We start from the raw sequence: 70,676 nt of genomic DNA on the forward strand, positions 1-70,676 counted from the left end.
GTGGGAGGAAACAGGTGGGCTAGTGTCCTTTCTCTTTGCCAAGCAATAGTATGTTGAGGCCCAACCAGACCTGGTAGTGCAAAGACTATCAGCTGGGTGGTATTTATATAGATAAGTGAGTGCCGTTCCCCCTTGCCTGCGGAGATCTTAGTTTAATTCCAGGGGGTGCAGAACTGGCCCCTACACGAGCTGAGTTGGATCCTTTTAAAAAAGAAGCTAAGATTATTACTAGGAAGGCTTGGGAAGAAATCATTAAGGCTCTTTCTCCCTGCTTTGCACCATCGCTGACACCTGTGCAAAATGCTACCACCAGTGAGCAAGTGGGGAATTCCGAATTGCACCAGTTTTCACTCCCTGTGCACGGGCATCACATTCCTCCCCAAAGTGCAGGGGAGCAGGGTCGTGAAAGCACTGTTGTGCTCTGAAAAGGGACTGAGGACTTGGCCCTATGTCTGTCGCACCCCTGTGGCAAATGTGGTCAGTTTCCCTGGGTTCGCAGACAGCCAGTGTCTCAGGGGCTTAGCTACTCCGGTGCGGGGCAGCCCCGTAAACTCTACGATAGCGTCTCAAACTTGGGAGCTGGGCGTCAAGCTGGGTTCTTGCTGGTGTGCACAGCGTCAGGCAGCGATGGTAAAGACTTGCAGGAAGAGTCGCTGTCTTGTACACTGAACAAGGGCCTTCATTAGGTTAAGAGAAACAGGGTTATCCCCTATGCTCCTGCAGAACTGCCTGGAGGGCCCCCCCCCCGTTTCACCACCATCACCACCACCAGCTGGCTTCATGGGGTATTATAAGGCAAAACACAGAATCTCCCAACAAAGACTCTGCCGGCCAGATTCTGTCCTCATTTAGAGCCAGGCAAGCCCATGAGGTTCAAATTAGGATCTCGCTCACCCCCCTACTGCCTTCCGACCCTAGCGGGGGTAGGCTGCGGGGAAGCTGATGTGACCACAAGAGATGGAGATTTCTAGCTCTGAAAGCTGCCAGATCAGCAGTTCGCCCAGCACACTCCAGGAGGCTGAGAGTTTGCACTGGTCTTCGCTAGACGGCTGCTGGATTAATGCAGTGCAAAGAGGGCTGGCGCTGCCTTCCCCCAGCGCTGGGGCAGGAGGGTGAGCCTGGCTCTGCTTCCCAGCACTGCTTTGCATGAAGCCCTCCGCTCCATAACCAGGCCTTTGAAGTGTTCCTCTGATTCTCTGGGATTGCTCCTCCGGGGGTCACACACCCATATTAAGCTCTCTAAGATAGAGATCAACAATTTCCTCTCTGCAGAATGGCTGCAATTTATCATTAGCGTTTCCGGACGCCTGCATGGTACATTTCCCACATGGAAATCCTATGATTTGTCATTCCGTGCCCTTCCTCTCCTCGTAAACTGGGTTAATAGCAGTGAAGTCACCTCCTCCTCCTCCGTAGAAATCTCCTCTGGGGAGTCTGTAGTCCAGTGAGGAAGCAGGTTCCCACCCGCCTCAGTTCACAGGTGACACGAGTTTGCTGGGTCTCATGCTGGCTAGCTGTTCACACCACAAAGTCATCTCACTTTAACCCTACTTAGGCTGCAAGCTTCTGGGGCCAGGGGCCAGCTCTTTGTTACATGTTTGTGCAGCACCTACCACAGTATGGTTCTGACCTCTAGGTGCTACCAGCCTGCAAATAAATCATAATTTAATAACAACACAATCACCTGTCTCTGCCCAGGAGGGGCCCAGGACTGGAAAAGCCGGTGTGTGTGGGGGTGGGTGGGTGGAGGGGAGCTGCAGACCGAGCCTTGGGCACAGTAGTGCTTGTGGGTCAGGAGGATTGAGGGGCATCGGCAGAGCTGGGACGGGGGGAGCCCAGGGCTGGAATGGAGGAAGCAGGGGGACCTGGAGGCATTGACAGAACGAGGGGGTTCCAGCCCCTCACACAGCCATTTCACCTGGAGGCAACCTACCAAACAGTGTGGGTTCCTCTGTGATACTTAGTGTCCATTCAGTCCCTGCTGTCTGGGCACCCCACAGCCTGCCCTGTGCTCCCTTGGTCCCCAGCAGCCTCCCCCTGACCAAATCCCGGGCCATCCATGTCCGCCTGCTGCCTTTGACACAGCCAGTCAAGCTCCAGGAGAACTTGTCCCTCCTTGGCTCTCAGGACTCCAGCCCCTCCTGGGCATCCTTCTACGGCTCTGGTTGTTGCATCAGTGTCAACTCACTTCCCAATGCCGCTCTCTCCTGGGGTCCCACGGGTCATTTGTCCTTGGCCCCCTCCTTTTCCCTCTAGTCTACACCGTCTCTCTGGGTGATCTCATCTGGCCAGATGGCTTTAACTACCATCGGTACCTTACCGATCAATAAAACTACCCCTCCACTGCCGATCTGTCCCCCTCCATCCTCTCATAGACGTTAAGGTCAGAAGGGACCATCATGATCATCTAGTCTGTCCTCCTGCAGGCCACAGAACCTCACCCCGCCCCCCACTCCTAGCCTCTGGCTGAGTAGTCCTCTAACCTCTTGGTCAGTCTCTGCAACAACTCCTCTGGGATGTTCCACTGGGTATTGTGGCCAGTAAGTTCTGATTTCCAGACACAACCCTCCCTTAGCTCCATCCAACCCCCTGGGAGATATCAGGGGAGCTACCCAGAGGTGACTCCTTTGTAAGGCTACAAAGATGAGTCCTGGAAGCACTTCCAAATTGGGGCTAGAAAGGAAGCAGGGGAATGGAGGAGCTGGGGCTGTCAGGCACTCGATGCTCACGCTATGGATTCCCAGAGACCCAGTGCCCCAAAAGCACATGGCTCCGGGCAGCAGAGCTTATGATGGGCCTTGGTTGCCGCAAACCATGCTGAGTGCCTCCTGAGACGCTGTCTATAAAGGATATTACATCCCAATTAATCGCATTAGGGGCCCTCAAGTTTCATTCGAGCAGCAGTTGTTGCTTAATGAAATGGTATTGAATAACTATTAAAGAGCTATTCCCTTGAGGTTCCATGGCCTGCTGGCGGGTGTATGTCACCGCTCAGCGCTAGCCCTCGATAAATGGCTGGGTAATAGTCATCAAGGGGCAATTACTTTCTCCCAAACTCATCACCCTGTTGGCAGCAAACAAGCAAGCGACGGGAGGAAGGTAGGAACCTCCTGCTGGAGCGTTCCCACCCAGAGCTCCTGCTCTCCTCTGCACCCATGACGGATGGCAGATTAAGGGAGAGCAAACAAGACCAGTATTGATGCTCGTGGCCGCAGATTGCGATGCTGCTGATTGCCATGGGAATTGGGAGAAGCCAGTGGGACGCGAAGGGGAACAGGCCAGAGAATAGTGCTGGATTGTGGCTTTCCTCTTCCTTCATCAGCATCCCCTGAACGATCCAGCACTCCTAGGGCTCCGAAACCAGGGTGGGAACGTCACAAGGAAGAAGGCCCTTCACCAAGCTCCCTGGCAGGGCGCTGTGGGTAGCTGCTGAGGGGGCCAGCAAACACAGTGACGGTTTCCCTTTCATGGCAGGTGGCTTTGTCGATGCGTAGGGCTCTGCGCTGGGGTGCCTCGTACAGCTGCAGCTGCTGGAACAGAACAGGCTGAGGCGGGTGAAACATGGGCTCTTCTCCCAGCACCGGGACTCTCAGGTTTGAGGCTGGCTCCAAGAGAAATGCGGCCCGTGTGGGGCTCAGAGAGCCGCTCCGAGCAGGAAGGATAATGTAGCCCAGCCACTGCTCCGACAGGCAAAGGCCATGGGGCAGGGATGGGCCTGATCCAGAAGCCTGGGATGGAAGGGCTCTGAACCCACAGCCCAGCTCAGCTCATGAGGCTCTCCCCACCCCAGGGCTCTGGGATCTAAACCCCAAGAAGTGACTTCTTCCTCCTGGGGCCATTCTAAACCCACCTCCATTGCTTCCTGGCAAGCCAAATGGGTGTGGGGGGGGGAGCCCCTGGGGCAGTCTCTGCATGGGGAGAAGGCCCCAAAACTAGTCCCCTGGCGGGACCCCCAAAAGGGCTGGGAAAGTTTGGAGCTGGAGCCAGACTTGACAGTCCTTAACCCTCTCCCTGCCAACTACAAGGCAGGATCCATGCACCCCGTCACACACCCTCTTTCCCCCGACCCCATCCCCGGTTAGGAATTTTGGTTTGGTTTCCAGCCTCTCTGGCACCAGTGTGATCCCAGAAGTGGTCCTCTGCTGCGTACACAGGGGGGATCCTGGGGGGCGGAGGTGTGGGGAAGAGGGGAACGCTTTGCAGGCATTGGTGGCAGTGCTGGGGAACTCAGGGTCACAGCAGCCTGGGCTCTCTCTGGAGGAATCTGCCATGGGCCCGGGCAAGGAGGAGAGAGAAGGAACAGGGTTCTGATGTCCATGCTGTCTACGATGGGTCTGACTCTGCTCCGTGTTCAGTGGCTGGGGGTCATGCCATGCGGCGGGCACGGGCCCTCCATAGGTTCGCACCAGCTCTTCCCCCAAGGGCCCCGTGCTGTGGAGAAAGCATCTGAATTCAGAAACGACCCAGGCAGCAGCTCCTCTTGTCGCCTCCCCTCGTTGTTTCAGGGACATGAAAACAGGGTCTGGGATACGCTTTGCAGGCCTGTCCCGGCATGCACCGAAGTCAGGGCAAAGACACCCCTAGTGGCTGTGGGCTCAAGCTCTTTGAGAAGAGAAGTGGCTGATTAGCCGCGGCTGGTAGACTCCGACCAGATGGGAAGGATGCTCCATGGTGCCTAGACACCTCAATGGTGGACACGCTCAAAATTCAGATGAGATCAGGGAGCTTATCAAAATTCCCCATGGTGCAGGCACTGGTTGGGCAGAGCTCTTCGGGACGAGCAAAGGTTGCTTCTCAGGTGGCATTTCAGTGTCTGACTATTTCATCCTCTTTGTGAGCAGGGAGATCACAGGGGAATCGAGGGTATTGATCTGAAGGAATAATTGATTGCCTCTTTCCAACTCAAAGAAGCGCAGCCACTTGAGCCGTGCTCCTTGACATTTGGTGACATTTCCTGAACGTGGCATTTGAGGGGCCGGATACAGATTGTTCACTCACAACCCATTGCAGCTGCTCTGGATTACGGGGTTACTTCTGAGGCCACGGCCCCAGCAAGAGACACCAGGACACTGTGGTGTATGGTCTGGGCTCTGGAAGGGGCAGCAGCAGGGGCTTGCATGTTCTAGGGTTAGGGTGCTCCGTCATTTACCACCGTCTAACCAGCTCCTGGCCCAGATGATGAGCTGACTCATCTTCACATAGAGCTGAAAGCACTTCACATCCTTATGCCCATAGGCATCGACTCTGTGTGTGCTCCGTGGGCTGGAGCACCATAGGGGAAAAAAGTGGGTGCCCAGCACCCAGCAGCCACCCGCCAATCAGCTGTTTGGCGGACCCCACTGATCAGTTCCTCTCCGTCCCCCCAGTGCCTCCCGCCCTCTGCCCATCAGCTGTTTGGTGGCGGTGGGAGGCGCTGGGGGAGGGAGAGGAGTGGGGGCAGGAAGAGGCGGGATGGAGCAGAGCCTCGCGGACGGGGTGGACTGGGGTCGGGGCTTTGGGACCAAGCAGGGGTGGAGCACCCAGGGGGAAAGCTGAAAGTCAGCACCTGTGCTTATGACCACTTCATAGGCGGAGAAACTGAGACAGAGATGAAGAGACTTTCCCAAGATCACACAATAAGTCAGTGTCGGGGACAGAAACAGCTCCCGGAAGTCCTGACTCCCAGTCTGGTGCTTCATGGACTGGGGAATGTTGCCTCCTTTAAGACAGTCATCCAAATAATAATCATTAGAAACTGGAAGTTGGAAAACAAAGCCAGTCACTGAACGGTGACTTGGTGAATTTGGACAAAGATACAGTCTAAGGTCAGGAGTACTTGTGGCACCTTAGACACTAACAAATTTATTTGAGCATAAGCTTTCGTGGGCTACAGCCCACTTCATCGGATGCATAGAATGGAACATATAGTAAGAAGATATATATACATACAGAGAACATGAAAAGTTAATTGTATCTAGTTTGCATATTAATTCAAACTCAGCAGTTTCTCATTGGAGTCTGTTTTTGAAGCTTTTCTGTTGCAAAATTGCCACCTTTAAGTCTGTTACTGAGTGGCCAGAGAGGTTGAAGTGTTCTCCAACCGGTTTTTGAATGTTATGACCCTGTTAAGGTCCTGACCCCAAGCCCACTGAAACCAGTCGCAAGGCTCCCGTTGCCAGATTGGATCATGCCCTAAAGGAGAAGTAGGGATCAGTTAAGGGATTACAGGCCCCGGGGGTTATGTCAGTGGGAGGCAGAGCCTGCTCCACTTTATTTGCTCAGGAATGCCAGGGAAGTTTTTGCTGCTAGTATCAATCTTATTACAGCACAAATCTCGCAGCACTGCGTGTGAGCTAACCGTGCTTCGGGGCAATGGCTTTAAAAAAAGCAGGATTCCTGTCATGAAAACAGGAACAGCCATATTGGGTCAGACCAATGCTCCATCCAGTCCAGTGTCCTGTCTTCCAACAGTGGCCTGTGCCAGGTGCTTCAGAGGGAATGAACAGAACAGGGCAATTATTGAGTGATCCATCCCCTGTCGTCCAGCCCCAGCTTCTGGCATTCAAAGGTTTAGGGACACCCAGTGCATGTTTTTCCATCCCTGACCATCCTGGCTACTGGCCATTGATGGACCTATCCTCCATGAACTTATCCAATTCTTTTTTGAACCCAGTTATGCTTTTGGCCTTTACAACATCCTCTGGCAAGGAGTTCCACAGGTTGACTGTGCACTGTGTGAAGAAATATTTCCTTATGTTTATTTTAAACCTGCTGCCTATTAATTTCTATGGGTGACCCCTGGTTCTTATGTTTTATGAAGGGGTAAATAACACTTCCCTATTCACTTTCTCCACACCAGTCATAATTTCATAGACCTCTATCATATCCCCCTTTAGTCGTCTCTTTCCCAAGATAAAAAGTCCCAGTTTTATTAAGCTCTCCTCACATGGAAGCTGTTCCATCCCCCTGATCATTTCTGTTGCCCTTCTCTGTACTTTTCCCAATTCTAATGTATCTTGTTTGAGATGGGGAGACCAGAACTGCACGCAATATTCAAGCTGTGGATGTACCATGGATTTATATAGAGGCAACATGATATTTTCTGTCTTATCATCTGTCCCTTTCCTAATGGTCCCTAACATTCTATTAAGTTGTTTGACTGCCAATGCATATTGAGCCGATGTTTTCAGAGAACTAGCCAGAATGAAGCGGAGATCTCTTGCTTGAGTGCTAAAAGCTATTTTAAACCCCGTCATTTTGTATGTATAGTAGGGATTATATTTTCCCATGTGCATTACATCGCGCCTATCAACAATAAATTTCATCTGCCATTTCGTTGCCCTGCAACCTAGTTTTGTGGGGTCCATCTGTAACTTTCCGCAGTCAGCTTTGGATTTAACTATCTTCAGTAACTTAGTATCAGCTACAAACTTTGCTACCTCGCTGTTTATGCACTTTTCCAGATAATTTATGTTCAACAGCACTGGTCCCAGGACAGATCCTTGAGGGACCCCACTGTTTATGTGTCTCTATTCTGAAAACTGACCATTTATTCCTACTCTTTGTTTCCTGTCTTTTAACCAGTTACTGATCCCTGAGAGGATCATCCTTCTTATCCCATGACTGATTACTTTGCTTACAAGCCTTTGATGAGGAATCTCATCAATGGCTTTCTGAAAGTCCAAGTACACTATATCCACTGGATCCCCCTTGTCCACATATGTTGACCCCCTCCAAGAATTCTAATAGACTGGTGAGGCATGATTTCCCTTCACACAACCTGATTGACTCTTCTCCAACAAATCACATATATCTATGTTTCTCATAATTCTGTTCTTTACTATAGTTTCTACCAATTTGCCTGGTACTGAAGTTTAGCTTACCGGCCTGTAATTGCCAGGATCGCCTCTGGAGCCTTTATAAAAGACAGTGTTACATTAGCTCTCCTCCAGTCATCTGGTACAGAGGCTGATTTAAGTGATGGGTTGCATACCACAGTTAGTAGTTCTGCAATTTCATATTTGAATTTTTTCAGAATTTTTGGGTGAATCCCATCTGGTCCTGGGGACTTACTACTGTTTAACGTATCAATTTTTTCCAAAACCTCCTCTATTGACATCTCAATCTGGGACAGTTCCTCAGATTTGTCACCTAAAAAGGATGGCTCAGGTGTGGGAATCTCCCTCACATCCTCTTCAGTGGAGACTGATGCAAAGAATTCATTTAGCTTCTCTGCTGTGACTCTTCTAGGAAAATCAAGGCGGGGTGCAACTGAGTTTATACTGAATAGAGACAGTGGGTCGGGGGAGAGTGGCTGAGAGAGAGAAATAATTTGAGCCCAACTAACGAGAATAGTTGTGGGTTTATTTTAATTCTCAAGTTAAGTGACAATCAGCTCATGCACACCGGAGAGACCCACAGATAGAAAACCCCCGAACTCGCCACAGCGTGGATGGCCCGGGGTAGTTGCCGATGTCGGAGGAGAGGCTGCTGCGCTGGGGAAGGTCCGGGACGAGGTGGTGAAAGGAAGAAAGGGAAGTGGAGAGAGAGCGAGAGAGTATCTGCTCCACAGCCGGGCGGGTACCAGCACTGCACTTTGTGTCAGCTGTTAGCACACAGATAAGAGACTTCGCTGTTGTCAGGAAAGGTTCCCATGTTTACGTGGGGAGGGTGAATTATCTCCCACGGCTTACACGCTCCAACACACAGGAGCCAGCCAGGGAAAGGGTGAGTCAGCCTCACACAACAGCTCTTCCTTCTTCACTGGGGACAGAGTAAAACCAGCCCCCCTCGCCTTCATCATGGCCTCAGCCGCTCAGCCAGGCCAGGCCCCGTGGCCCTTTCACTCTGACTTATTTACAGTCCCTCCCTGGCGGGCAGAAGGGGAAAGCAAGGGCAGCCAGGTGTGGTGTGTGTCAAACTGAGCTCTCCGTGCCTCGCTGGGGGGTGCCTGAGCGAAGGTCTTCCCGGCCACAGCTGCCACAGCCTTGCCCAGGCACGTGTCGGGAGTGGGGGGTTGCACCACACCACATGGGGGTGTTGATGCCTCAGCTACAGCACGTCAAACCCACGGGCTGCAGGGGAGGTCCTGCATCTGCACCCTGCCACGCTCCCTGCGTGGCATTTCTCTGCTGATTTCCTCCACCTCTTGGTCCTCTCCCTCATCCCCAGGGACAGCAGGAGTAGGGGTGTCCGGAACCGAACACTGCCAACTCCCTTGATATCTGGCATCTTTCTGAAAGCCCCAGCTCCTGGAGTCCTGGGATTCTGGGAGCATCTCAGCTCTTTGTTTCTAGGCTGTAGCCCATGGGGGTGTGGAGAAAACATGGGGCCAGGACTCCTAAAAGTCCCAGCACCAGGAGGCAGGGAAACAGACCCTGACATTTAGTATTTTTTTAAAGACAGATGAATTTGGGGGCCCTGGAGCTGGCAATGCTGGGAATTGATTCCCTGCATGTCTCAGGAGCAAGGAGGGCTTGTGGGTAATTGGGGGCACCCAGTGGGGACCAGGGTACTGGAGAAAGTCGAGGGCTACTGGGAGGGGGGTACTGGCCTGGGACAGCCTGGAGGAGGGATTGTTGTGTGGTGGTAGAAGGTGCGGGAAAGAGAGGGAAAGCCTGGGGAGGGGGCGAGTGGGACCAGGGGAGGAGGGTGAATGAGGCTGGCAGGCAGTGATGGCTTCTGAGTGACATGGCGACACAGCCTCGTTGTGACTGAAATGTCACCCCCGGCCGGGTAGCCCAGCATGACCCTGCCACGACGTCACCATGCCACGCTGCGCCTGTGGCTCCCGGCTGTGGGTGGCCAGCGCAGGCCGGCATGTCGGCAGAGCCGGGCTAGAGCCTCAAGCTAGGATTAGCAGGCAGACTTCTCCCAGGAGGGAGGCGGGCGGGAACCTGTTGCCCTGTGACTCAGGCAGCCGGAGGGCAGCGTTAGCCTGTGACCAGGGCCCAGCCCTCTGAATTACAGAGGCATTTGCTATGAGTTCAGTGGCCATGTCTGAACCTCCAGACCAAGCTGTTTCAGGAGGGATAGCTCAGTGGTTTGAGCATTGGCCTGCTAAACCCAGGGTTGTGAGTTCAATCCTTGAGGGGGCCATTTAGGGATCTGGGGCAAAAATTGGGGATTGGCCCTGCTTTGAGCAGGGGGTGGGACTAGATGACCTCCTGAGGTCCCTTCCAATGCTGAGATTCTATGATACACAGGGAAGAAGCTGGGATCAGTGGAGACAACCTGCCTCTCACCAACCTGTCTCTTGTTGTTTGCACCCTCCTAGCACTAAGCCGGTCCGGCACTGCCAGACACGCCAGACAACAACCCGCAGCCAGATGGCACCACGGCCAATTCCCAGGCCAAGAGGCTGCAAAGGCATGGCCTGTGGAGTGGGGCCCCAGCCAGCAAAGAGTTAATATCTCACCTCTCTGAACCCAAAGTTTGGGGGTTTTCTGCCTGCGCTCGTACCCTCATGCCACGGCGCAGCCCCTGGGGAGTTGGGCTTACGAGGGGTGGGATTGGCGGTAACGCCAGGGCCGTGCTAGCGGGTGGCACAGTGGCGGACGACATAAGCGGGTGACTAGACACTGGACATGGTCTTCCCAACCCCCTTGCAGTCGTTGTGTCCCTCCAGGAGCCCGACTAGCGGGGAAGGCCCTGGCGGTGCCCTCAGGGGAAGGACGTCTCACGCTTAAGGGCATCCTCCCCCGCCACACCCATCTCCTCCTCCACCACGTTGGACAGGGGCAGCCCGTTGCCGGCGGGCACGTGCTCGCAGACCGTGCTGCGGGTGGTGACCCGGGTGACGCTGGGCGAGTACTTCCTGGAGCCCCGCCCCCACAGGCGCTTCCGGCACATCACCTCCTTGAACATCTCCCGGAAGCGCGTGGACATCAGGTTGTAGAGGATGGGGTTGGCGGCTGAGCTCAGGTAGAAGAAGACCCCGGAGATGATGTGGACGTACTGGAACATGTGCAGCATCCGGCCCGTCCAGTGGGAGACGAAGCTCCAGACGAGCCGGTCTGTGTGGAAGGGGGCCCAGCAGATCCCGAATACGACAACCAGCACGACTGGAAGGAAGCAGAGAAAATTACGTGGCCATTGGAGGCGGGGGGGGGGGTGTATGCTGGTTCTGTGCTTCGGTCCCTGACAGTCGCTGATCTGATGGCACAGGTTCTTTCCTGCCTCCTGGTCTTTGCCTTCACTGCATTAGTTGCCATATTCTCTCTATGCAGAAGGGGAAATATTGCCAGTGCATGACACTGATAAAAGCATATGTCCTGCCCCCTTTAATGCCTGGCTCACATAGGACAGCAAGGGTGGCCCAAGGAGTAGAGGGGTAGCTTGGGCCATAGGTAACCAATTCCTGGTTCAATTCCTGACTCTACCACAGAGGGATAACAGCCTACCGATACTGCCAACAAAAGGAATTACTCCTTTACCTTGAGGGATAAAAGCCTGCGGTCAAGCCCGCTGACAGGGAAGGCAAAGGGGGAAATTGCCCAGGGGCCCGGGTGATTTCAAAATGCCCAGGGCCCCCAGCCGCTGCGGCGGTGGCCAGGAGCCCCAGGCCCTTTTACATCGCCTGGACAGGCCGCAGGGCTCCTAGGCACGCACAGGGTGGTACCAGCAGTGGTGAAGGCAGCCAAGCGGGCATGTGGAAGCCTGGCCGTGCCAGAAGAGTGCCCATTGACTGTTCTGCCCTGGGGCCCAGAATTGCTGTCGGCGGGTGGGTGTGCCCGGGGTGCTGCAAGTTGTGGGTTCTTTCCCTGCTGATGACCCATGGGCGGGGGTATGTACCTCTAATGTGCCACCCTAGGGTAAACACCCATTTCTTTCATGGCCCTCATGTGATTGATTTACTGCCTCCTTATTACTTGTCATAGCTGGCATCATACAGCCATGGAAAGGAACCGAGCCCTTATAGTAAATGAGACATAAACCCACAACGGATTTAATGGCTGCAGGATGGGAAGAGAGACAACCGAAAAAGGCAGGAGGTTTTGGCTGGTTCTGGCTGGCAGGCATGTCACTAACTCTGTGTTTCTTCAAATATATTCTACTGATTTATTTTAAATAGGGGCAAGACACAACCATAGGAGTGGATGGCTGGCAGTTAAAATGAAGCCCAAATACCACTTTGATGGGCATGATAGATAGATAGATAGATAGATAGATAGATAGATAGATAAGAATGTGAAGGAATGAGGGTACTCATTGCAGTGGAAGGACACTGATTTATGGCATGATATATCATTAGCTATCGGGGGAAGGGATAGCTCAGTGGTTTGAGCATTGGCCTGCTAAACCAAGGGTTGTGAGTTCAATCCTTGAGGGGGCCATTTAGGGATCTGGGGCAAAAATTGGGGATTGGTCCTGCTTTGAGCAGGGGGGTTGGACTAGATGACCTCCTGAGGTCCCTTCCAACCCTGGTATTCTATGATTCTATGACATGGGTCAGCTCAGTGGTCCAATTAGCCCGGTATCCTGCAGTGACCAGTGCCAGGTGCTTCAGAGGGAAAGAACAGAACAGGGCAATTTTCCAGTGATCCGTCCCCTGCCACATAGTCCCAGCGTCTGGCAATCTGTATGGTTCCTTGTAACTATTGCTCCCTCGAACCCCTCTGATTTCTTGGACCTTCACCCAGTCTCAGGGCATCTTTCTTTCCCTTCCCTGTCAGTTATTTTTGCTTCGTTCTGCTCTCTTTCTCTCTCTGGTGCCACCCCTCTCCAGCCAGCGGTTGCTAACTGTGGTCCCATTAACCAGCTTTCTCCCTTGTCCCCCTTCTGTTCAGCATCCTGTCTCTGGTGTTTCAGAGTAACAGCCGTGTTAGTCTGTATTCGCAAAAAGAAAAGGAGGACTTGTGGCACCTTAGAGACTAACCAATTTATTTGAGCATGAGCTTTCGTGAGCTACAGCTCACTTCATCCGATGAAGTGAGCTGTAGCTCACGAAAGCTTATGCTCAAATAAATTGGTTAGTCTCTAAGGTGCCACAAGTACTCCTTTTCTCTGGTGTTTGTTTCTCTGTCCCCTTCCCCAAGCCCTTGGGCAAACCCAGCTCCTTCCCCCCCACCCCCCTCGCGACCCCAGAAAGGGCTGTGGCTGTTGCCCCAGGATACGCACCCGGTAGAAATCAGGTGTCTGTTCTCAAGGAATTTGTTTTATCCTGATTAAATACACGGCCCTGGCGCAGACGAGAACAGGGCAGCCTCGTCGCTGCTCTCCACATCCCGGAGTCTGCGCGTGGATTCCCCGGGCTGGTGGCCGGAGCCAGACCAGCAGCCCTGGAGCCCTCACAGCCGTAGCGATGGGGTCCTGAGAAAACCTGGTTCCCATCTCTGCTCCCCACAGCCTGCCCAGCTCCATGCCAGGATTTTCCCAGCCCCTCCTGTGGCTGTGAGCCGCCTGATGCCAGTGTAAGGGGACTGCTGGCCAGCTCCCAGTACCAAAGGAAAGGGGAAGGGTGGATGGGAAATCAGGTCCCTGAGACTGACAGTCCCCAGGAACAGTGGGGAGAAGCCAGTGCTCCAGGTCAGCCTGATTGATGGGGCAGGCTACTGAGGGAGTCAGGAGACCAGGGGGGTCCCGTCTTCCGTGTGAGCTGGAATTGCCTGGGTCAGACACAGTGGGGCTGAGCTAAGGAGAGAGCGGGGGCCCAAGCTGAGCTGGGGAGCAGAGCCCTGCCACCCAGAGGGGCCAGAAAAGCAGCCCAGGGAGCAGGTCAGTGCTGGGAAGAGAGCTGGAGCAACCAGAGCCGGGGGGGCCAGGAAAAGCAGCCCAGGGGGCTGGAGGGAGAGCAGCCGCTGTTCTGAGGCAGAGTGGAGCTGGAGCTGGAGCCATCTGGAGCCGGGTGCGGTGAGCAGCTCGGGAGAGCGAGGGGGATGCTGGGCAGGGGGCCCAGCACAGGGAGACGCCCCCAGCCAGGAGAATCTGCAGGCCAGACTCGGCGGGGGATCATAACCCCAACAGAGGGGGCTGACGCTGGGAAGAAGGGTCCTGCCATCCAGAGTCTGGAAGCATGTGGCCACCACCAGAGCAAGTGTCCGACCTGCGGCATAGCCAGGGCCTGGGACATGTGAGGGACAGACTGTGAACTGCCCTTACATTCCAGAGACGCTGGTCGTGATGTCCCCATGCCACAGAGCACCTTTCACCTTTCCCATTTTTTCCTTATTCATTTTTAATTGGTTGCTGTTTAATAAATTGTATTTGCTTTGAGCTGTATGTAGTGATCAGTGGGTCAGGGAAGCATTCAGAGAGGAGAGAGCACCCCGGAGTGGGGACACCATAGCCCCTGCCCTAAGTGACCACGACAAGGTTGGGGGTCGAGCCCCTCAGGAATCCTGGGCTCAGCCTTGTCTGCCACACAGCCCTCAAGTAGGCATCTGGGTAAAGGGAGTGGGAGCGAGGACTCAGATCCTTTCGCTAGCCCACTTCACTGGGGTAGGGTAGAAGCCAGAAAAGTTCCCCACAATAGCAGGACCATTTACCCACTTACACCAGCATGGCCAGCCCGGGCTGCAGAGTGAGGTGGAACCGGCCAGGCAGGCTGCAGGGAGAGCCCCAGCCTGGGACTAGCTCCATGTCCCACAGCTCCCAGGGACCCAGCTACATACCCTCCCCTTAGTGGAGGCTCCAAACCCACGAAAACCCAGGCCAGAAGGCATGAAGTACCTCCGGCCTCCCCAAGGTCGGAAAGGGTTAAAGCACCATGCCTGGGGCTGAACCTCGGGGTTCAGGGATCTCCCCCGTCTAAGCCAAAATTGGGCCCGGGGTGCTGGCCGACGTTGGACACTTCACCGGTTCTATGGGCTCAGCCCCCTCCCCTCCCCGTGCTCTGCGCTTGCCGGGATGCTGCGTCCAGTTCCAGGGGAGTGCGGGGTTTTACCTGCCTCTCTGTGCCCACCCTCCGCCACAATTCCTGGGGAAGCCAGTGGGTGCTTGGCACCTCTGAGGAGCATTGTTAGTATGCATGGAGCCCTGTCAGGGTGCCTGGTGCTTGCTTCACAGGGGAGGGCATGGGACAGACAGCACTGTTCAGCCCCGTGCTCTGGCAGGAGGAAGCCAGGAAGAGAGGGGGTTTGGGGTGGGTGGTCGGTCACCCAAAGGCTTCTCCGAAGGAGGAGTGGGAGGGAGACAGTTTGATGTGCAGGAAGGTGTGAAGGGGCGGGAGGGGGGAGGAGATAAGGCTGTTTAGAGGAAGGGGGGAAGGCAGTAGGGGAAATAAAGGGGCCTCTCGGCTGAATACCAGGATACACTTAGGAAGGAACAATCAGTTGCACACACACAAACTGGGACATGAGGCCTAGGAAGGAGTACTGTGGAAAGGGATCTTGGGTCAGAGTGGATCACAAGCTAAATCTGAGTCAACAGTGTCACGCCGTTGCAAAAAAAACAAACATCATTCTGGGATGTATTAGCAGGAGGGTTGAAAGCAAGACACGAGAAGTAATTCATCCGCTCTGCTCCGCACTGATTAGGCCTCAGCTGGAGTATTGTGTCCAGTTCTGGGTGCCACATTTCAGGAAAGATGTGGACAAATCGGAGAAAGTCCAGAGAAAAGCGACAAAAATGATTAAAGGTCTAGAAAACATGACCTCTGAGGGAAGATTGAAAACATTGGGTTTGTTCAGTCTGGAGACAAGAAGACTGAGAGGGGACATGATCACAATTTTCAAGTACATAAAAGGTTGTTACAAGGAGGAGGGAGAAAAATTGTTCTCGTTAACCTCTGAGGATAGGACAAGAAGCAATGGGCTTAAATTGCAGCAAGGGTGGTTTAGGTTGGACATTAGGAAAAACTTCCTAACTGTCAGGGTGGTTAAGCCCTGGCATTCTGAGACAGGCCCAATGCGGCCTGGTGAGGCATGCTCAACCCCCTGCACTGCTGATCCTGTGCTGGGGAACAAGCCCCCAGCCATGTCCCACTTGTGCCCTTCGGATGTAGGGGGCTGGGAGCAGTGTTCTGAGCTCCTTGTGCGACCCCAGCATTCTGGCTGCTCCCCTGCCAGTGCAGAAGGGGGCAGGGAAGTGCCCCCTGCATTTTCTGTCTCCCTCCCACACCGGTGCCTGGGCAGCTGGCTCGGACCATGTGTCTCGGCTCCTCAGGCAGCTCCACGGGGAGGGGAGCATGTCTCACCCCTGCAGCCAGCAGAGCGCGGGAGGGGAGCAGCAGGCGCCCACCCAGCGCTGCCCAGAAAACGCCAGGCTTCCCGAAAGGCTGAACTCAGGGTTAATGGGGTTCTGCTGGCGTTTCACTTGGACGGGTGTTTATTTTTCCAGCGAAGCTCACGCCCCCGGTTGCAGCCGAATGGGGTGGAGGGGAATCCGGAGTCGATTTGGAATGCACAGTCCTGGGAGAGGCCAGGCCCCATGCCCAACTGGGGGCCAGCTGGGCAGCTGGGATGGCACGCAGCAGATTGCAGCACCCTGCACACCAGGTGAACTCCTGGCTGCCTGGTTAGCTGGGGGCCGAGCAGGAGGCCAGAAAAGGGATTTCAGTCCTTACAGGAATTATGGATCCAGGGGACAGAAATGTCCCAGCTAACAAGGGGATAAAGAGACATTTGGGCCAAGGCCACTGGGACACACCACTGTTCTCACGGGAAGGGCCCTGGGATCTCTAGTGTCTGTGCAGAGCAGATGGGAGCCTGGTTCTTACCTCCCACCCAGGACTCAGACTCATGTCGGGAGGATGAAGCGTTCCTGGGATCAGTGCTCCCAGGGAGCATGGGAATTTCAAACCTAACGCTCAGCCTGCTCCTCTGGTCGCCTCTGTTTGGATCAAGATGGAGCAATACATTCTGGGACATGTCGTCCCTGTGGGCCGCCCCTCGGCCTTAGAGGCGGGCCAGGCCCAGGAAGTGTTGCAGGGAGCCCTGTGGGGCCACGTGATCAGCCAAATCGCCTTGGGGCAGCCGAGCTCACTGTTGCAGAATGGCTTGGGGGACCAGGGCCATGTCAGTTCCCCAAGTGCCCGCCTGCCAGGGCGCAGTGCTCCTGGGGAATCCTGCCCTTCAGATCTTAGTGCCCTCAGGCTGGGCTCCCCCCTCCGAGCTCCCAGAACCCTCCTCACTCTGGCTAAGCGGAGTCACCCGGGGGTGTGGGCCGGATAACCTTTGCCCCCCTGACATCCCCCTGGGGGTGTCCCCGCTGAGCAGAGAAGGCGCTGCTGGGCCATCGGCACCTGGGGGTCTCGCTCTCCGACCAGGAGCAGAACAACTTTGGCACATCCACACACACTGCATCTACCCCACAGCACCGGTCCCCTAACAGAGAGGTCATCTCATCCAGTCCCCTGCACAGAGGCAGGGCTAAGTATTAGCTAGACCATCCCTGACAGGGGTTTGTCTAACCTGCTCTTAAAAATCTCCAGTGACGGAGATCCCACAACCTCCCTAGGCAATTTATTCCAGGGCTTAACCACCCTGACAGTTAGGAAGTTTTTCTAATGTCTGATCTAAACCACCCTTGCTGCAGTTTAAGCCCATTGCTTCTTGTCCTATCCTCAGTGGTTAAGGAGAACAATTTATCACCCTCCTCTTTATAACAATCTTTTACATCCTTGAAGCCTGTTATCATGTCCTCCCACAGTCTTCTCTTCTCCAGACTAAACTAACCAGTTTTTTTCAACCTTTCCCCGTAGGCTGTGTTTTTGTTGCTCTCATCTGGACTTCCTCCAATTTGTTACTTCTTTTCCAAAGTGTGGCGCCTGGAACTGGACACAATACTCCAGCTGAGGCCTTACCGGTGCTGAGTAGTGTGGCAGAATTACTTCTCATGTCTTGCTTACAAGACGCCTGCTAATATAGCTCAGAACAATGTTCACTTTTTTTGCAGCAGTGTTACACTGACCGCTAATATTTCGTCTGTGATCCACTCTGACCCCCAGATCCTTTTCTGCAATGCTCCTTCCTCGGCAGTCATTTCCCAGTTTGTGTGTGTGCAATCCCTTCCTAAGCATTTGCCCCAATGAATGTCATCCTCTTTATTTCAGACCATTTCTCCAGTTTGTCAAGATTGTGTTGAATCCTAATCCTGCCCTCCAAAGTGCTTGCAACCCCTCCTGCTCTGCTGGCGGGATGAGGGCCTCTGGGTTACTTCCAACCACAGCACACGGCATTGTGGGGACCTGCTGAGCGGCTGTTGCGGCAATGCTTGCGGCTTCCCTGGAGACGGGACACCTTTGCAGGCAGCGCCACCTCAAGCCAAGCCTGAGTTAAAACCCCAGGCATTGCAAGCAAGCTGATGCTTGGGAACAGCTGGGACAGCTGTTGCAGGAGGACACAAGGCCTTGTGCAGGCATGGTGAGCTCAGGACCATCCCAGCCAACGCTTGTTTGCAATGCTAGCGTGTCCCTGCACGGCAAGGCCAGAACAAAAGGGATTCGCTCCCCCCTGGCTTGTTGATCTGCTCTCTGGGGGCAGCCAAGGAAGCGGGTTGTAGAAAGGACATGAGGTCTGGTTAACATCTCTCCCTCTGTCTCTTGCCAGAGCTGCTCTGCCACGTGGCTTTGCTTCTTGTCAAGCACGGGGCCTTCGCTCAGCCCAGAGCCAAAGCTTTGCAGCCCCAGGGACCACTGCAGCTCTGGCTGGCTTGGCCTGCCAGCGGGCATCTTCCCTGGGAAATGCTTCCAGCCCTGGATTGTGTCTGTGCCCGAGTGAAACCCACCAGCCAGCCAAGGCCTCCCTGGAAGCCCGCTGCGTTTATTAGACAAATGAAACAGCCCTCCATTGATGGAGTATTCACCATCACGACCTGGGCACCTCTTAGAGATTAACGAGCAGCTGGGAGACCTGCTGGCTCAGATCTCTTATCTCCGGCCCATTGCCAATTCCCAGCTGGTTAGTGCTGTGATAAAAGCCTCCTTCCCTAGCTGCTCCACCAAGCTGACACCAGCCAGGACCACTGCAGGGATGGACACGGTGCACAGAGAACCCACACGCCCCCTGGCCCCTGTGGTCCCTGCCGTCCTATCTCACACTGTAGTTGGAGGGATGCTGGATGCTGCTTGGGACTCACCCCTCCAGAGGAGAAGCCAACGGCAGGCGTGCTAAGCATGCCATGTGCCCCGGCCGGGCACCTTGCTATGGCACCAGACCCGTGGCACCTGATTCCAGGATGCCGTTTCCACCCAGGCCAAGCGGGTGCAAAGTGGCACCCGATCAGAACGGTAACCTTTTACACCCACTTTCCCCAGCTGCAAAGGGGGATGCAGGCGAGAATCCGGCCCAGGAGCCGGAACCCGCCTTGGCCAGTCAGAACTCGCCCTCAGCTTTAAAATCACAACTGCACAGCAGATCTCCGCTCAAGCACGGCGCCAAAGCCGTGTTTCCAGGGACATAGCGCTGAGCTGCAGTTACGCACACCCCTCTCCCTGCAAGGCATCCAGCACTATGTACCACCTGTGCACCGCAGCAAGGCACCGCCCGGTCACACCCCTACGGCGTAGCACACAGGGCCGCTTGGCTGCTAATACGGCACGCACCGGGATCCCATAAAGGGAGCCTTGGGCATAACCCAGATCATCAGTGCCACAGGACAGGGCCTGAAGCCTCTCTCTCTCTCCGTCCAGCACCATGCATTCCTGGGGCTCTTCCTAATGAATCCCGAGTAACAACAGGATGTTCCCCTGGAATGTGTGAGCACCACAATGCACTCTCATGCATGGAGGGTGACCAGATGGCAAGCGTGAAAGATTGGGATGGGGGTGGGGGGCAATAGGCGCCTATGTCAGACAGAACCCCGCGTCTCGGGAGTGTCCCTATGAAATCGGGACGTCGGGTCACCCTACATGTCCACTCCCTGTACGCCCAGCAACACACACGGCCGGCTAACGCAGCCCGGCTTTGCTGTCCCCACGCACCCACCCGACCTGTAAAGGTGCATCGGAAATCACCTGTTCAGTGACATGCTGGAGCAGCAAAGTCACACTTACAGCACGGCACGCATGAAGGCAACAACGCTGAGAGACGAACACACACAGGCACGCAGACACACACAGAGGTACACCCCCACACACGCACACACACACAGAGGTACACCCCCACACACACACACAGAGGTACACCCCCACGCATGCACACACATACAGAGGTACACCCCCCACACACACACACACAGAGGTACACCCCCATGCACGCACACAGAGGTACACCCCCACACACGCAGACACACACAGAGGTACACCCCCCCACACACACACAGAGGTACACCCCCACGCACGCACACACATACAGAGGTACACCCCCCACACACACACACAGAGGTACACCCCCACACACACATACAGAGGTACACCCCCACGCACGCACACACATACAGAGGTACACCCCCCCCACACACACACAGAGGTACACCCCCACACACACACACAGAGGTACACCCCCACGCACGCACACACATACAGAGGTACACCCCCCACACACACACACAGAGGTACACCCCCACACACACATACAGAGGTACACCCCCACGCACGCACACACATACAGAGGTACACCCCCCCACACACACACACAGAGGTACACCCCCCCACACACACACAGAGGTACACCCCCACACACGCAGACACACACAGAGGTACACCCCCACACACACACACAGAGGTACACCCCCACGCACGCACACACATACAGAGGTACACCCCCCCACACACACACAGAGGTACACCCCCACACACACATACAGAGGTACACCCCCACGCACGCACACACATACAGAGGTACACCCCCCACACACACACACACAGAGGTACACCCCCACGCACGCAGACACACACAGAGGTACACCCCCACGCACGCACACACATACAGAGGTACACCCCCCACACACACACACAGAGGTACACCCCCACACACGCACACACACACAGAGGGACACCCCCACACACGCACACACACACAGAGTAAACACAGCCAAAGGGTCAGACCCCCAACTGGAATAAATAAGCGCGACTCAGTTGACTTGGAGGGGGGGGGCTACATTGATTTCCACCCACCGAGGATCTGGCCCAAGACGCCTGTATTCCACAGGGGCGTGGGTATCTATGTACCAGCGGAGCAAGCGAGGGGCTGGGTTTGTTAGGAGCTCTGAGACTCCGGCTGGTTGCGCTCGAGAAGGGAGAAACGCTAGGACCCCGGCGGGCAGGGGCTAGGGGCCCTGGCAGGGGGGGCAATATGCCAAGACCTAGGAGGGAGCAAGTCCCATCCAGCACACTGGCCATCTGCAGGGCAGCTTTGGGGAGCTCCGGGTGCAGCCTTCACCCAGCCCCTTCTCAGATCCCCTGGAAAGCCCGCTCCCCAGGAGGCTGCTAGGACTGTGCGTGGCGTACAGGAGTCTGGCCAAGAGCTTCATCCCAGCACTACCCAGGGGAGTCGGGACTTGCTGCTACGGTGCTCCTAACTCCCAGTCCCTCTGCAAAGGGACGCCAGGCTCCCAAGGGGATGGAGCGGTGCTGCTCTCACTTAGAAAGGGGTTGGGTGGCTCTGCCTTGCAGGGGCCTGAGTGCAGAACCTGCTGTAGCTGGAGGGGCAGGTGAGCTAACGCCAGGTCACCCAAGGATCCCTGGCTCAAACCCTTAGGCTGGTTGCTCTCAGCCTGTACCAGATAAAAGAGGCGGATAGCCTCCCCGCAGGGGACTTTTGCCAGTTGATGTGCTCCTAGGGGCTTGCAGAGAGACTGCATGGAGCCTGGCCTGTTCCGGTCTGGACTGCTCCAGGCCTTCCAGATCTGCAGTCCCCTTTGCAACGTCTTGGAGCTGGGTTGCATCCGCCACCACCCTACTGAGTGGTGCCCAGTTCCCCCTGGAGCTCTCGCTTGGTCCTGCCCTCCAGCAGCTGGGCTGCGGGACATGGGTGGCCTGCCCTAGCCGCCCAGTGAAAATGCAGGTTGGGAATACCTCCCTCTGCGCCCCTGAGCTGCATCCTTCCGTGATGCATGGGCCGGCGCAGGGGATCAGCCGCCGAGGTGAATCACGAGCTCTCCCCTGCCTTGCCCCCCTCATCTCCACTTACACAGCATCTTAGTCACCTGCCTCCTCCTGATCTTCTGCTGCTGCATGCGGATGCTGTGGTAGTCGCAGTCCCCGCCCGATTTGGCCTCCAGGGCTTGCAGCATCTTCTCCTTCTTCAGCTGCAGCCCGATGAGCAGGTAAAGGATGCTGATGGTGCCCATGGGCAGGAAGAAGAAGAGGATGGTGGTGATCTGGATGATGAGGTTGTAGATCAGGCGGGGTTTCACCAGGGTGCAGATGGCCGAGTCCGGCACCACCCCTCTGCCCGGCACATAGAGGGGCTGGATACCATGCAGGCTGGTGTTGGGGATGGAGCAGAGCACGGACAACACCCAGACCGTGACGATGACCCGCTTGGCGTGCTTCCTGGTCACCACGTACTTGGCCCTGAGCGGGTGGACCACAGCGATGTAGCGCTCCACGCTCAGTGCCGTCACGTTGAGGATGGAGGCGAAGCAGACGGCCTCAAAGAGCAACGTCTTGAAGTAGCAGCCCCCCGCGCCCAGGAGGAAGGGGTAGTTGCTCCACATCTCGTAGAGCTCCAGCGGCATCCCCAGCAGCAGCACCAGCAGGTCGGAGATGGCCAGGCTGAAGAGGTAATAGTTCGTGGGGGTCCTCATGAACCGGTGGCGCACGATGACCAGGCAGGTCAGCGTGTTGCCGATGGCCCCCACCACGAAGATCAGCAGGTAGGTGGCACAGACTGGGATGAAGAAGCTGGATCTCCGGGGTCCCAGGTATTTGTCCTGCAGCTGCTCCACCGTCAGGTTCAAGTCCTTGGGGTCAATGTGGCTAAGGGCAGCGTCCTGCTGGCTTTGGTTGCACAGATCCTGGTAGTCCAGCTGCGCGGGGAAGTCTCCGGGGGGCAGGCTGGAGCAGTTGGCGGAGGGATACATGGCCTCCCGCTGCAAGGAGACTGGACTGGATTAGAGAGATGCCTTAAAGCCACCCTCATTCCCACCCTCAGCAGCAGAGCCTCAACCGTCCTCTCTCCACTGCTCGGCTAGGCAGGGCCCAGCGTGGGCCCCCATGTTGCAGGTGAACCATGAGTGCTTCGTGGTCACTGTCCCAGGAGCTGCCTAGGAGGCTGGCAAGTGGCCAGCCTGGGGTGGACTGAATCGCTGCCCCATGACACCGCGGGGCTGCCGCGGGTTGAAATCCAACCCGGGCCAGCGCAGGCGCCTCGGGAAAGACGGGCCTGGGCCACGGCTAACACAGGGATGGGACCCCTAGCCTGGCTTGGCCCTGCCATGCTGTCACCAGCTCTCCGTGCTGCAGGCTGGGGGAGAGCTGCTGTAAGGGGCACGGGGGCATCTCATGCTGCGCCAGCTTTCCAAGCACCAGTGGATCTGCAAAATCCCCGCTCTGCCTGGCATTGTGGGGCACGAGGCGCATCCACAGATGGCCTGCTGGGACAGGGGAGGGGGACTACGGGCAGTGCTGCTGGCTCGCTCCGGCTTGGCCCTTGACCCGAATTTACAGGGCCACATGCCAGGGAAAAGTCACTGGGTGACTGGGCTGGATGGGGGCCAGTCTGCATCATTGACAGCTTCCTGCGCCAAGCAGGTGGGGGTTTTAAAACCTCCATCCTCACCCAAACCTCCCAGTCCCTATGATCCTGTCCCCCCAAGCCTCCCCACACCCCACAGCCCTGTCCCTCCAAACCCCACCCCTCAACAGTCCCCACTAGGTACCATCCAATCCACGGTTTCACTCCTTCCTCTCTACACCCCTCCTCATCCACGCCCTACAAAAGCCGGGCCTAGCAGAAGCTTCTGTCTAGCACAAATTTGCCCATCCCGAGTACAACCAGATCTGTCTCCTGGAGACCCTGTGGCCTCCTGAACCACGTTACAGACAGCGATTCTCCCACACAGCCTGAGACCGGCTTCATTTCCCTAGCTCCACATATGTGAAGAGCACCAAGAAGCCAGGCACAGCTCAGCCCCATGAGGCTATTTTTGCCTCTTCAATTGCTCCTGTCTCGCAGAGTAGCCTTCCCTGGCTGCATGGGCCGGGTCCGCCGGGGCTGCCAGGGCTGGGTTATTCGGAGGGTCAGCGTCATCCGATTACCAGTCCCAGGGGTGCTCGGCTAGCCTGGCACCGGCTCTTTCTAGCAAAGCTTTCACGGCAGCCATTAACACATGCCACTCGGCAGGGCCAGGCTGGACAAGTCTCTCTCCATGGGGATGTTCTCAGCGCCCCCGCACACACGCCCCATTCTAAAGGCAAGAAGTGAAGCCAGGATGCAATTTTACAGTCAACCCAGAAAAGCTCTGAGCCATCGCCCCAGCTCAAACTTCCCTAGCTGGGCAGCGGGGATACAGGGACGGCCATCAAATCACCCTGGGGAAAATGGCTCTTCATCCCAGTGCTCTCTGGTCCAGGGGACAATTTACACTGGGTGCTAGATTAAGAGCGAAACCCTCGGCTGGACAGAGACGAGGGCTCGGGCTTTGCCATCTTAACAGACAGGCTGGGGGGGAAAAAATCTCCGGTGCTTTCAACTTCACTTCCACGTCCTTTCAGATCTTCTCTGAAAGCCTCTCTGCCAATTATCTCGCCTTTCCCTTCACCCCCCTTCCGCTCTGTTAGTCACCTGGGGACGCAGATGGGGAGGGAGGACACCACCTGGCGTTGTGCTCGTCACGGCCAGGACTTCCAAGGGGTTGCATTTCCCTCCCGTCTACGGCACCTGTTTGCAGCGGAGAAACACGCTCTTGACTCCTTTAGCTCTGCGAGGGGGTTATTGCTGCCCTGGGGTGCAGCGCACGCTGAAGATGCTCTAAAGAAAATAATCAAGTGGCTCTGAAAGAGACTCACAGGCAAGAGGCAGCCCAAGGGGACGCTGACCTGGCCGCCAGAGCCGCTGATGGGGGAATGAATCGAGTTCTGATTTTCTATTTGTGCTCGGTGATAGAAAAGACATAAATAACTCCGCTCCTGTCCTGAAGTGCTGACACAGTCTAATAGACTCAAGAAGGCAAATCGCCTTGCAGGGAAAATGCCTCCTCTTAAGTGACAGAGGCACAGATTTCACTTCTCCTGCTTGGCACATGGACTCTTGGCCAGGACGGGGCCACCCCTTTAGGTGCAAAGCTCTCTCCCTGCCCCCCAAAACCATCCCCAGCCCAGAGAGCACTGGCCAGGCAGGCTGTGTATGCAACGCTAAACCCACACGCTGCTCACAGCCAGCTCAAAGCTCCAGGCAAAGCTCGATTTAACAACCCAGGGAAGTTTAAGCTGAGACTGATCCTTTAATACTTAACAGGATTGTGATAAAACAGTCACATCCAATAATAATCTTACACTTACTCGCCTGCTTCCCAGAGTCTGTCTACAGAACCTATATCCGGTGTCTGTCTAGCCGTCCATCTCTCTGTCTGTCCATACACTGATCCTATCTATCACTCCAGTGCACGTCCGGCATCTGTCTGTTTATCCGATCCCTATCGGTATAGCTGATATCTGTCTATGCAGCCAGCCGTCCACCTGCCCTGGAATCTGCATCCTGCACAGTGTCTGCCCCTCGGGGCTGCAGTTTCGGAGTTTTATCACATTTCCTCCATGCCTGAAACAGAATACGTCTCGTCGTTTCCAGCCGGACCACCCCAGCCCATCGGCTCCCCTTGCCTGGCTCCTCTCCACGCAGCTTGCGAAGGCGAGAGCAGGATTTTATCCTCACTGCTGCTCTGTTTTCTGTTTTTTGCCCCCTCTCTTAGGAACACGCCCGCCACCCTCCTACCGGTGTGCTTTTTCCCAGCTGTGGGAATCCAGTTCTTCTCCACCGCCTAGCGACTTGGAGCGGGGCAATCCGGGTACCTGGACACTCAGTGCTACATTCGTTTTCCATAACAACCCAAAAAAGCAAAATCCAAATTTTGTCCTGGCAAAGTGGGACTCTCACCTTGCTACGCAGCCCGGCTGGAGAAAGACTTCCCCAGTCTTCCAGCCCTGCTCATTTTCCAGGCTCCCTCGGAGAGTTTAGAGCAGGCGAAGAGGAGACAGTTAAAGTCTTCACTCCACCTCAGCGCTGGGACGTGTGCGTGTGTGACAGACTGGAGGGGAAAAGCATCAATGAATGGGGAGGCTGCCTGCCTCGGGGTGGGGGGGGCCCGAGTGAGGGTTGGGGGGGGCTGTCTGTAGCTGCTGGCTTTTCAAGCACCACCAGGGGGCATTGCAGTCTAGCAGGACCTCCCCGTCTCTCATTGCTGCCAGCAAAGCTGGCTCCGGGGAAGGGGCTTTGTGTTGCATCCAGCACCATGGCAGGCCCCTCCCTCCCCCCCACAAGCCTGGGCCTTTGGACCATGCAGGAGGCCGGTTACAAGTGGAAGCGGCAGGACTGGGCAGAGTGAGGGACCTGCAGCTGGGAAGTAGCCTCTAACCCCGGAGCGGATCAGCTCTGTCGTTAGAGGGAGAGGGTAGGATCGGGCCGCACGCCACACTTTGCCGGCCTGGGAGTCCTCCCTGCTCCGGCGCCCACCGCAGCAGGAGGCGTGAGACGTTCACCTGCCTCGGTCTGCAGCCTGGGCCAGCTCAGAGCCCCCATCTGAGGTTGTCCCCGCCATGTGGGACATAGCTTGAGTCTGGAGCCAGCCAGGCGGCCTGGGTGGAACTGTAACCATTATTTAATCCCGACGTGCAACCCACGTGGGATTCTGCTCTGGGAGCCCCATGGTAGCTCTGCAGCCTGACTGTCCGTATGCACACCCAGCTCCTGACTCGTGGCCCCCCGTGCTGTTCCAGCCCTGAGCTCCTCCATCTCCTCGGTCTTCCCTCATTATAGCCCGGCCTGCTAATTGCACCCACCGTTTATGGATAGGAGCAGGGGGATAAGACCCAGCAGATTCATTTCCATTGCAAACCACACGGTGCTGCCGCAGAAGGGAAGGCGTCCCCTCGGCCCACCAGAGCGATGCTGGGCAAGTCACTGAGCGACCCAAGCCTGGATTTCTTCGCCCTGTGCCCTTTCTACCGGGGGATCCCAAAGCACTTTACAAACATTAGCAAAGCCTCACAACCCCAGGGGATGCATCATGAACCCCCTTGTGAAAGTAGAATGAATTATATTGAAATTATAATTCATTAAATAAATGCTACTTGAAGGGTTTGTTGAAATATAGTTGTCAGGAAGAAAAACATTAAGGAGTGTGAGACAATGGGTCCTCAAACTAATTAACTTAGAGCTCCTACTGAGCTAGGAGATTGGTAAACGTTAGTATGCAAATAAGAAATGTATGTATATTTGTCAGTTTCTGCTTCCTTTTGTCTCTTATGTTAAATTGGCTTTGGCTTAATTGTATAAATAAGTTAGCATGAGCCTCAGAGAGGGGCTCACATATCTGGAAGCATTGGCAAAGCGCTTTGCTAATAAACAGAGTGGTCTGACAAATTATGTGAGTCCTGAATCTGACTTTGACACCCTTCTGCAGCCGTGAAAATGACTTACCCTCGGGTTGGTGGCAGCGGTGTGCTTGAACCCGGTGCCCTGCAGAGGCCCAGCTTCTGTCTCTAACCGCTCAACCCAACTCCCCCCTAGCTGGGGTGAGAGCCCCAGGGGTCTGGTTAGCAGCCCCTCTCCTATGACAAGGAGAGCACGCTCCCTTAAGCGGGGCCGGCTGCTGCAGCGCCAGCCACTCCCAGCCGCTCTGGGCTGAGCGCCGAGGGCCACGTCACAGCCACAGCCCGAGGGTGGGAGGTCACATACACAGGCGCAGCACGACCCGCTGCCTCCAGCAAAGGCCGCAAGCCGTCCAGCTCCCCAGCGGCTGCGGGCGTGGTGCAAAGCCCTTTCGTAGGGGAAAGAAAACAAAACCACTTTTTATTTAATGATCCAGGGCAAATATTTGCCCAAGAGCTTTTGAGGGTGCGATCCAGCGCAGCGTGTGCTGGACTCCTGCGGCCGGGCGCTGCTTCGAAGCAGAGAGGAGTGGTATTGGAGAGATAGGGGCATTGTGCTAGTTTAATAAAGAAGGAGATTAGTTCCAGCTTGGCTTGCCAGGAGGGTGAGTGCTGGTGGTGTAGGCCAAACACAGACTTCCCAGCCCCTGGCTGCCTGGGTGTGGGCGAGGGCTAAGGGTCAGGGGAAAGGTTCCCCCACCCTGGTCGTCACTGTGAACCCACCACAGAGACGAGCCAGGACTCTGCTGCTGAGAATCCAGACTAGCTCCCGGACTGGCTAACACAGCCTGCGGTGCCCTGAGTCACCACATGGGGCCCCTTAGGTCCTGGCCTGGCTTGACCTCTAAACTGAATTTACAAAACCTGGGGCCATGGGCAAGTTCTGTGTCCTGGGGGAAAGTTGCCAGGTGACTGGGCTGGATAGGGCCTAATCTATTCCATACCCAGAGAGTAGTCACGGGATCGCACTCAAAAAGGCTTTAGTTTGAGGTTAAGGAAAACAACAGAAAAGAACTGAAGTCAAATCTCTGGGGGAGAGAGCACAGTGTGTGCATCTCTCTGCAACATGCCACGCCCACTCTGGAGACAAAATGGCCACTGTCTCTGCCACAGGCAGAGGGCTTAGAAATGTGAAGGCACAGGACACAGAAAATAAAAGCTGCATGCACCACAGGCCGTACTCAGGTTCAAGAAGCCTCTCCCATCTCAAATGTCCGCTCATTAGACACATGCAGGAAGAGACACACCGTCCAAGCCTGCTCCCGTTGAAATAAACAGCACAACGCCAAGGGGGCAGGACTGGGACCTTCCCAGGTCTCTAAAGAGATGCAAAGTGTTATGTTTCCCCCCCAGCACCAAGAGCAGAAGACGCAGTGTTCAATCTGGGCGACTTTATTTCAGATTATGGACAGAAAGAACGAATGTAAAGTCTCCACACGAGAGCAATGAGTCCCTCTGCGACCGTCTGGAGCTGGCCAAACAGCAGCTGCCTCACAACTGCTGCCTGTCGACAGGCAAGGGAAGCACCTGTACAAGGTGCAGGACTCCAAAAACTGAATGCCAGCTGCCCCACACAGACCAGGGCTAGAGAAATCAAAGAGGTCACAGACATGTCATTTATTTTTATTCTGGATATTACTGTAGTCACGGCCCAGGACCCCATTGTGCTGGTCTGTACAAACACAGAACAGACAGTCCCTGCCCCAGAGAGCTCTAAGTATAAATCAAATGAGAAGCGATAGAGACAGACAGACAGAGAAGGGGAAGAAAACCGCCGGACAGCACTGATCAGTGTGAGCAGCAGAGGTCACAGCAGTACAGCAGCCTAACCAAACGATCCTGGCAAACGAGGAGGGACGGAAGGCGGATAAGGAAGTAGCTTTGTGAGTGTTTTTGGGGAGCGGGGGGCAGCAGCCACCCAATTTGCAGGGGTGTCAGGAGATCTCAGCAGCGTCCCCGCCCCGAGCATTGAGAAACCCAGCAGCGTTTTGCTCTTTCCACCAAAGGGCTGCATCCAGGAATGAGAGACGCGGATGTGACGGATTCCAGCCACCACCTCAGCCGCTGCTTTCAGAAGGGGCCAGCCGCAGCCAGGCGCAGAGACACTCCCGCTGCCAGGTCCCTAGCCGTGTGCAGCATCGCAGAACAAAGAACGCCCGGGCTGGAAACGAGACGGGAACAAGCAGATTGTTGGAAGAGAAGGAAAATAACTTCAGGCCCAAGGGCGGGCTGTCTGTCTCACCAGCAAAGGTCTGAGATGGCAGGATGCCAAGGGCAAACCTGTGCCCTTCATTGGCAAACGGATCTCAGCTCCACTGTGCAGCTTCCCTTGTAGAGGGGTCATGGGAGACCAGGACGAGCAGGGGGACGGGTGGGTGTCAGTCAGTCTGTTGGGCCAAGGCTGGGAACGTAGGGGGTTGCAGGTCGAGGCTGAGATACATTTGAACAGATGAGAGTAGGGGGTCCTGGTCTGGAATAGCAGGGGTTGTGGATCAGGATTGAACGGCAGTAGCAGAGCCGGGGTGGGGGGGAACCCAGGGCTGGGGTGGCAGGGGGCTGCGACTTGGGATTGAGGAGCACCGGCAGAGCCGTGTGTGCGGGGGGAGCCCAGGGCTGGCGTAGCCGGGGGGGGCTAGGCCCGGTTCAGGATTGAGGCACACCGGCAGAGCCGTGTGTGCAGGGGGAGCCCAGGGCTGGCGTAGCCGGGGGGGCTAGGCCCGGTTCAGGATTGAGGCGCACCGGCAGAGCCGTGTGTGCGGGGGGAGCCCAGGGCTGGCGTAGCCGGGGGGGGCTAGGCCCGGTTCAGGATTGAGGCACACCGGCAGAGCCGTGTGTGCAGGGGGAGCCCAGGGCTGGCGTAGCCGGGGGGAGCTAGGCCCGGTTCAGGATTGAGGCGCACCGGCAGAGCCGTGTGTGCGGGGGGAGCCCAGGGCTGGCGTAGCCGGGGGGGCTAGGCCCGGTTCAGGATTGAGGTGCACCGGCAGAGCCCGTATGTGCGGGGGGAGCCCAGGGCTGGCGTAGCCGGGGGGGCTAGGCCCGGTTCAGGATTGAGGAGCACCGGCAGAGCTGTGTGGGCGGGGGGAGCCCAGGGCTGGAGTAGCCGGGGGGGGGGGGGGGGGGGGCTTGGCCCGGTTCAGGATTGAGGAGCACCGGCAGAGCTGCATAGTTGCACCCTCTCTCCCTGTGCCTGCTCCCCGCACCCTCTCCCCTGGAAGTTCATACTGGAGTGCAACATAGGCCATGAGGGAAAGTGCAGGTATCAATTCATTCCCCTCCTCCACCACAAGGTTTTTTGGTGCAGCTGAATAATAGACCCAGCCCTATGAAGCGTTTAAGAAGTCGTCTGCAGCCCTGTTTCCTTAACAATCTTCAAAGGCATTATTGAGGGCAGGCAAACAGCCGCTGCAAACAGGAGTAATTGCACTCACAGAATCATGATTAACAACCCCAATGTGACGATCAGATTGGTCAATGGAGCCATGTGTAAACAAGGGCTCTGCACCCTCTTAGCCCAACCAGTAAGGGAAAGCCAGCAGGCTGGGGCCAGGTGCACAAGCTTGTCACAGCCAGGTGTGAGGGGCTACAGGACCACATGCAAAGGGCCTGGCCGTAGTGCAAGGTAGGAAATAGATTTCCAGGCCTGGGAGAGTTTGAGCTTTTGAATTTTTTTGCCAGTCCCAAATGGGAACCAAAAAGTCGAAATTTTAAAAGTTTTCACAGCCCAATAAGCCAAACTGACATAGATCACACTAGTCAAGACGTTTCATTCTCATAATTTCAAAAGTGTTCATTTCTATTTCAACTTTTCTTTTTTTTAGTGTAAATTCACTCAAATTGCAAAACGAACAGTAGTTTCAAACAAAAAAAACCCCAAACTTTTTATTTAGAAAATGTCAAAATGGGCCCCACTGACCATGTTGAAACTCTTCAAAAAAATTTTTGAATTGGGAGATCTGTCCAGTCCAGCCCCGTCCTGCGAAGTTTTGTTTTCAATTAATCAGCATTGTTTTCATCAGCAAATTCCCTCCCAGTTCTTTCCTGTTTCTTGTTCCATCTGTGCAGGCAGTGATCTTCATTGTTTAGTTCCCTGTCCCATGGCTGTTGCTGGAAATTAAGGAAAAACAACAAGAAAGAACCAAAGTAAAGTCTCGCCATGGGAGAGCATGGCGTGGGTGTCTCATGGCAACAGGTTGCAGTGAGGCTGAGAATCAAATGGCCACTGGTCCTGGCACAGAGGCCCAGCGCTCACACATTTACAGGCCCGGCACACGAAACAAACGGCATCAGGGTTTCTTAGCTACGTGAACCGCGGGGCCGAACAGAACTTCCCCAGCGTCACAGTGTGGTGGTTACAGGGCCTATGACATGGGGAGCAGTTCTGATTCCAGCCAGGAGAGGGCAGTGGTGCATAGACGTACAAGGGCTAACCAATTTACGAAAACAACCCTAGGCCTCCAAAGGGCAATCAAACACTAGCCAGGGTTGTGTGACGGCAGCCGGCAGTGCTGTGGTGGCGTGTCCACTAGCCCGTAGGCCAGCTCTATGAATCGTCCCGTCAGTCACAGATAGTGTCCGCCCCTTCCTCTCCTACGTGGCCATGCAGTGTGAGGGCCAGCAGGTTGCTCCCAGGATTAGCCAGTGACGCCAGGGGTGGGTCACCATGTGCCGTCCATGCAGCCTAGGATTGAGCCACAGGAGACACATTTAGGAGCCTCTTGCAGCTCGCGAGCCTCCTTCTGAGTCTCACTGACCTAACCCCGTGGGACCGCTGCATTGGTCGGAGTTTGTCGAGCACTTGGACAGGTCACTACAGAAGGGCAAAGCCCTCGGCGATGATTAGCAGCCCAGCTGTGAGAAGGGAGCGATTTAATTCGACGAGCCGGAACGGTAGGGTGGGGGGCTGGGGCCGGGGGGGCGGGGGCTAACAGGCCAGAGGTAAAAGCTGCAGCAGCATTCCCAGAACGGAGAGCGCGTCAGAGCGGATCGCAGTTATGGCCCCGTGCCGCGGGGAGAGACGTGGCCCTTTTCCTGCGGAACGACCAGGACGAAGCTGAGGCAGTACATGCAGCTGGTGGGGAAATGCCACACTCAGGACAGCGCTGCCTCCCTCGCTGATCTCCACTGCGATCAGCAGCCGCGTTCATAGCATGGCGGCGAGGGGGACTTCAGCTTGTCTTTGTAACGGGGCAGCCGGCCAGAGGGATCTCCCCAAATCTAGAGGCAGTGGGGTGGGGGGGAGCAATCAGCATCTCGAAGGCTGCTGGTTTTGCACAGTCACCGCCCAAACAAAGAATGTTCCATTTGTTTCTATAAAGTTATTGACAGGGCGGGCTCTGAGCGCCTCAGGTCTCATGGCAGGGGAGCGTCCTGCCCAAGGCAGGACAGAGGCCCTGGGATGAGGGGATTTCTGCCACCCACTGGGACTCAGTCCAGATTGCTTTGGGGGATCCTGGCTGCCTCCGATCACGACAGACATTGCAGTAGGTAGGTGCAACTAACTGGAGCTTCGCTGCTGAGGCTCAGGACAGCCCAGGAAGTGGCCTTCGCCCAGAATCCTCAGTGAGATGCTCCAGGCCACGCACCAGGCATTGCCTGCCCCTCTCCCCCTGCTGCCCCTCTGCTAAATAAAGTTATCGGGACAAGTTCACCCAGGCCAGGGGCAAGGAGAACAGGGCAGAGGCAAACCCACAGTCAGTGGGCCCAGTTCTCAGACAGTGGGCCATTCTGTCAGCATAAAGGGAGCCCTAATGTGGGTGGAAACAGCCCTGAGAATTGCCCCTATGCAGAGCTCATCCCCAGCCTTGCTCCTGCCCCCTCCCCACCCCATTTAGGGCTGACCAGAGTGCACTGCACCATGGTCGTTCTGTGCCTCCCACGGCCCACAGGATGAGGAAAGTAATGTAGAGAAGCCCCAAGGTTGCTCTAAATGACAATGGGGACCAGGTAAGTGCCTCAGCACAGGAACAGAGTAACTGAAACTCAGGCCTGAGTATCTTGGGTAGAACTGGATCCACTCCACTTCCAGTGTGTTGATGGAGCTGTAAGTGCGGCCTGCAGATCTCAAAGGTGAATGGATCTATAGTTGGAAATAACAGTCCAGCTTGCACTGGTATTTAAGTCATTAGGCTGGGTGTGTCCCAGAGTGGAGCTGCCTGGCCCCAGGTTAAGCAGCTGGTTGGATCTGACCCTCCTTGGGCATCGCTCTCTCAGCTGTCCATCTCGCCACGCTCGATCTCAGCGCTGAGCACAGTAATCAGCGGCACGGAACATTGTCCACGAGGGACTCCGCCGCGGATTACTGTGCACTTCGCCTTCCCTCCCAGAGCCGAGCAGAGAGCTGAGCACTTGGGTAAGGAGAGTTCAGTGAGTGCTTTGTGATCAATCCATGCATAGCAGCTTCAGGCCCCCAGCGGAGGAGGGAGCTGGCGAACGGCCAGCCCAGCTCCCCCCACACCCAGCTGAGCTTCTGCTACACCCCCGGCAGTAAGTGGCAAAGTGCCAACAGCGAATCATTAGCAGAGCAAATACTCCGGCGAAACGGCCCTTATCGCAAAGATTAGCCCTTTCTCCAGGGTTAAAGTACGCCCCCAGGTCCTGATCCATTTTGAAATTCACACTGCAGCCTAACCAACGCCCCCAACACGCATGCACCCGGAAGCCGGTACGGGGAGCACATGGCAGACAGCAGCTCCAGGCAGGAGCCAGGCAATGTCTGCAAACAGAGAGGGTGGCTCCACACGCCTCTCCACCAGACACCACACAGGGGGGCAGAGGAGGGGCAATAAAACAGGGCTAAGGGGGCTCTTGAAGCAGCTAGCCACGTTGGGGATGTCGCCAGCTGTTGTCTGGCTGGACACCAGGGGGCACCTCCTTGATTCTTGTTCCAGTTTCCACGTGGCGATGAGCCATTGTAACGTGCAGGATTTGAGGAGCGGTTGAGAGTTGCTGATCGGGTGGGAGTCCTGCTGATTTCAGTGGTGTTTCCCTGCCAGCCTGGGATGTGACAGCCAGAGAGCAGGGGAGGGAAGGGGGCCCTGGGCAGAGCCCTCTGTGCCCTGGAGAAGATGCCAAGATTCTGCCGTTGCTCTTGTTGGGGACACTGGGGCATGGCTACTAGGTAACTCGAGGGGATGGAAGACCACGAGTGTCGATGAAGCCCCCTCACACTAGGCCCAGGTGTCCTTGGCCCCCCTCCTGCCTGGAGGCACTCGCAGCAGCTCTGCGTACTAGGCCCAAGTGTCCTTGGCCCCTCTGCCTGGAGGCACACACAGCAGTTATGCTAAGAATCTGCAACAATATGTTGTAGAGTCAGACTGCCTGAAACTAAGCAAGGCCAAACAGGGGAGATATGGAAGAACAATGCTGAATAAAGCAGCTTTATGTATAGTTTAACAAATGATACAGAGAATCAGGGAACTAGCTGGGAACTGGATTGGCTGGCTATATGGATACTTGGGGAAGCTTGCTATTGGATAAGTATGCTGGAAAAAGGATGTATAAAAGCCTGTGTAACTTCCTGCTCTGTTGTGCAGGATTTGAGATTTTATTCTCCCTGTACCTTTTTGCAGCTGCAAATAAACTTTTCTGCTTCTCCACCCTGTTGTGATTATTGGGTGCAGCACACCGGGTAACGAACCAACTCAAGCTGTTGTTCAGCCTCTCGGCACTGGGTGCTGGCAACAGCTTTTGGCGTCCCTGGGTGGGCGACGAGGCTGCAATTTAGCCTTGCCCGGACCCCTCCTGGAGATCGAGGATTGCGGCGAGAACTGACGCCCAGCGCGCACCGGTGAGTTCATCGGGGGCCTCGGAGGAGACGCAATTTGATCGACCCCAGAGGGCACAACGGTGCAACGCACTCATATAGTGGAGAAGCTGTTGTGGACGGCGGTGAAGAACCGGTCCCTTAGACATGGGGGAGGAGCAGCTGCAGGCCACGGTGAAGAACCGGTCCCTTGGATAAGGTAGGAACCTTTTAAAATCCGGATTATATGCTCTGTTGGAACCTGGGGACGCCCAGAGTTACCCTGTAGGTATGGGACAGGGACAGAGCTCAGAGGTTAGGGCACGGTGTACGCCCCTAGAGTGCATTCTAGCAAACTGGAAGGTATTTGGTGCGGATCCGATGACTAAGAGCCAATTAAAACGATTCTGTACAGTTGACTGGCCTCAATATCAACTAGAGGACCAGGAGTGGTGGCCACCAGGAGGGTCAATTAATTACAACACGATCCTTCAGTTACTCCTGTTCTGTCAGAGAACAAGGAAATGAAATGAACATATGTATGCGCATTTGTTTCTGACTTTATGTACTCGACCAGATATTTTACAGCGCTGTAATCTGACTCCGACTGGTTCGGTAGCAGCTAATGTTAGTCCCCAGACCCCCACCCCCACTGTAATGGCAGAGCCGGTGTCCCCTTCGGCCCCTACACCCACACCTTGTAAGTCCCCAATGGTTGGCCTATACCCCTTAATCACCGAAACTAAAGTCGCCCGGTCTGGATCAGACAGGTGTCCTGCCACAACTATGCAGGTTTATACTCATGTGCCCTTTAATCCTGTGGATTTGGCTGCTTTCAAAGCACAGGCAGGAGAGTTTTCCACCAACCCAAGCAGGTTTATATCAGTCTTCGAGGGGTGCCTCAGTAGTCACAAGCCGGACTGGGATGATTGTAACGTCCTCCTGCGAACCCTATTGTCTGAGGTTGAAAGACAACGGGTTGTGTCCAAGGCAAGGGAGGAGGTGCAGAGACGGTACGACCGGGATCGTATTAATGTCCCTGACCCGGATGCACAAGTCCCCCAAGCAGACCCCAGGTGGGATCCAAATGATCCTGGGGATATGACCCGCCTTACCTCCTATAAGGAGTTGCTTTTACATGGACTCCATCACTCGGCTGTCCGACATAATAATTGGGCAAAGCCATATGAAGTAATGCAGGATTTAAAAGAAAGCCCAGGGGCCTTTCTACAGCGTATTCGGGACACCATTCGACAGAACACTAATGCAGACCCCGATGATCAGGCAACTGAGTCAATTATTAAGGGAATTTTTACGAGCAGAGCAGCCCCTGATATTAAGAGAAAGTTACAAAAAAAGGAGGATTTAATGGGCATGACCATGGCACAAATTTTAGAGACTGCAAACCGAGCTTATAGTCTGAGAGAGACAGAGAAGGAGAGAAAGCAAGTGAGATTGATGGTAACAGCGGTACAGGCCGGCACTAAGAGAAGTGGCCGGGGAGGAAGGGGCCGTGGACGCGACCGTCTGGGCCTGCAGGAGAGACGACTGGGTCGCAACCAGTGTGCCCTGTGTCAACAGGAGGGACACTGGAAAAATGAGTGCCCAAAGAGGAAAGAAAAGGGGGGTGCCCCTATGATGGCGATGGTGGAGCAGGAATAGGGGTGTCAGGGGAGACGGACCACCCTACCCCCGGAACCCCGAGTAAAGATGCGGGTGGGAAGCTCAGAAATAGATTTTTTAGTGGACTCTGGAGCGGCCCGAACTGCCGTAAATCAGCCTCTTCAGTTGCCAGTAGCAGATTCCCTTACTGTGGTGGGAGCCACAGGCAGGGACACCAAGTGCCCAGTGTATGCCCCAGCGGAATGTGCTTTGGGAGACAGGACTATATCCCACAAGCTGGTATACCTCCCTGAGTGTCCAACACCTCTGCTGGGACGGGATCTACTTTGTCGCCTCGGTGCCACCCTGCATTTTACTGAGGACGAAATAACCCTTACCTTACCCCCTGAGAATGCCTGGATCATGACCCTTGCAGCTGAGCCCTCAGCCATGCAAGCCCCAAAATGGAGTCCGTGGGAAGACCAGGTGTACCCCCTCGTGTGGGCATCAGGGATTCCAGGAAAGGCCACCCACCAGACCCCCATTACTATTCAGCTCATACCAGGGAAAGGCCCAGTGCAAGTAAAACAGTATCCAATCAAGAGGGAAGCCAGAGAAGGTTTACAGGAAACTATAGATCGATTCCTAATGTATGGTATTCTCCGGGAATGTCAGTCAGCCTGGAACACTCCCATTCTACCCGTACAGAAGCCTGATGGCACGTATCGGCTGGTTCAGGACCTAAGGGCAGTCAATGAACGGGTTAAGACTCTGCACCCTCTTGTCCCTAACCCGTACACCTTATTGGCTTCTGTAGGGGGACAGTATACCCATTTTTCAGTCCTTGATCTGAAAGATGCTTTCTTTACCATCCCAGTTGCCACCCCATCACAGGAGATCTTCTCCTTCTAGTGGGAGGACCGAAAAAGGGTTAAAAAGCAACTTTGCTGGACAGTGTTGGCCAGGGATTTAAAAACTCCCCCACCCTCTTTGGCCAGGCTCTGGCCAGGGACCTACAGGAGTGGGATAATGAGGAGGCTCTCCTTCTGCAGTATGTAGATGATTTGTTAATTGCCACTGTGGGCCAAACACCCTGCCTTAAAGCCACCGTGAGCCTCCTGAATTTTATTGGACTCCGGGGATATCGTGTAGCACGGAGTAAGGCTCAAATTGCCCTCCCAGAGATACGGTACCTCGGGTTTCACATACGGCAAGGGGAGCGTCAGCTTTCAAGCGAAAGAAAGGAAGCTATCTCTCAAGTTCCTACCCCAAGTAACCGTAAGCGGCTCAGGGCATTTCTGGGTATGGCAGGCTTTTTCAGGATATGGATCCCAGAGTTTGGACTGTGGGCTAAACCCTTGTACGACTGTGTAAAAGGAGCAGATCATGACCCCTTCTATTGGACCCCAGAGGCTGACAGGGCATTTAAAATCCTGAAAAGAAAATTGATGGAAGCCCCGGCTCTGGGCCTGCCAGATCTCTCTAAGCCGTTTCAGTTGTATGTACATGAACGAAGGGGGGTGGCCCTAGGAGTGCTTACACAGCTGTTAGGAGCATGGAGACGTCCCGTGGCTTATTTTTCTAAGCAATTGGATCAGGTTGCAAAGGGTTGGCCGGCATGTTTACGGGCGGTCGCAGCTACTGCCCTATTGCTTGAGGAAGCGGAGAAGCTAACATTGGGAGGGGTTATGCAAATCTATACTCCCCATATGGTCCGAGCCTTATTGGATGCAAAGGGAGGGCTTTGGCTCACCCAGGCTCGGATTGCTCGGTACCAGGCTAAGTTGTTAGAGAACTCTGAAGTCACCCTACAGCCTTGCCCCTCCCTTATCCCAGCCACTCTCTTGCCAGAAACAGAGGAACAGAAACATAACTGTTTAGAGATCATAGATGCCCAGTACTCCAGCCGTCCGGATTTAAAGGATGTACCCCTCCCAAATGCAGATTATGAGTGGTACACTGATGGTAGCAGTACTGTAATAGATGGGCAAAGGAGGGCGGATTATGCTGTTGTGACCCTCCATGACACTGTGGAAGCTGAAGGTTTGCCTGCTGGGACCTCTGCCCAGCTTGCCGAACTAATAGCCCTGACCCGTGCACTTGAACTGTCAAAAGGAAAGCGGGTCAACATTTTTACCGATTCAAAGTATGCTTTTGGTGTGCTGCATGCTCATGCTGGCCTATGGAAGCAAAGGGGAATGCTGACAGCCCAAGGCTCCCCAGTCAAGTATAGGCCCCAAATCCTCCGGCTCCTAGAAGCCGTACAACTTCCCTCGGAAGTGGCGGTGGTACACTGTAAAGCCCATCAAAGGGAGGATCAAGATGTGGCCAGAGGTAACGCCCGGGCAGATAGAGAGGCTAAGCATGCTGCCACCCTGCCATCCCCTCAGACTGAGAATGCCCATATGCATGCCCTTATCCCATCAGTAGGGGAGCTTCCAACCCCTCAGTACTCTGGGGAGGAGAGACAGCTAACTGACAAACTCGGTCTCCGGGAAAAGGAGGGATGGCTCCATTCCCCAGAAGGGAAGGTCCTCTTACCAAAGGGCCTAATCCGGCCAGTGCTGCAGAAACTACATCAAACCACTCATGCTGGCAGGGAAGCACTTATCCAGCTAATGGGAAAATACTTTATCACTTCCGGACTCCGACCCCTGGCTGCCCAGGTACAAGCGGACTGCTTAGTCTGCCAAAAGAATAACCCCCGACCGGGACATCCTGTGCCACCAGCTGCCCTAGAACCCACTCCGGGCCCCGGACAAGTGTGGCAAATAGACTTTACTGAGTTTCCCCGGACCCAAGGGTTCAAATATCTCCTTGTCATAGTGGATTGGTTCAGCGGACGGCCAGAAGCCTTCCCATGCCGTAACTGCACTGCCAGAACAGTGGCCCTCAAGTTTGTTAAGGAGATCATTCCTCGCTTTGGACTCCCCCTGTGGATGGAATCTGACAATGGGACACACTTCACGTCAAAAATCATTCAAAGCATCTCACATGCCTTACAGGTCCCCTGGAAACTCCATACGCCCTGGAGACCGCAAGCCAGTGGTGTAGTGGAGCATACCAATCAGACCCTTAAACGGCATCTCTCAAAAGTGTGCCAAGAAGCCTCACTGCGATGGCCTGATGCTTTGCCCCTTGTCCTACTCCGTATCCGCGTTCTCCCTAAGGGTAGATTAGGGCTCAGTCCCTTTGAAATTATGTTTGGAAGGGCATGGCCTATGAATGGCACCCCGGTTCAGTCAGGGGAATGGGAGTTGGGTAATGTTTTTTTGTCACAGTATATGTGTTCCCTGTCTGCTGTTCTCTTGTCTCTTCACAGGTATACCAAGGATTCCCAGCCTCTCCCCTTGGACTCTCCCGTTCACTCCTTACAGCCCGGTGACTCTGTGCTTGTTCGCACCTGGAAAGATGAGCCTCTCCAGGAAAAGTGGAAAGGACCCTATACCGTCCTGCTGATCTCCCATACAGCGGCAAAGATCGAGGGACACAAGAACTGGATCCATCACTCTCGTCTGAAGGCAGTACCCGCCCCCTCGTCAGCAGAACAGTGGACCGTCCAACCTGCTGACTCCTCATCTAGTGACGATCTCGGGCTAAAGCTACTGTTTAAAAGACACAAATAGCGGGCACCTTAATGCTAAAATGGGCCCACCCAGGTATTGGAGACCCTGGGTTGGGAAGACTCTGGTCATAATTAATTGGGTAACATTGTTATTCTCTGTATTGGTATTTCCAAACTGTGCATATCGGGAGCATAACTCCTTTGTTTTGCTTGTGCACCATGTTGCTAATTTAACAAACCAGACTGATTGCTGGGTATGTGCTCCAACTCCCCTGTCCCCCAAAACGGGAATGCCCCTTGACATGCTGCCCTTGACCCTAGCAGAATTAGCCGCCACCAAAGAGCAGGAAAGAACGGACTCACCGTTCTGGAACAAGACCTCTTTACAGCAAGCCACCTATCAGGACCAGGAGTATTCAGTTGCAGTACTCACTGAGGGAGTATTATGTTTTACCCAAAACCAATCTGATCACTATGGGCATCCTGTGGAAAAGAGCTCCTGTGTTATTACACAGTGGGCTGATGGGTATTAAATAAAGACCAACAGGGGAGGCCAACAGTGTGGGTGTAATGGTTCCTCCCCTTTTAGGGAAACACTTACAAATACTCTTACCACAAAAAAGGGGTTTGGAAATGTAACTTGCCGTCCAGTTAATATCTCCAATGTAGCAAGCCAATGGTGGGTTTGTAGTGGTCCCTATGGCGAGTGTAATTTGAATGGCACAATTAGAAATGCCCCCACTTGTACCCAATCAGGAGGATGGGATGCCCCCCTAGGGGCATATGAACTGTTTGGAAAAGCAGCCTTAAATATCCCAGAAATCCCCTTAAGAAACAGTCCTTACTGGGCCCTACAGGGTCACTATTTTGTATGTGGCCGAAAGGCTTACAAGGTGCTGCCAGCCAACTGGACAGGTAGCTGTTATATAGCTCATGGAGTTCCTCATCTTTCCATAACTGCCACGCTGCCCAAAGGAAAGATTAGAAATGCCCGAAATACCTCTGTTGAGTCACGAGAAAAGACCCTGCGGCGACTGACTAAGGCATTGGAGGGCAATATGAAGAATGCCCTCACAACCGAGAAGCTGGTAGGGTGCTCTGTACTGGGAATAGCGCCACTGTTTACTGGGCCAGCCATGGCATGCATAGGCCGCTATACTGTAAGGCTGCAGATAGTACTTGAGAAAGTGGCCTTAGAGTTAGAGGACTCGGTTAGTAATTTAGGGTCAGCAGTAAAAACATTAAATAAAGAGGTACAGCAGCTCAGGACATTTTCCCTCCAAAACAGGCTGGCTTTGGACTATCTCTTGGCATCCCAAGGAGGGGTTTGTGCCCTCGTCGGGCCCCGATGTTGTGTATATGTAAATAATAGCAGTTATGAAATCTATGAAAAGGTGGTACAGGCTGAGGCCCATGCCCGAGCCGGAGCACAGGTTGCCTATACTGCTCCAGAGAACGATTGGTTGCAAACCTTGTTTTCAGGCTGGGGTTTGTCGTCTTGGCTTGGTGGTTTATTTAGCCTGCTATTGAAAATTCTCTTTCCTATATTGCTTATATTACTGGTATTGTGCTGTGCAGTATCATGTGTTAGGGCCCTTTTGCAAAAGTTAATAAGTCCTTCTCTTCAGGCTATCACAAAGTGCTTATGCAAAGTCATATTGTAAAAAATAAGTAGCCCAAGTGAGAAAACTCAGAGCCAAGGCTGATGAGTGTTCTCAAAGGGGGGAGTTGTTGGGGACACTGGGGCATGGCCACTAGGTAACTCGAGGGGATGGAAGACCACGAGTGTCGATGAAGCCCTCTCGCACTAGGCCCCGGTGTCCTTGGCCCCCCCTCCTGCCTGGAGGCACTCGCAGCAGCTCTGCGTACTAGGCCCAAGTGTCCTTGGCCCCCCCGCCTGGAGGCACACACAGCAGTTATGCTAAGAATCTGCAACAATATGTTGCAGAGTCAGACTGCCTGAAACTAAGCAAGGCCAAACAGGGGAGATATGGAAGAACAATGCTGAATAAAGCAGCTTTATGTATAGTTTAACAAATGATACAGAGAATCAGGGAACTAGCTGGGAACTGGATTGGCTGGCTATATGGATACTTGGGGCAGCTTGCTATTGGATAAGTATGCTGGGAAAAAGGATGTATAAAAGCCTGTGTAACTTCCTGCTCTGTTGTGCAGGATTTGAGATTTTATTCTCCCTGTACCTTTTTGCAGCTGCAAATAAACTTTTCTGCTTCTCCACCCCGTTGTGATTATTGGGTGCAGCACACCGGGTAACGAACCAACTCAAGCTGTTGTTCAGCCTCTCGGCACTGGGTGCCGGCAACACTCTGAAGCAGAGAATTTGCAAGCGGCACCATCTCACTGTCCCAGCACCAGCCACGGCCCGTGGTGGGAAAGGCTGGGATTGGCAGGGTGGGATCTAATTATAGAATCTGATGTCATGCTGCCCCCCGGCAAACCAGCCCCCTCCTGGGCAGGCCACGAGGGATGGAGCCCAGCCCAGAGCGGGATCCGCGAGCTCAGCAAAAGGCAAGGCCAACAGAGCACTCAGGGCACAGACAGAAGGAGCCGAGCCCTGGAAAGCTGGAGCCGTGGGCTGGATTCCCACGGGCTGGTGCCAACAGCCGGGGCAGCCGGTTAGATCCAGATGCAGATTGCACAGGGCGGGTGGGGAGATGAGAAACCCCAGAACAGCGCTGGCAGAGAGTTACAGGGGCAGAGGGGAGTCGGGCGCTGCAGGAATCCCACCGCACGGGGGAGGCGACAGCAGCTGGCTCTGCCGCGTCCCGTTGCAAGGAACCACACGGCGCAGGGCAGAGCGGGCTGAGCTGCACATCATAGAATCCTAGAATATCAGGGTTGGAAGGGACCCCAGGAGGTCATCTAGTCCAACCCCTTGCTCAAAGCAGGACCAATCCCAACTACATCATCCCAGCCAGGGCTTTGTCAAGCCGGGCCTTAAAAACCTCAAAGGAAGGAGATTCCACCATCTCCCTAAGTAACGCATCCCAGTGCTTCACCACCCTCCTAGTGAAAAAGTTTTTCCTAATATCCAACCTAGACCTCCCCCACTGCAACTTGAAACCATTGCTCCTTGTTCTGTCATCTGCTACCACTGAGAACAGCCGAGATCCATCTCTTTGGAACCCCCTTTCAGGTAGTTGAAAGCAGCTAACAAATCCCCCCTCATTCTTCTCTTCTGCAGACTAAACAATCCTAGTTCCCTCACAGCGTTCCAGGTGATGCGTCAGCGCTTAGCGAACAGAGTGAAGGTAATCCGGGCCCGGCTACAAGGGAGCCGCCCTGGAGACAGCTCCAGGGCTGGGGGATCAAGCCTGTTAAACCCTCTGTCTTTCAAATCTATTCTCTATCGGGTTTTAGACCCTGCTCATCAGCATAGCATGTGAGTGCCCAGCATCCCCCGCATCAACCTATCAGTAACCCCGGTGCCCCCGACCGGACCCTGTGGGAATGTCCAAGTGGCAGCATGATGAGCCCACAGTGCAGCCGGAGGGGCTAGGTAATGATCTGCAGCTGCCCCCTGGCTCCCTGTAGCGCATCACCTGACCTACCTGTGCTCCCCTCTTGGAGGACTTACTGCTGCCATGAAAGGGGCTGCTGTGAGAGCTGCCTGGATTGGGACCCTCTCCGAGCTCTGGCTTGGATGCACCAATTCAGACTCTGCAGAGACCTAGATCAGGAAATCTCTCCTCACTGAAGAAACTGGGGCTGATCCATGCCCTGTATCCGTCAGGCTAATTCCTGGTGCTGGGAGCAGCCTAGCTCCTTTAGCAGCAGGCCTGGGAAGAGGAGATGAGATGGCTCAAAGCCCTGGGCTGCCGCCAGTCCCACTGGGCTGATTCCCCAGCAGATGCCCGTTCTGCCTGGGGCCGAGCAGGCAAAGTCTCTGGGACGGGAGAGGCCTGTTCGGTCCCATGTCGTAGCTGGGCACGATGGCTCCAGACAACAGATTCCGCAAGGCGTGGTCTGGGCCTGTGGAAGCCACATCCCTTGGGAGCCTGGAAACTAGACTGGAGGGAAGACTAGAAAATGGGAACATGTTGGCCTTGGTCACTGGGAGATGGATGGAGGATCTAAGGGCCAGCTCTCATGGCTAGGCTTTCCCCTTCCTCTCATTCCCTCCCACACCCTTCAGGCTCCTGCTGACAGCCCTGTGGCAGGCTGGTCTGGAAGCTTTGCCTCCAGGAGTCATGTTTAACTCCCTCAGTGCCTCCTAGCTGGGGGTGGATGAGATCAGCTTTGGCACCCCCCCCCACCATCACCCAGTGTCTCCAGGGTCACCCTGAAGATGGGACCCAACCCCATGTCTGGAATAGTGCTAGGGGGCCACATGAGGCCGTAGCAATGCAATGCTGTTGTGGGTGCGGGATGGCCCGGTCCAACTGCTGGAGGTGAAGTCCTCCCCAGCCCAGGTTGAAGAGACTGGAGTTGTTTGCAGGGCCCAGTCTATGGGCCAGGCAGGAGCACCCCTGCTTTCGTCATGCTGCCGGCAACCTTGGGCCTTGGCCAGGGGCTCAGTCTTGTGGACACTCCCTACCCACATGGCTTCTAGTTCTCTCCCAGCTGATTCCCAGGGGGTGTGCTCAGCCTTTAGGACAGGAAAATGGGCCCAATGGATGGAGACACCGACGTGGGGGAGAGGGGAGTCACGCTGCACACTGAGGGCCTGATCCTGAGCGGGGCCGAACCCCGGCATCCGGCACCAGCCCCTGCAACGTTACTGTTAGGAAACAGACCAGCCAGCGCGTCCCAGGTGCTATCAGACCAGCGACAGCGTTGCCAACGGGACCACTGTAGTTAACCTAGCTGATGAGCTACGACCATCTGATTCTTTGGACTGGTCCCAGTCCATGATGCACCGTCCGCCCGGCAGCCTGATCACCTGGCCCAGCGTCCATGCGGCGTCCAGCCTGGCCCAGCGCCGCAGCCAACACAGACCAGCCTAGCAAAGCGAGCCCGAGCCCTGGGTTGTTCTGCCCCGGGCCCCTCATTGGCGTGGGTTGTTTTGTGCGGGGAGGAGGGATGAGGTTGGGGGTTGGCTATTAAGAGGGCGAAGGAAGCAGCTTCCCTCAGAGGCTTTGGCGGAAGATCCAGTCTCGCTGCAGGTGAGGGATTCATTCCCAGAGGTTTCTCTAGCTGCAGAGAAAACACGGTGCATGAAATCCATCGCAAAGCTTCGTCCCGGAGAGACTGAGGGGGCTCCCAGAATATCTGCACGCACGTCAGCTCCTGCCTCTAAGCACATGGGATCGAGGCTGAAGAACAAAGAGACATGCTGTTCCCAGGCAGACAAACCCTCACAAATGTGGGGAGAGAGGTAAAGAGCCTGACAGCCCAGCTACGCCAGAACACGTCCACAACTTCTAGACACCCCCCTCGCCGTAGCATGTTGGTACCTCCTAGACATTAGTTGGTACCTCCACACCCCTGAGAGGCAGGGCAGTTATCCCCATTTTACAGATAGGAAACTGAGGCACAGAGAGGCTCCTGGATAACCCTGCGGAGCCAAGACAGCCCTGGGAGAGTGAGCTGGATTCTATTCTGACTTGTGCATTATTATCCGACCCTGAAAGTGTGTGTGTGGGGGGAGAGGGGAATCAAAATTGGGCATGCGAGTGAAATTGTGCAAAACAGATTGGTGAAAAATTGCAGTCCTTGTCTCCAGCTCCTGTTGCCATGGCAATAAGTGTGAGCTCACAAAGAGGGGATTATGATGTCAGAGTCAGCAAACAGACTCCGAGCCCTCAGCAGCCAGCCCTGGGTAATAACGGAGGAGGGATGGCTGGAGGAGCTGGGTTGTGGCTCCCAGGTAGCATCAGCAGGTCCTTAAGCCCCGATATACGATGCAACATGACAAATTAGGGATCTGTCAATAACCATTAGTATTTTATCTAACCAGAAGCTGTTTAGTTACCTCGCAAAGAGATCTATTTTTAAGAGACCTAAAATGGCCCCCTCCACTTAGTGTACCAACGATTCAGGTACGAGCCATTGACGGATGATGGAAGCTCAGTGAGGTTAATTGTGCAGCGGGCCAGATATATCGCATACTAAATGAAAGCCTCAGCAACCATCAGCTGGACCCTGAGGAAACATAATATTACACTTGGGGATAAGCTGGAGCTATTGCCTGAATATGACAGTCAGCCTGGGGAAGCCTGGCTCGGAATCTGGATTTGGTGAATGTCCCTTCCTGTCTGTAACAGGCCAAACCAAATCCCGGATCTGAACTCTCACCAACTGCAGGATGGGAGCAGATCTGGGCTAATATCTGAATGAAATGGTGGGATGCTGAATTAAACTGTAATTCGTTCATTTGGCTGGTGCTGGATTGGGTTTGTTTGGAGAATCGGTCTCCGGAACTGAGCGCGGTACGGAAAGACACGTCCAAGGCCTTGTCATTCTCACAGAGAGGAAGTGCCCTGGCTAGGGCTAGACCAGGCAACAACAGCTGATAACAACAACGCTTTGGACTTCTATAGCACCTTCCACTGGAGGATCGCAAAGCGCTTTACAAACATCAGTGAACCCCTGCAATCCCCTGGGAAGCTGGAGTGGTATCACCATCCTCCCTGTGCTGCAGATGGAGACAATGAAGAGAGCGCAGAGAAGTCACTTGCCCTAGATCACATTTTTTCTCAGTGGCGGAGCTGGAATTAGAACCCAGGGCTGAGATTCCACGCTGCACCTCTTGGACATGCAACATGGGACTTGTAACCCTGTGGGCAGAAGGACGAGGGTGGCTTTAATCCACCTTTGCACCTCCCTGGTCTGGTGTAATTTAGAGCAGCCCGGGGGTCTCTCTAAGTTATAGCTGTCTATGGGAGTGGCAGTGCAGCCTAGATTCCCCATGCCTGACGGAACCACTCGTACCCCAAGCCCTACCGCTATAGTGCGTACACTGGGGGAATTCTGCCCTGGCTGAGTAATGGTCTTTCACTCTCCTTGTAGATGGATGCAAATCTCTCCCCAGGACACCTCATTCACCTGCCTCCTCTCTCTCTCTCAGCTGTGTCTGTTCTGGAGCCCAAAGCTACAGGGCACTGTTCATTATGATCCCTAAGTCCCACAATAGGGCCGTGGAGGACAATATACAGGAGACTGAGAGAGGCCAGTTCTGCCAATAAAGTCAACAGGAGAATGAAGTGCACAGCTGAGAACAAGGTTGGTTCAGAGCCCAGTGAGCTGCAGCCCTAACAACACAGGTGATGGGAAGCGGCGTCCACTTTCAGCTGTTTCTTTCATGCACACCTCATTTCCAGTAATTGCAGAGCAACAGGCCGCAGCCTCTCCACGCTCTGCATGCTCCCTACAGGGGTTTAGTGTTATTTCGAAACAGCTGGTATTTGGTTCAGGAAGGCAGTAAGGAGTCCCGGTTCAAAAGCTTCCCTGAGATTACACGTGAGTTGCTAGGACACGTCTCAGGCCCATCTCATCAGCCATCTGCGGCTAAGGACCCTCCTTAAAGCGCTGCCGTGGCAACGCTTTAAAATCGTTGCCCCTTTTGTCCCCCGCCCCTGGCCGCTGACGGGGGGTGAGCAAAGCGGGCAGCTGCCCCAGGGCTGGCGATTTAAAAGGCCTCAGGGCAGCTCGGGTCAGGCAGCACAGATGGGCTGGGTGGGGAGGCTGAGCCCACAGCCCGCCCCTTCCGGGGTCCCAGAGCCGGGCCCCTGTACTGGTAAGAATTTAATATTACTTTCTCCCCTGCTGTGAGGCCACCTCCTTGGCATAGCCTCTGGCCTGCTAGCGCTCATTGTCCTCCAGCTCCCAAGGCCCTTCCCCAGAGTATCCCAGCAGCTCACAATCTTAAACTGTAAATAATCCCCAGCGAGGTGGGGCCGGGCGAGAGACTAAATGACTTGCCCACGGTCACACAGGGAGACTGTGGCAGAGCAGGGAATGGAACCCAGGTCTGCCAACTCCCTGTCTAATGACCCACCCCCTGGACCAGCCTCTTTCCATACCCAGGGCACAGCCACAGTTGCCCTTCTCCACTGGCCTTTCTCCAGCACGCTGCCTCTCAGCCATCCCTTGCTGCAGACAGACCAGCTGACGCCCCTCCTGTCCACGCAGCTCTGGAGCTGTCTAGTGCCTGGAGCAGGGAGTCGGGACTCTGGGCTCTTGGCTCAGCTCTGTCAGTGCCGTGCCGTGCAGCCCTTTCTCTGCGGCACTGTCCTGATCTACAGAGGGGGGATGAGGAGTGCAATTCTCATGCTGGGAGCAGGCAAAGATTCCCAGCGCTGGGCCTGTAGTAGGCTGAGAAGACAAGGCAAGCATTTCCCAAGGTTTCCTACGCCTGCCAACTGCCCACGTGGCGACTGACCCAGCCCCAGGGGCCACTGCTCCTGGGCGGGGGCTGACACCTGCCCCAGCCCCACCACTGCAGCAGACTGAAACTGATGAGGTCACAGAATCCATGACCTCGGTGATAGACTCGGATCCTTGCCAATGGCCGAGTTCATGGAGGCACATGGGGACTGTCTCCAAAGAGCCCGCAGGAGCGCCTTTCCAGCCTGGCCCAAAGAAGACGGCTGCTTTAAATGAGTTACCCCCATTAGCCAAACCCTGGAGTAGCTTTCTCGTCTCACTCCTTCTGGTGCTGTTTGTGAGTGGTTCCTGTAAAGGAGAAATAAAGGGCTTCAGAGCTACCATGGGGCCTCCTGTGCTCTCTGCAATCGTCTCCACTGCCCATAATCACATCAGCTTCCCAGCCACGCCGGTTACCTGGGTGAGGCACCCGCTGGCTAACATCGTTAGCTAGGAAGTAACAAGTGGCCGCTGGGGAGAGCGCGGCAGCTTGCCAGCCTCCTTGACTGCATTGGCATTTGGGACGGGAGGAGAAGCGTGCTAACAGGATGCTGCTAGCAATAAATCTTTGTAGGCAAAGGCACCCTGGGACCCCCACTGGAGATGAAGCACCTTGACCGAAACGGATCGCCTTCTATTCGGCTCATGCCTCTGTCTCGGCTAGAAGCAATTATCCCTGTCTCTGGGACGGGGAGCTGGTGGCCTTGCACATCGTGGAGTCCAAGCCAAGCTTGGCCGCTGGTCTCGGTGACATGAGTTTGGCAGGTCTCAGTCCAGCTCTTGGTGCCCCCCATCAGCCAGGCTCTGAGGCCACACTTCTGCAACGGGCTTGGCAAGGTTAATTCCCAGCAGCAGGAGGCGGAGGTAGCTCGACAGAGGCAAGGGGGAAGAGACAGGTGTCCCGCTGAGGGTTGAAAGTCAAGGTGGCAGCAGGAGGCACTTCCAGAGAGGGCAGGGCCTGGGCCAGCTGGGATGAAACGCAGGCACGCGGCCAGCACTACGGGAGCACAAGGAGCGGAGTGAGAGAGGCAAAGGACACAAGCTGGTAGCCTCGTGGCCGAATGGGCAGTGGAGCGAAGGGGGCAAGGAGAAATTCTAGGCAGCGTTTAAATGCAGCTACCTCTGGGGTGGAACCTTCTTGCCCCTAGGTCAGGGCTGAGGCCCACTGGCAATGAGGTACCGTGTTTCTGAAAGTGACGCTCCCTGGGTCTCCCTGGGGAACCTGAGGCAGAGGGAGCTCAGGGCAGCCTGAGATTTCATGAGGACACATCGGAACGTGTGACGGACGGACTGAGGGTACTGGCGTTATTCACGGAGCGCCGATGCCGAGCTCTGTGCTGTCCAGCGCTCACCCCCAGACACAGGTGACCGGATGCCCCAGCTGTTACCAGACTTGCCCGTTACTTTGGGGTACGCTCATTTATTAGGATTACTCCTCTGGGGGGGAGGGTTTCTGTAGTTCTATCGATGTCCTGCTTGTGTCATGTGTGTTCTCATCCAGAGCGCTACTTCTCCCAGCTGCAAGTCCCCTCCCAATGGGGCTGTCCTGCAGGACCTAGGTTCCCCAGGGCTGGGTTCCTCCAGCCCCAGAATCAGACACACACATTAACAGAGCGCGTCTGAGCAGAGCGGGTCAATCAGCACTCCCGAGCTGACCCCTTTTATGTCCCTGGACTCTATAGGCTGGGTCAAGCAGCACCTCCAAACTGCCACCCTCCTACGCCAAAGGTTCAGCACGGCCCTGTCCCCACGTTCACGTTACAATTGTATTGGTCATAACCCACTTGAGGAGCAAACCCCACCAGGTTTTTGGGCGCGGCAGGGATCTTTAGCTTAGGTCTGAGGGGCATTGCTGCAGAGCAAATGGGGAAGCCAAAAACACAAAAGAAAGAGAGAGAGAGAAAGAGAGAGGGAAGCAACCAAACTTAACCACAAAAGTTATTTATTGCCAGGTACTAACGAGACAAGGGGAGCCAAACAAACAAAACAGTTACAATATTAAATCTAGCTTAAATTTGATTACAAAAGTCAGCTTTAGAAAACTATAACTGATCAAACAAGTCAGGGTTAGAAAACTGTACCCAGAGAGAGTGAGTGAGAGAGCTGGGTTCTCACCACTCCATGAGGCTTGAACCGGTCAGGGTTCCCAGGTGGTGGGGGTAGCTGAGGGTCCGGAGTGCTGGAGACAGGCAGAGCCCCCAGCACGATCAGTCTGGAGAAGATAAAATCCCAGTGGAACTGATGCAGATTTTGGATCTAGGCATCAGAACACGTTCTTGAGCGTGGGTCAGGGTTTTTGTAGGGAAACAACAATGGTCCAAGGGAGGACACTAGATTTGTTCATGTGCAAACAAGGGAGTATACCAAAGTTGTTTCCTTCAGGCTAGACAATGGGAACTGATCATCCCTAGCTATGGGCAGCGTTCTTTCCAGGGAGCTCACAATGCAATTAGGCAGCTTCAGTATTTTGGATACCAATAAAGGATTCATTACTAGAATTGACCTGATAACTACTGAGCTGGGGGTGTGCGGGCATGGGTTCATTAACATCTGGAGCCGAGATCCGCCCTCGTGCAGGGCTTCCCTGCTTTTCTGGTGCCAGAGTTCAGGGCGGTTCTTGCCTTGGAATCTCTGTTCTACATTCTGTGTGCTAATGCAGATGCCTCCCTGTCCCATCTTTGATACAAATGAGCCTAGGGGAGTGGCCTTAATCCTGTCACCCTTGCCCAAGGGGTTTAGGGGTGTCTCCCACGGCCTTTGCGTTGCTTTTTGTAAGTCTTTCTTCTGATCAGTTTTGGTTCAAGCAGAGGTTGGGGGGGTGGGGGGGCGTGTCCTTTGTGAGTCAAAGAGGCTGGGTACTGCACCCTGGTTCCCCAAGAACACAGAGCTGAAGCTGCGGGAGAAATGTAGATGCCCAGAGGGGAATAACCCGAACGGTGGTCAGGACACATGGGCTAACACCCCAACCCTTAGAAAGAAAGCGCCATGGGATCTTAATGATCACAAGCCGCTGGGACCTGAGTGTTCTCTGACAGGAGAGCGCCCCCTGGTGGCTCACTCCACCCCGCCGCCAGCAGCACCCTGGGCTTTCCAGCCACATGCCCGTCAGCCCCCGCGTCGCCGCGCCGGTGGGAGCTCAGAAGAGCCCGCAGCCGGATGGTGTGTCTGTAACATGATGGGCCCACACTGCGTAATAACTTTTTATGGCTGTGTTTTCTTACCCCTCTGTCCTCCGGGAGGGTTTTGTTTTCTGAGTTATTCACGTCAATAAAACAAGTGCATAAAGTGTCGGCCCATATGGTTATAGGCGTAATGATCCCGCTGCGGGAAAGGCCTGGTTTGATGGCCCGCATAAAACATTTGATTCGCTCCATTTTATTATTGACAGGTATCAAAAGCAGAGGAGACAGAGCTGATTAGTGCCCAGCTTCATACGCCAACTCTTTGCAAGACCGGAAGCTTCGCCCCTGGAAAACGTCCTTTTTCCATTCATTCACCATGTCCTGAAATAACCCAGAAACGGGCGGTGGGGTAGGAGACAGCTTTGGCGAATGGGAGCGGGTACTCTGCTGCATCGGAGGACAGGACTAGAGGGACTTGAGGGGATGGGATGTCCAGGGATTGTGAACGGCAGAATAGAATTGTGTCATCAGGGCATTAGGTGACTGAAAGTCGTTATCATCGGCAGTGCAGGGTAGTGGTTAAGGCACTATGCTGGGCTCCAGGAGACCTGGTTTCAATGGCCAGCTCAGGCACGGACCTGCTGCACAAGGTTTGGCAAGTCACTTCCCCGCTCTGTGCCTCAGTTTCCCATCCCACCCTTTGTCCGTTTTGCCCATTCAAATTGCCGTAAGCTTGCCTGGTGGGGAGTGTCTCTCGTTCTGTTTGTACAGCGCCTAGCACAAAGGGGCCCTGAACTGGGGCCAGCACATGCTGCTGTGTAATACAAATTCTCTGGCTGTTGGGTGGCTCTCAGGCCAGATCCCAGGGGATATCAAACCCCACTTTGTGTCATGCCTGCATGCTGCTTCCCGCCACATCTGGGCACGTGCAACTGCCCGTTCATTGCCCTCTGCCAGGTCACGGGAACAGCATTCATGCTCAAGCAGCTGGCATGGCAGGAAATGCTTCGAGCTCTCCGCCATGGTCACAGGGATTGGGGCCAGTGATGTAGCCCCTCTCGATCATTGTCTCTCTAGACCCACCACAATGGACTCTAATTGCCCTCTCCCTATTTTGTCTGTCTCAGCTAGAATGGCCCATGGCGACTTCTCCTGTGGTCACGCTGGAAGTGGCTTCCTCTTAGTCAGGGCTGGAGGACGGGTGCAGTAAGTGGCACACCATAGAGTTCAGGGGCCCAGATCCTCAGCGGGTATGAATCCGACTGCCCTCTGTGCATGGAGGAAAACTACCAGAGACCACACTGAGATGTTATTCAAACTGTACCCACCTGAACGGCACAGACATTTTATTACACGCCTGCCCGCACACACAGTACAACTCAAGGACACCTCTACCGTGTATTATCTGGAGATGACCTGAAAATCCGATTCCCTGCTGGATTTATCACTCACCGTTCCTGGTTGACTCTGAGGATGAGCGATCAGGGACTGCTCTTGTCACGCTTGTTTCTCGCGCACATCGGGTCCATCAGCTGTTTCGCAGCAGTCGATGGGCCCGGTCGGCTGCAGCTGAAAGCAGCGTTGGTCCCGTCGCATCGGTACCGCTCAGTGGCTGTTCATTATGTTCACGGTCCATGCAGTTGTTACAAGGGAATTCCCTGCTCTGTTGCACAAGGGAAGAGAGGCTCACAGGGTCTGTCTATACAGCAACTAGACACCTGCAGCTGGCCCGTGCCAGCTGACTCACACTTGGGCTGCAGGGCTGTTTCGTTGCGGTGTAGACTTCCGGGCTCAGCCTGGAGCCTGGGCTGTAGGACCCTGTGGGGTGAGAGGATCCCAGAGCGTGGGGTCCAAGAACTCTCCACAGCCATGAAACAGCCCCACGAGCCCAAGTAAATTATCCGTGGGATTCGAAGCATATACCTACTAGCGACTCGGACTGTGACCTCAGCTCCTGCTTTCTGATTCGATAGGAGGCCTCCTCCAGATGTGGCGGGGAGTGGTAGAGGTGACGCAGTAGGGGGCGCTGTCCCCTTGGAGTCAGTGCTGCCCCCGATGTGATGCTAGGGGGCGCTGCGCTTCAGGAAGTGTCTCCTTTCAGACGAAAGAGAACCACAAAGATGGGACAACTTGTGGTCATGAAAGGTGCCATGGCGTTTCTTGCATAATGTGGGGTATGAAGCTCCAAGACCTGGCTAAATTCCAGTCTGGGTAATTCCACTGGGTCTCTTTCAAGTCCCCTCCTTGCAATTCCAGTTGGATACAAAATTCTCCCCCACTCCCTATCCGAAGCTGCTGTGCTCTGCTGCTCTTAGACCGTTGAGTCACCAGGGCCTCATTCATTCAACCCCAGAAGCAGCCGCATGTTAGCAGCGGACAGAGAGATTCCTTCTGAGTCCATGTGAAGCAAGCAAAGCCCTCTGGGAACGAACGCTGCTTAGAGAAATGGACGGGAGCAACGAGACCCCTTCTGGAATTGCTCTAGGCTTGGCAACAACAGTACCACCTGCCTGAGACTCACCCTGTATATAACCATTCAGAAGAACGGCCAGACTGGGTCAGACCAATGATCCTCGAGCCCGGTGACCTGTCTTCCGACAGAGGCCAGTGCCAGGTGCCTCAGAGGAAATGAACAGGTAATCAAGTGATCCATCCCCTATTGCCCACTCCCAGCTTCTGACAAATCATAGGGCTGGTTCATCGGGAGGATGAGCTTTTAGCACAAAACAAATTCATTTGCTTGATTAAATGAAGACAGCGAAGCGGGGATGGGCACTGCAGCTAAAGCACGTGGGCTGGGAATTTCAAAGGCGCCTCAGAGTTCAGCACAGGGGATTTGGGAGCTTAGCTCCCTTGACTGTTAACAGCTGACTGGAGAGTAGGTCCACTGGGGTTCTTGGCAGCTCCTCGGGGCTGGGACTGTCTTTTTGCTCTGTGTTTGTGCAGCACCTAATGCAGTAAGGTCCTGGTCTGTTAGTGGAGTGCCTTGGTGCTACCATAATGCAAAAACTTCCTTTAAAAAAATGTCTCCATGGTTCTATGTGATTTTTCTCCAAGGGCGGGCACGTTCCCCTCCGTGTCCCTTGCATGTGTAAATCGCATCGCCCCCAGAAGCTACGGCATTAGCGGTAACAAAGCACATCTCCTGCTGCATGGCCTGAAATCCCTTCCTCCTTTCTGTCTCACTTGGCTCCATCTGGTGACTTGAGCTGTCTGTAGGAGACAGAACTCGGTCCTTAAATATTCCACTTTTCAGACCTCCGTATAAATCAGTGATTCCTGTTTGTTTCCAGGCAGCCAGCGAAGCCACAGGGAGATCCCAGGTGCAGCTGCTAGGAGATTCAGACTCTCAAGAGGAGGGAAATCAGCGAGGCAAGTGACGTGACAGACAGCCCCCCACTCTCCAGCTTGTTTTCCCAAGCCATCGGAGCTCGTCAGGAATGGAGAGGAACATATCTGATTGCTGATGAAACCCATTTGAGTTGATTGGGCTTTAAAGACATTCACAAGTCACCTATAACAACCTCAGCCCAGTGGGAGCAACTGGCTCGGCCTAACGAGACACTTTATTTAGCCTTGTCTGTTAAAGAGAGCACGGGGCCCTTTCTCCATCAGCCTGCCCCAAGGCAACAGGCAGAGCCCGGCACTAGCCAGTCAACTTGCTGGCCAGGCCAAGCTCCCTGGAGTGGTTTGGTGATACTAACCAGGCCCTTAAAGGGGCCTGGTATCCCACAGAGGGGAGGAGATTTCGGCAGCATCTGTTGCCACTGTGCAGACAGGCTGCTGCGCCCTGCACCGATGGTCACTTTAGTTAGGCTGGTGGATTCGTTCCTCGGCCCAGGGCATTACATTCACCAATGCAGGGGGCCGGAGTGCGCAGTTTTCCATGACTATTTGGTCTCCAGATGTGGTGAGGAGTCCAGAGCTCACCACAGCTGCCCTGATGCTCTGCAGGCATGGGCCCTCGAGGGACAGGGGGGATGCCAGGGTGGCAGTGAATTCCTCAAAGTGCTTCTTTCTCCCCCCCGTCAACAACGCCTTGGCCGTTCCTGGTCGCAGCTGCTGAGCGGAGCCAGGGCCCAGCGGACACACCGCTCTGTGCACTATGGGAAGGGGACGGAGCTTGGTGCAGTCTGGGCATTGCTGCATTTCAGTCTATGCTGTTCCATAATCTCTTTCAGTGACTCTATCTGGAGGAGGGTGGATCCCTGTGGGACTCCCCAGGGAGGACTCTGGAGGCTGGGGAGCAGGTGCCCCCTCAGCAGGGTCTGAGTACGATCCAGGATGAACTGCTGACGCAGCCCCGTCCTGCTAAGCCCTGCCGTGGTTCCAATTCCACGGGCCTCCCCGCGTCTCAGAGCCTCCATCTGGAGCTTTCTCATTAGGCTGTGGTTAATGGAAGGCCGATGTTTGGGGCCTTGCCAGGTTGTTTCTGTGAGGAAGAGAAATGGATGAGGGGAGCCAGGTGTACTCTTTGGTGCAATCCTGTTTATTTACAAGGAATGGACACAGAGGCTTGTTTCCCTGTATGCAGCAGGCAGTTTCCTTGCTCAGAAATCCCTATGCCTACCCCTCCAGCCCATCTGTGCCCCAAAAAACTCTGTCCCTCTGGCTTTCTCTGCCAGGGCTGTGCCTCCTTCACACCTAGCTTGCCAAGCAATCCTTTGCCCTGTGTTTGAAGCCAGCTCCAGAGAAGCCCTTCAGAAAACATGGCTTAGCCCTACTCAGGCTTTGCCATGTGGCCTACTGCCTTGGGCGGTGGCTTCTATTGTGTCTGGCTATCTCCCTCCATGAAAGGGCTTAATTGCTTCTTTCCTTTAGCCAGAAAGAAGGATGCTCAGCACACCCATCAGCTGTAATGAGGTCTGTGATTGTCTGTAGCTCAAAGACCCACATGATGGCAGCTGTTAACTCCTTCCAGCAAAACTATATCACCTGATATGACTCTAGCACATGGGTGGGCCAGATTTTAGCAACTCCATTGGCCTGAAGCCAAGAGGCACGTGGGAAAAGTCATAACTGCAGAACATCCAGAGAAGGGGGATCTGCTCTCCCATGTCTCACATCTATCCAGCAGCTCAGCCCCTTCCCTTCACACTTTACCACAGGCCCAAGAACATACAGCAACTAAGCCCAGGGAACTCTGGGCCTTCCCCCCACCTCCCAAAAGGAGGGTGACAGAGGGAGGTAGTGGCTGTGATTACTGCGAGGAGGCTGCACCGCAGCAGTGGCGGGGTTTCCTTTTGACCAGGGAGCACTGAGATCGGTGGCATTTCCCGGCTACAGGTCAGTGGCTGGGCTGCCTCTGTCTCCTGCATCTGTGAGCTCATGCTTGAGGCTGATAGTTGCAGGGGAAGGAGTGGTAGTAGGGGGGAAAGCCATTGATGCTGCTGTTTATTTTGTGCATTTCAGTGGGCTAAAAGAATGCAATTAGAACAGGAGGATTCGTGGCACCTTAGAGACGAACAAATTTACTTTATTCGTAAAGCTACAGCTCACTTCATCGGATGAATGTAGTGGAAAATACAGTGGGGAGATTTTATATACACAGAGAACATGAAACAATGAGTGTTACCATACACACTGTAACCAGAGTGATCAGGTAAGGTGAGCTATTACCAGCAGGAGAGCGGGGCTGGGGGGGTGACCTTTTGTAGTGATAATCAAGGTGGGCCATTTCCAGCAGTTGACAAGAACGTGTGAGGAACAGTGGGGGGGGGGGGGGCGGGCGGGGAATAAACACGGGGAAATAGTTTTACTTTGTGGAATGACCCATCCACTCCCAGTCTTTATTCAAGTCTAAGTTAATTGTATCCAGTTCAAAAATTGATTCCAATTCAGCAGTCTCTCGTTGGAGTCTGTTTTCAAGTTTTTTTGTTGAAGAATTGCCACTTCTAGGTCTGTAATCGAGTGACCAAAGAGATTGAAGAGTTTTCCGATTGGTTTTTGAATGTTATAATTCTTGACGTCTGATTTGTGTCCATTTATTCTTTTACGTAGAGACTGTCCAGCCTGACCAATGTACATAGCAGAGGGGCATTGCTGGCACATGATGGCATATATCACATTGGTAGATGTGCAGGTGAATGAGCCTCTGATAGTGTGGCTGATGTGATTAGACCCTATGATGGTGTCCCCTGAATAGATATATGGACAGAGTTGGCAATGGGGTTTGTTGCAGGGGTTGGTTCCTGGGTTAGTGGTTCTGTTGTGTGGTGTGTGGTTGCTGGTGAGTATTTGCTTCAGGCTGGGGGGCTGTCTGTAGGCAAGGACTGGCCTGTCTCCCAAACGTAATTAGAGTGGCCAGTCTTTCTCCTCACACTAGGGGATGCCAGGGCATTCACATGCACATCATCAGCTCTTCAAGGCAGAACTGCCCCAGCTATCTCTGTATGTCTGGGCAGCAGCCAGCACAGTGGGGCCCTGATAGCGTAACCGGATGTCCCCATTTGATAGGGACAGTCCCCATATTTGCGGCTTTTTCTTATATAGGCACCTATTCCCCCCCACCCCCGTCCCGACTTTTCACACTTGCTGTCTGGTCACCCTAGGCCCTGAGCTCATGTAAGACCTGCAGGTGCTGCTGTCCCAAAAGTAAGTAAATCAGTAACTCTCACCTGCAGGGGGAGGCAGAACTTTACCCAAAAATAACCAGGTAACTGATTTTCTTTTTATAGGAATGAAAAAAATATTTCGCTCCCTATTTGCACCCATTGCTTGTTTCAGCCAACACAGAAAGCGTCGGATCTGTACAGGCATCCTTTAAGGGTGTTGACTTTTCCCGACAAGGCCATATCCTGATCCCAAGCCTCTAAATCTAACCTGGTATTCTCGGAGTTAAAGGTCTAATGTTGGAGCAGGAGGTAATTACAGGTTTCAGAGTAACAGCCGTGAGAGAACCTGGATTTGTGCTGGAAATGACCCACCTTGATTATCATACACATTGTGAAGAGAGTGGTCACTTTGGATGGGCTATTACCAGCAGGAGAGTGAGTTGGGGAGGAGGGGGGGGCAGAGGGTGAGAGAACCTGGATTTGTGCTGGAAATGGCCCAACTTGATGATCACTTTAGATAAGCTATTACCAGCAGGACAGTGGGGTGGGAGGGGGTATTGTTTCATGGTCTCTGTGTATATAATGTCTTCTGCAGTTTCCACAGTATGCATCCGATGAAGTGAGCTGTAGCTCACGAAAGCTCATGCTCAAATAAATTGGTTAGTCTCTAAGGTGCCACAAGTCCTCCTTTTCTTTTTGCAAAGGTAATTACAGTCGAGCTAAAGGGGGCATTGAAAATTCCATTGCTGAAAATAACAGGTATTGAAAGCAGTTACGGGAGAGGGGCAAAAAAGCTAATTGAGCAGGGACTGGTTTTAGCTGTAAGCACAGATTCAATATCGCCAGTGAGTCAGGCCCCCCAGAATCGTGAGACTGGCTTAAAAAAATAACACCCCTTTTGGGGGTTCTTCTTCTTTGCCTTCTGCTTTGAGCTGGTTTCTAGCTTTTCTCCACAAGCAGGAAGGCTAGACACTTCCTTTTGTTAAGTGAAAGCTGCAATTCTCGCAATCCCAGGACTCTAGGTGCTGGGGATTTAATAGAAAGAGTAACTATATCAAGAATCCGTGATAAAATCTGAAGAGCTGGCTACACTGTGACCACCCCATTTTGCACGGAAACTCACGGGGGAGAAATATACCCAGTGCTCTCTCTAAAGCCAAGTATCAAGGTTAACCCTTCGCTCACCACGCACACGCTAGGCCTCTTTGCACCTTCTCATGTCCTCTGCCCAGCTGGGCAAGCACACGTGGAGGTGGTTTAAGAAAATGACAAGGCAGAGATAGACCCGAGGGGGGCTGAGCCCCGCTCAGGCCCAGAGGGGCGAGTACCTAACCTTCAAACAGAGCATTTGAGAGAGAAAAAGGGCTTTTAAAACAACCAACAGCCAACACTCCTGCAGCTTCAGTCCCGTCCTACCTTGCAGAGCGGAACAGAACATGCATTCAGCTTCTCTTGTGTATTTGAAGGTCTCTCCAACAGCCTCTCCCAGTCTGACCCACACTGGTCCAGCCCAGGCCTGGTCATGGCGACAGGGGTCAGGCCCAGACCTGTGTTCTCATAGCTCTTATTCAGGGACAGTCAAACATGAGCTGGAAAGACAAGACCCACCTCTGGATCAGGGAGGAAGGCATCCCTTAACCACCTAGTGTGGGGTTCTCACTCCTTCTTCTGAAGCATCCAGTGCTGGTCACTGCCTGAGACAGGACACTACGTGGACCATCATTGCTCGAGCAGGTCTTTTGGAAAGAGACATCCAGTCTTGACTCCTAAGGATGGAGAATCCACCAGGCTCCTTGGTAAGCACAGGCACCAACTCGGTGGGTCCTCCAGGGCTGGAGCACCCACAGGGGGAAAATGGTGGGTGCTGAGCACCCACCGGCAGCCCCCTGATCAGCCTCCCCTCCCCCGCAGTGCCTCCCACCTGCCGGTGGGCTCCGCTGATCAGCGCCTCCCCTCCCTCCCGCCCACCACAATCAGCTGTTTCGCAGTGTGCAGGAGGCTCAGGCTCTGGAGGGGAGGAGCGAGGATGTGGCGCACTCAGGGGAGGGGGTGGAATGGGGTGAGAAGAGGCGGGGCAGGAATGGGGCGGGGCCAGGAAGGGGCAGGGTGAGAGCGGGAAGAGGTGGGGATTTGGGGGGGAGGCGGGGGTGATAATTTGTTTTGTTGTTAATTACCTTCACTTATTTCTAGTCTGAATTTGTCTAGCTTTATTTTTCAGGATCTTGTCATGCCTTTTTTGGCTAGATTCAAGACCCATTTCCTATCAGCAGTCTCTTCCCCATGTCCATAACAGAAAGCTGTGATCAAGTCACCGCTCAACCATCTCTTGGATAACCTAAATAACCTGAGCTTCTTTATTCTCTCAAGACAGGTTTTCCAGACCTCAAATCATCCTTGCAGCTCTTTTCTGAACCTTCTTCCAAATGGTCAACATCCTTTTTGAAGCGTGGATACCAGAACGGGACACAGTGTCCGGTCGCAGTGTTATCTCTGTATGTGGCATTACACGACCTCTCTGCTCCTACTTGATATTCCCCTGTTTGTAATCCAAGGATCACGTTTGCCCTCTTACCAACAGCATCGCTCCACACTGGGCGTTCATGTTCAATTGGTTACCAGCCATTCCTTCAAGTCCTTTTCAGCATCATTAATCAGAGTTCCCAAGACAGCATGTTGCTGTCACTGGACAGCTGCAGTGATATCGTGGGAAGCTGCTAGTTCATGGATCTGAGAGACCCTCACCGATGGACCCCAGGACTTAGTGACACTTGCACAAATAGTTCCACTTCATAGACGTTCTCAGGCAATTCCTGCCTTCAACAGACGACCCAATACAATAGAGTACTCCGAGAATGGCATGCTTTTCCTCTCCCCTTGTTTCCATGCTCATGGGCTTGCTTGAGAACAATCCAAGGGATCCATCCACGTGCCAGGTGTACAAGCATGGCTTCGTCCTTCTAGCTCATTTGGCATTGCATATTGTGCTGAAAGGAAAAGCATTTTGTGGTTGCCAAGGCACAATCAATCAGCATTAAGGGGGAAGAATGGCCTTCATTACCGCACGTCTCTCTCTGCAGGGCTGATCCGGGAATTTGGGGAGAACGCTGGCTATTTCAGAACAAGTCTCCAGACTCCATGGCAACTGGAATTTCACTAATCAAGGCCAGTGGCAGGATGGAGGTACTTTTGCACCAGCCAGGGGAGCTGTTTGATTTTAGGTATCTATCAGCTTGAATCCAGACCGCGTTTGGTTGGCGGGCTTTTGCAGCCGGCTCACCTTGCTCTGTGATCTTGTCTGCTCAGCAGGACTGGGCCTGCTCTCTGCTTGGAGGGGAGACCTCCTGTCACGGAGTCCCTGTGGGATGCTCTGGAACTGCTCCCCATGAAGCCAGTCAGGACTCTGGGGAAGTCTCCTCTCTGGGAGCAGACTGTCTTCAGGACACAAAGCTCACACGGCTTCCACCTTCCTGGGTCTGACCTCGGAGCATTCAGCATCCTCTGCCCCTCCGTGCGCTTCCCAGTGAGTCCGCTCAGGCGGGGCTCCTGGGGAAGCCAGAGGGTCCCGCACCCCAACTTCGCAGTCAGATGGGACTCTCAGCCAGCCAGTAAAACAGAGGTTTATTAAACGACAGGAACATGGTCTAAAACAGAGCTTGTAGGTGCAGAGAACAGGACCCCTCAGCTGGGTCCATTTTGGGGGGCAGTGAGCCAGACAACCACGTCTGCCCTTCACTCCATGTCCCAGCCAGCCCCAAACTGAAACTCCCTCCAGCCCCTCCTCCCCTGGGCTTTGTTCCTTTCTGGGGCCAGGAGGTCACCTGATTCCTTTGTTCTCCAACCCTTTAGCTCTCACCTTGCAGGGGGGAAGGGCCCAGGCCATCAGTTGCCAGGAAACAGGGTGTCGGCCATTCTCTGTGTCCAGACCCCTGCACACACCTGCCCTCTAGGGCTCTGCAACCCTTACCCCTCCACCTAGATACTTAAGAACTGCATAGGGGAAACTGAGGCACCCCCATACTATTCAGAGGAAACCTTAAGAACAGTCCTACTTCGTCACACCTCCCAAGGAAAAGCCAGGTGTGCTCCAGGTGTCGATGAATTAGCATGAGGGTCTGTTGCCTGGTTCAGGGTTGACTCAATGAACCAGTCCAGTGAGGTGCTGTCTCTCCACTGAGACCTCTTGATGAGTCATGGTGATTGAAAAGTCCATGGCAATTTTCATAAGCGATGGGCGGGGATCTGTCCTCCAAGGGTCTGGCAACAGCAAATTCCATCTTGGTTAATAACATTCTGCCTCCCTGCATTCCGCTCACAGGCGAGACACGGATTCTTCTTGAACTCCGTCCTGTCCATCACTGCGCTATGACTGCGTGCTGCTGGACGGAAGTGGCTGCAGGTCAGTCTTGAAATGGTGTGTGCACTCGTATGTATGTACATGAGCATTTTGGGACTCTTAGACTGAAAAGTGCTGGAGAAACGATCTAGCTGTTGCTATTGCCACGGGAGAAACCTTGTGGTAGGGCATAAACTAGCCAACCACCAGGGGTCAGGAAGAAAATTCCCCTATCGGCAGATCATTCCATAATTGTCCATGAGATGGATTCTTGCATCTGTCTGGGAAACAGCTGCTGCTGGCCACAGTCAGACTCACGGACAGGACTGACCCCTGGTCTGAGCAGTTCTGGAAACTCCTACGGTCCTATGATTATTGGCTGTGCCTTTAATTGTGTTTTAATTGTGTTTTTTAATTGTGATCCTCCACATACCTCATTATGTCCTGAGGCTCCCCCGATGCTCACATCAAATCCTGCCTCCTTCCCCCATTTTCAAAGCCCTACATATTAGCCACCGTCCTTTTGAAGCCAGGTCACTTTTCGAGAGCCTGATGGAGAAAGGTGCTTAGGGATGGAGAGAGACCAGGTGGGTGAGGTTGGTATTATCTTTCATTGGACCAGCTTCTGGATGGAAGCAGTTAACAGATAAGAGCGCCATCTACTGGCCACTTAACAAACCCCATCAACTCTGTTTCTCAGTCAGGTGGAGAATTCTCTGATCAGATACTCATTCCTTTGCAAGTGAACTCACTACTTCTGCAGGCATCCCATTCCCTCCAGACCCAGGGAGCGGGGAACAAGCAGTGGCGAAATCCTTCCCTTGGGCTTACATTTACCTCCATTGCAAGAACCTTGACACGCTCCAATGATTTCTGTGTGGTTTCTCTGAGAAGTCTCATTAGCCTGGTATAAAAACACCCTGCCTGCCTTAGCCTGGTAACTCATCCAACATACCTGACATTAACCAGCAGGAAGCCCTCGGCCTTATGCAATTTATTGCCCAAGCCATAATGAGGTTTGGATTGACTCACCTAAAGCAGCACCGTCTTCGGAACGTGTCTAAACAGAATGCATCTTTCATGGCATGTCACCCAACGCCGCAGGGCAATTTATTGGGCTCTGCCTCGTCTGATCCAAACCTTCTTTATCACCAATAAAAAGATATAAATAAATCAAGCAACAAAAAGCCAGAGGCCACCCTGAAGTTCAAAGCCAATTTGCATACACCAGCCCAACACACTGGTCTCAGGCTCCCACCTCTTTGGGGGGATTTATTGTTATAAATTTATACGCTCACCTGGCACGGGTATCAATGGGAAATATTCATGCCCCCCTCACCCCCAAATCACCACTTAGCACCCATTTGAAGGCTTGGAAGTTCTCAGAGGCTTTCGGCTCGGATGAAGCATGACAGATATAATTCTTCCCAACCTCATTTGTGAAGGGTGCCAGGCAAGGGGATAATAAACGCCTGCGATCTGCTTCCATTTGCCAGGCAATTACTCAAGCTCCAAATCAAGAAAACAAAGAAAACAAAATGCAGCTGCAAATAAAACATATAATAAAAAAGAAAAAAGAGACGGCGAGACATTTATAGCCCAATTTGTGCTTGGGCACTTTTCTCCCCATTGTTTTATACGAGCGTGCGGAAACGTGCACAGACCTCTAAGCCAGGATCCGGGCGCAGGGCTCGAGGAGGCAGCGCCTCATCGGAAACGAGGCTGCTGGATGGAGCAGAGAGGCTCTCATCTTTCCTGGCGGTTGTTCGCCCCAGGCGATGATTTAATGCTATCATTGCACGGCATAAAGGCGTCTGAATTTGTGCAGTGAATTTGCTGATCGACTCCTGCCTGCTGCTTTGCAGGTTGTTTTACAGCTGGCTTCCTGTGCTGATCCCCAGGACCCTGACTGGTTAACTCAAGAACCCCAGGGGGTGGTGGCTTATTATCTGTATAAGGAACAGCTTGGAGTGCTGCAGCCTGCCCCAAATCCACAGTGTCCTCTTCCAGGGATCCCAACGGGAGTGGGCAGAGTGTGCGCTGCAGGTCCCAGGAAAAGGAGCAGAGAACAAGAACAAAGAACTCTCTGGAATCAGATTTAACAAACTACTTCCCCCCACCCAGTCCCTACCCTGCATGCTACAGCCACTGTGAGCTTCTCAACACCTGGCCAGAACTCCACTCCCCCGGCGCAATCTCCTATCCGTTGTGCTCAAGGAGAATCTTCATAGCAGTGCAGGGCCTGTGACACATGGCTGAGCACGTAGAGACTACAGGGACCCAGGCCACTGTGGCTGGGGTGAATGCAAAACTCTAGTGAAGTCTACACTGCAAAGTTAAGTCAACCAAAGTTACATCAACATAGCGCCACCTCAGCAGTCGAATTGGTTTTACACGTCCACACTACACTGCTTGGGAGCCCGCGTTCAGCTGATTATCCACCACAACCCCCGTCACTGCTTTTTCAGAGTCACTGCTTCCCAGGATAGAGTCCCCCATCCTGCAAGTATGGCCGACACACTTTGTTCTCAGATGTACACATTAACACTTCCCATATTAAAACACATATTGTTTGCTGGCACCCTGTTTACCTAGTGATCCAGATCGCTCTGAATCAGTGACCTCTTCTCTTCAGGATTTCCCACTCCTCCAGGTTTTGGGTCGTCTGCCCACTTTGACAGTGATGCTTTTGTTTTCTGCCAAGCCATTGATAAACATGTAAACTAGCATAGGGCCAAGGACCAATCCTTGCAGCTCCCACTTGATGACGATTCCCCATTTACAGTTACATTTTGAGAGCTATCAGTCAGCCAGTTTTTAAGCCGTTCATATGTGCCCTGCTAATTTTATATTGGTCTAGTTTTTTAATCAAAATGTCATATGGTACCACGTCAAGCATCTTACAGAACTCCAAGTATATTATACCAACCAAATTTATAATCTCGTCAAAGACATATATCATTAGATCTTGCCAAACTATTTTCCATAAACCCATGTTGGCTTGCATTAATTTCAGTACCTTCCTTTAATTCTTTATTAATCGAGTTCTGTATCAGCTGCTCCATTATCTTACCCAGGATCAATGTCAGACTGACAGGCCTGTATTTACCCTGGTCATCCTGCTTACCCTTTTTTAAAATTGGCACAACATTAGCTATGTTCCAGGCTTCTGGGACTTCCCCAGTGCTCCAAGTCTTATTGGAAATCAATGTTTACAGTCCAGTGAGCTCCTTAGACAGCCAACTCTTTTAAAAGTCTTGGTTCCAAGTTATCTAGGCCTGCTGATTTAAAAATATCTGACTTTAGAGGATATTAAGCAGAAGCCACTAGAGGTACTAGTGGAATGGAAAGAGTGTTATCACCATAGGATGAGACTATTTCATATATTTTTTCCCAAAACACAACACTGAAATATATATTGAACACATCTACCCTTTTTGCATTATTATTGATAATTCTGCAATTTCGTAATGGACCAATATCATTGTCAGGATCTTTTTTGTTCTTAATGTATTTTAAAAACTCCTTATTGTCCTCAGCTTTGCAGGCCATAGATTTCTCCTTGGGTCCCTTTGCTTCCCTGATCAGTCTTCTACAATTCCTAAGTTCTGATTTGTATTTGTTACTATCAACTTCCACTTTCTTCTATTTGTTTGGGTTTTTTTTATAACTGCTTTCACTTCCCCTCTAAACCAGGTCTTTTTTTAACCAGCACAGCCTTCTTCCTCAGTTGTGGGATTGTAGCTTTTGGGGTATATAGGAAGGTATCCTTAAATTATTCCCAATGATCAGTCACACTTTCCTGATCAATACCGCCTCCCAGCTGATTTGGTTCATGGTTTATGACTAGATCCCTGGCAACCACCCAATATGGATTCATAGAAGTTTCTGACTTTGTTTTGCTCATCCCATTTAGCAGTGAGTCATAACTTCACTCAGTAATTCATAAATTTCAGAGCTAGAAGGGACCGCTGTAATGTCTTCCTCTTGCTTCTTTTTCATTTCTGGCAGGCATTTTCCTGTGATTGGTAAAGTAGTAACTACTGCATCTATGAAGTGAGCTGTAGCTCACGAAAGCTCATGCTCAAATAAATTGGTTAGTCTCTAAGGTGCCACAAGTACTCCTTTTCTTTTTGCGAATACAGACTAACACGGCTGTTCCTCTGAAATACTGCATCTAGGAAACCTATGAGCAGCTCCTCCTGTTTACGCTCTTTCTGCAGCTTTTCTGCAGTATCCACCTAGCTCCTATGACTCATCTAGCCTGTCAGGCAACTCTGCCATCCTGTCATTCACTCTGTTTATCTGTATGGATTGACTCATGTGGGTCCCAGGGACCTGTCATTCCATGCTTTCATCTCACGAGCCAAGTGAAGAACAAGCCAGCCAAGGTTGAAACCATATGAACTTCTACCTCCAATCAGACCACCATGTGTCTCTGAGAGCAGCCTGTACCTTATATGCTTCAAGAGAAAGGTGCAAGAATCCCCCTGTTAAGAATTATGGAATAACCTGCTCAGGGGCATAGTTTCTCCGTAGCCCCTGTCAGATGTTGGTTCGTTTATGCCCCAAATGTGAGGGCTTATGTACCTTAGATATTTTCATCCTACTCTATGTGAATGTTGTTCAGACAAGTGTCTGACCCTTTTTAAAGTCCTGCTAAGTGCTTGGCCTCAATGACTTCTTAAAAATCATAGAAATGTGGCTCTGGAAGGGACCTCAAGAGATCATCTAGTCTAGCCCTACACACTTAGGCAGAACCAAGCCTATATAGACCAACCCTGGCAGGTGTTTGTCCAACCTGTTCGTAAAACCACAGGCGCCGACTCCAGGGGTGCTCCGGGGCTGGAGTACCCACCGGCAGCCCCCTCCTCAGCTCCCCTCCTCAAGTGCCTCCCACCTGCCAGTGGGCCCCACCAATCAGCGCCTCCCCATGCCTCCCGCCCGCTGCAAGCAGCTGTTTCGCGGCATGCATGGGGAGGAGCAAGGACGCGCCACACTCGGGGGGCAGGGGTGGAGTGCAGGTGGGAGGAGGCGGGGCAGGGTTGGGGCCTTGGGGGCTGGGGTGGAGTGGGGGCAGAGCCAGGGGTTGAGCACCCCCCAGCACTTTGGAAAGTCAGCACCTGTGCTTAAAACCCTCCAGTGATGGGGATTCCACAGCAATTCATCCCTTGGAAGCCAGTTCCAGAGCTTAACTACCCTCATGGTTAGAGCATTTTCTCCAATATCTAACCTACCACTCCGTAGCTGCAAACTAAGCCGATTCCTTCTTGTCCTACCTTACTGGAGAACAACTGATCACCCTCCTCTTGATAACAAGATTTGAAGGCTTATCAGGTCCCCCCTCGGTCTTCTCTTCTTTCCTCATAGGTCACGTTTTCTAACCCTCTTCTTTTTGTTAGTTCTCTCCTCTCCAGTTTGTCCCCCTTTTTGTTAAAGTCTGGCCAGTGTTGGGCACCACAGGGCTTCCACCGAAGCCTCACCAGGGCTGAGCAGAACAGTGACCCCCGTGTCTGACAGGCAGAGCCCCTCTTTAGACTCCCTGGAATGGTGTGAGTCTTTTTCACCGAAGCATCAGGCTGTTGACTCATCCAGTCTGCAATCCACAATCGCGCCTAGATCCCCTGCTGCTTAGCCAGCCACTCCCCAGTTTGTCTTTGGGCAGCTGATCTTTCCTCACTAGGCAGTCCTTCCTGCTTGTCCTTCACTGAATGTCATCTGTGCCATCTCAGGCCAGTTCTCCCCTTTATCAAGGTCTTTTGGGATTCGAATGCTGTCCTCCGTCGTGCTTCACACCCCTCTGAGCTTGTGGCAAAGAGTTTCCCAGGCAAACGAGGCAGTGTGGAAGAGGGGCGTCTCTCATTAGCAATGAGGAAAGGGGTGGCTTTCGTTTTCACAGAGCAGCACCTTGCTCTTATATTAGGAGGGGGGATGTAGGAGTAGCCAGTTGGCCTTCCCTGTGTTAGTCTTTTATACCTCTGACAACCCCACTCCTTTGTCCCCTAATTGGACCTTGATAAAGGGGAGAACTGGCCTGAGATGGCACAGATGACATTCAGTGAAGGACAAGCAGGAAGGACTGTGCCTAGTGAGGAAAGATCAGCTGCCCAAAAACAAACTGGGGAGTGGCTGGCTAAGCAGCAGGGGATCTAGGCGCGATTGTGGATTGCAGACTGGATGAGTCAACAGCCTGATGCTTCGGTGAAAAAGACTCACACCATTCCAGGGAGTCTAAAGAGGGGCTCTGCCTGTCAGACACGGGGGTCGCTGTTCTGCTCAGCCCTGGTGAGGCTTCGGTGGAAGCCCTGTGGTGCCCAACACTGCCTCACTCATATTCTCTGTGTGTATATAAAGTCTGCTGCAGTTTCCACGGTAAACATCTGATGAAGTGAGCTGTAGCTCACGAAAGCTCATGCTCAAATAAATTGGTTAGTCTCTAAGGTGCCACAAGTACTCCTTTTCTTTTTGCGAATACAGACTAACACGGCTGTTCCTCTGAAACCTGCCTGACTGTGGGCTCCCTTTATATTTCCACCGAAACAAGAGGGAGGGGAGGCAGAACTGAACCCAAGATCCCAGGGGGGCATGCGCCGTGGAGCTATACAGAGAGTGCTCTCTTTCGCTTGTGTAACCCTTCTGCCCGTCAGAGTTGGCAGCAACAAGGGCCGGGTTCAATATCTAGGGGATCCATTCCAATAACACAATGCAAACCGTCTCGAGCCCCCACCCAGTGACCTGGGACAAATATATACCACCCCCGCTGGGCACCTCCAAGAGGCAACACTTCCCCTCTCGCAAGCACATAGTCTGAGTGTAGCAAAAAGCCTTTTAATAACAGAGAGAAACAATGTGGCATTTTGTTGGGGAAACACCACCAACAGGATTCATAACACAACCCATGAGCAAAAAACCCACCCCAAGCAAATTGGGGCATGCCCTTTCCCTTTGGTTCTTGAGTCCAGCAACCCCAAATCACCCAAAGTCCCAAAAGTCCAGTGGCCCAAAAGTCTCTGTCCCTGGTCAGGGCAGCCCCAGAGTTCGAAAGTTTATCTGCAGAGCTTTACCTCCCAACCTGGGTGGAGACGGGCGGGGGGGGGGGGGGATGGGGAGAGAGAGAGGTAAGGGGCACCTTACATGATCTGAAGCTGACTGCCCCACAGCTCCATAAGCCTTTGCTCCGCTCCACCAGCTGCCCCACGAACTGCTTCGCTCGGCTCGACAGCCCACAAGCAGCTCCCACCGTCCTACAAACTGCTCCACCAGCCTGTCCACAAGGCACTCCATGCAAACTGCTCCACAATATATCTTCAGGCTCCCCTACTACTTAACACAACGCTCAGTGATTTCAGCTCTTAGGTGAATTCAGCTTGTAGTAGGGGAGCCTCAGTGCTGGTGCACCATTAGCCCAAAGTGAGCTTAACAGCCTGTAACTAGACTCCTAATGGAATCAAAATTAGCTCTGATATTCCACAGTGGAGAGCATAGAAAGTACAATTAGCATGTAAGACCCTCACCAAGAGACTCATACCACTAAGTATTAATACTTGTCCCCAGCCTCTTTCTATTCACAGATTTTTGGAACCCATGTCCCTTGCCTAGCAAGTGCTGCTTAGTTGATGGCGAGTCCCTCCATCGTAACAAAAGGCCCAGTACAGTTCCAAGCACAGTTCCCATAGTCAGGGTAATAACAATTTAGTCTTTCTGCCCCAATAACAGAGACACTGGGGATCCCACAGCAGCCAAAGTGACCATTTGGGCAGCTATGGGCTTATGCTAGGTGGGGTGGGTGTGCCTATGCAAATGAGCTCAGCCCCTGAAGTTCTTTTCCACAACTTGCCACACCTCACCACCAGATGTCAGGGTGGAGCTCATCCTGACTGTGCTTACACTTGTTTTCTAACCTAGTCTTTAAGCCACCGAGCATAGGTGTGCTTTCCTGACTCCAGCTGCCTGGCCTGCTCTGAGCCATCGCAGTTACTCAAGAACTTGCACCTGCTCAGGGAGGCCAAGTAACAGCAAGAGCCAGGGCTTGCTGCAGGCAAC

At 53.8% G+C, this 70,676-nt stretch overlaps 1 protein-coding gene and 1 long non-coding RNA gene across 3 annotated transcripts; one reads left to right on the forward strand and one right to left on the reverse strand.

The window, feature by feature from the left end:
* Window positions 1-8,322: 8,322 nt before the first annotated feature.
* Window positions 8,323-26,039, reverse strand: NMUR1 (neuromedin U receptor 1). 2 transcript variants are annotated; one of them, XM_048864679.2, is made up of 3 exons: window positions 25,896-26,039; window positions 21,990-22,893; window positions 8,323-11,042 (listed from the first exon to the last, which is right to left on the reverse strand). In XM_048864679.2, exons 2-3 carry the CDS (start codon window positions 22,882-22,884, stop codon window positions 10,642-10,644), a joined length of 1,296 nt encoding a protein of 431 aa, XP_048720636.1. In that variant the 5' UTR covers window positions 22,885-22,893; window positions 25,896-26,039; the 3' UTR covers window positions 8,323-10,641. The 2 variants fall into 2 exon arrangements, with proteins under 2 accessions (XP_048720636.1, XP_048720637.1); XM_048864680.2 differs by lacking the exon at window positions 25,896-26,039 and adding an exon at window positions 24,588-24,764.
* An 8,284-nt stretch (window positions 26,040-34,323) lies between these two features.
* Window positions 34,324-42,534, forward strand: LOC142073153 (uncharacterized). Its single transcript, XR_012669834.1, has 2 exons — window positions 34,324-35,349; window positions 40,054-42,534. It is a non-coding gene; the product is annotated as an uncharacterized LOC142073153 (long non-coding RNA).
* Window positions 42,535-70,676: the final 28,142 nt, after the last annotated feature.

The sequence above is a fragment of the Caretta caretta genome, chromosome 9, assembly GCF_965140235.1.
Source record: "Caretta caretta isolate rCarCar2 chromosome 9, rCarCar1.hap1, whole genome shotgun sequence".
Lineage (NCBI taxonomy): Eukaryota > Metazoa > Chordata > Testudines > Cheloniidae > Caretta > Caretta caretta.

Excerpts from the sequence above, each read along its gene's own strand:
- NMUR1 (XM_048864679.2), bottom strand. The coding sequence starts at position 22,884 with ATGTATCCCTCCGCCAACTGCTCCAGCCTGCCCCCCGGAGACTTCCCC. Across the intron at positions 11,043-21,989 it reads GCAGGTGACTAAGATGCTGT|TCGTGCTGGTTGTCGTATTC; the intron begins GTAAGTGGAGAT and ends GCTTCCTTCCAG.